Raw genomic sequence first — 71222 nt, forward strand, 5'->3', positions numbered from 1 at the left:
TGTGATGGACTGGTGTCCTGTCCAGGGTGTGTGAGTGTGTCCTGTGATGGACTGGTGTCCTGTCCAGGGTCCGTCTGTGAGTGATCAGAGTGAGTTAACAGCGATCAGGGTGATTGAACACTGATCAGAGCGTTTGAACAGCGATCAGGGCGATTGAACAAGTCCCCACTGGACTGCATCCCAGAAATCCCTGCGCGCTCCCTGTATCCCGGATTCCCACAAGCTCCGAGCCGCGCGCCTGGCTCAGACGAGCTCTCGGACACCCGGACGGTAACAGGAGGCCGGTCAGACACTCCTGTCCGCACCCAGACCCACAAGGCCCCCTCCCCCGCTGACAGCCGCACCCCCCGCGAGCCACGAGCTGCGCTAAAAATAAGTTCTGGGGAAGTGGAAACACGCAGCTCCTGCCTAAAACAAACACACAGAAACCTGCTGGACCGGCCCGCTAGCGCATATACTGTGTGTGTGTGTACACACACAGTGTCTGGACTCCAGGTGTGTGTGTGTATATATATACAGTGTCTGGACTCCAGGTGTGTGTGTGTATATATACAGTGTCTGGACTCCAGGTGTGTGTGTGTATATATATATACAGTGTCTGGACTCCAGGTGTGTGTGTATATATATATACAGTGTCTGGACTCCAGGTGTGTGTGTGTGTGTATATATATACACACAGTGTCTGGACTCCAGGTGTGTGTGTGTATATATATATACATACAGTGTCTGGACTCCAGGTGTGTGTGTGTAGATATATATACATACAGTGTCTGGACTCCAAGTGTGTGTGTATATATATATACAGTGTCTGGACTCCAGGTGTGTGTGTGTATATATACATACAGTGTCTGGACTCCAGGTGTGTGTGTATATATATATACAGTGTCTGGACTCCAGGTGTGTGTGTGTGTGTGTGTATATATATACAGTGTCTGGACTCCAGGTGTGTGTGTGTATATATATATACAGTGTCTGGACTCCAGGTGTGTGTGTGTACAGTGTCTGGACTCCAGGTGTGTGTGTGTGTGTATATATATATACAGTGTCTGGACTCCTGGTGTGTGTGTGTGTGTGTGTGTGTGTGTATACACAGTGTCTGGACTCCAGGTGTGTGTGTGTGTGTGTGTGTGTGTGTATATATGTATACAGTGTCTGGACTCCAGGTGTGTGTATATATATATACAGTGTCTGGACTCCAGGTTTGTGTGTGTGTGTATATATACAGTGTCTGGACTCCAGGTGTGTGTGTGTGTATATATATACAGTGTCTGGACTCCATGTGTGTGTGTATATATTTATACAGTGTCTGGACTCTAGGTGTGTGTGTGTATATATATATACAGTGTCTGGACTCCAGGTGTGTGTGTATATACAGTGTCTGGACTCCAGGTGTGTGTGTGTGTATACAGTGTCTGGACTCCAGGTGTGTGTGTGTGTACAGTGTCTGGACTCCAGGTGTGTGTGTGTGTGTGTGTGTGTGTGTGTGTGTGTACAGTGTCTGGACTCCAGGTGTGTGTGTGTATATGTGTATACAGTGTCTGGACTCCAGGTGTGTGTGTGTATACAGTGTCTGGACTCCAGGTGTGTGTGTGTATATATATATACAGTGTCTGGACTCCAGGTGTGTGTGTGTACAGTGTCTGGACTCCAGGTGTGTGTGTGTGTATACAGTGTCTGGACTCCAGGTGAGTGTGTGTGTGTGTACAGTGTCTGGACTCCAGGTGTGTGTGTGTGTGTGTGTGTGTGTGTACAGTGTCTGGACTCCAGGTGTGTGTGTATATACAGTGTCTGGACTCCAGGTGTGTGTGTGTATACAGTGTCTGGACTCCAGGTGTGTGTGTGTATATATATATACAGTGTCTGGACTCCAGGTGTGTGTGTGTACAGTGTCTGGACTCCAGGTGTGTGTGTGTATATATATATATACAGTGTCTGGACTCCAGGTGTGTGTGTGTGTGTGTGTGTGTGTGTGTGTGTGTATATACACAGTGTCTGGACTCCAGGTTTGTGTGTGTGTGTATATATACAGTGTCTGGACTCCAGGTTTGTGTGTGTGTGTATGTATACAGTGTCTGGACTCCAGGTGTGTGTGTGTGTATATATATACAGTGTCTGGTCTCCATGTGTGTGTGTATATATTTATACAGTGTCTGGACTCTAGGTGTGTGTGTGTGTATATATATATACAGTGTCTGGACTCCAGGTGTGTGTGTATATACAGTGTCTGGACTCCAGGTGTGTGTGTGTGTATACAGTGTCTGGACTCCAGGTGTGTGTGTGTGTGTGTACAGTGTCTGGACTCCAGGTGTGTGTGTGTGTGTGTGTACAGTGTCTGGACTCCAGGTGTGTGTGTGTATATACAGTGTCTGGACTCCAGGTGTGTGTGTGTATACAGTGTCTGGACTCCAGGTGTGTGTGTGTGTATACAGTGTCTGGACTCCAGGTGTGTGTGTGTATATATATATACAGTGTCTGGACTCCAGGTGTGTGTGTATATACAGTGTCTGGACTCCAGGTGTGTGTGTGTGTATATATATATACAGTGTCTGGACTCCAGGTGTGTGTGTGTGTATACAGTGTCTGGACTCCAGGTGTGTGTGTATATACAGTGTCTGGACTCCAGGTGTGTGTGTATATATATATATACAGTGTCTGGACTCCAGGTGTGTGTGTATATACAGTGTCTGGACTCCAGGTGTGTGTGTGTGTATATATATATACAGTGTCTGGACTCCAGGTGTGTGTGTGTGTATATATATATACAGTGTCTGGACTCCAGGTGTGTGTGTGTATATATATATACAGTGTCTGGACTCCAGGTGTGTGTGTGTGTGTGTGTGTGTGTGTGTGTGTGTATATACACAGTGTCAGGAGTCCAGGTGTGTGTGTGTCTGTATATAGTTGTGTGTTTTTTAAGTTGTTTTTTGAGTGATAGTATTTTTCTCAGATACATAGGGGTCGAAATGATTGCCATCCCTAAAGAATATTTAAAGTAAGACCAAACAATGAGGCGTCTGTTACGACACGCTGTGCTTTTCAGCTGGCCTCAGTCTCCAGGAACTGTATTGCTGTCTTTTGCCAGGTTCTGTTTCCCTGGGGGGTCAATAGGAGGTTGCACGCAGGTCAGATCCCTTTGTCGCCCATCACCTTGGCTGAAACCAAAGAGCTCTCAGATGAAAAAGAGACAGGTGCTTGTCGACCTACACAGAGCAGGTAACGGATATTAAAACACACAACTTATGGACATTGGTGGCCTCTAGTGCTCACTATCTGTTACTACAGTCAGACACGTGAAGACTTACTTCACACACTCGCACACAAATGTACACAGACACACACAGACTGGAGAGGAGTCAGGGTATCGGCTTCAACAACAGGGCTGGGCAGCTTGTTCCCCCCTCCTGCCCCTCTCTGTGTACAGTAGAGCCTCCTGTCCTGACTGGAGGAGCTCACCCAGCTGTGTCTGGAGAGAAGCCAGGGTCTCGGCTTGTTCCCCCCTCCCACCCCTCTCTGTGTACAGTAGCGCCTCCTGTCCTGACTGGAGGAGCTCACCCAGCTGTGTGTGGAGAGAAGCCAGGGCCTCGGCTTGTTCCCCCCTCCCACCCCTCTCTGTGTACAGTAGAGCCTCCTGTCCTGACTGGAGGAGCTCACCCAGCTGTGTCTGGAGAGAAGCCAGGGTCTCGGCTTGTTCCCCCCTCCCACCCCTCTCTGTGTACAGTAGAGCCTCCTGTCCTGACTGGAGGAGCTCACCCAGCTGTGTCTGGAGAGAAGCCAGGGTCTCGGCTTCAACAGCAGGGCTGGGCGGCCTGTTCCTCGCCCTGCCCCCCTCTGTGTCAGGCCGGCAGCGTGTGGTCAGAGGCCGGGGGCTCAGCAACTGAAACCACAGTCTGTTCCTCTTCCTGCCCTGTGACGCCTCTCTCCCGCTGGAGTTAGCTCACCGCCCCTGAGCGCCGGTCCAGTCCTGTCCTGAGGCGCAGCGGAGATGGCAGCTCGTCTGCGCGGCGCCCTGGCGGTCCTCGTGATCTGTGCTTCGTCCCTCTGTCCGAGCTGTTCGGGAAATAGCACGTTTCCTTCAGCAGGTATGTGAGGCTCAGCACTGCTCTGGGTTTGATTCCTGTGGGGCTGTCTGGGTGGAGTTTGCGTGTTCTTCTCCCACAGTCCTCAGACATGCTGGTGGATTAATTGGCTTCTGGGAAAATTGACACTGGTGTGTGCACGTGTGTGTGTCTGTATCTGTCTGTCTTGTGATGTACTAGCATCCTGTCCAGGGTGTGTGTGTGTGTCCTGTGCCCATTGCTTGCTGGGATAGTGAATTTGTGTGTGTCAGTGTGTGTATGTCTGTGTTATTGAGTGTTTCTGTCTCAGTGTGAGTGTATCTGTCTGTCCTGCGATGGACTGGTGTGCTGTCCAGTGTGTGTGTGTGTGTGTGTGTGTGTGTGTGTCCTGTGATGGACTGGTGTCCTGTCCAGAGTGTGTGAGTGTTTGTGTGTCCTGTGATGGACTGGTGTCCTATCCAGAGTGTGTGAGTGTGTGTGTGTGTCCTGTGATGGACTGGTGTCCTGTCCAGGGTGTGTGTGTGAGTGTCCTGTGTGTGTGTCCTGTGATGGACTGGTGTCCTGTCCAAGGTGTGTGTGTGTGGGTGTGTGTGTCTGTGTGTCCTGTGATGGACTGGTGTCCTGTCCAGGGTGTTTGTGTGTGTGTCCTGTGTGTGTGTCCTGTGATGGACTGGTGTCCTGTCCCAGGGTGTGTGTGTGTGTCCTGTGATGGACTGGTGTCCTGTCCCAGGGTGTGTGTGTGTGTCCTGTGATGGACTGGTGTCCTGTCCAGGGTGTGTGAGTGTGTGTGTGTCTGTGTGTCTGTGTGTCCTGTGATGGACTGGTGTCCTGTCCCAGGGTGTGTGTGTGTGTCCTGTGATGGACTGGTGTCCTGTCCAGGGTGTGTGAGTGTGTGTGTGTGTCTCCTGTGATGGACTGGTGTCCTGTCCAGGGTGTGTGTGTGTGTGTCCTGTGATGGACTGGTGTCCTGTCCAGGCTGTGTGAGTGTCTGTGTGTGTGTCCTGTGATGGACTGGTGTCCTGTCCAGGGTGTGTGAGTGTCCTGTGATGGACTGGTGTCCTGTCCAGGGTGTGTGTGTGTGTGTGTGTGTGTGTGTGTGTGTGTCCTGTGGGGGGCTGGTGTCCTCTCCAGGGTGTGTGTGTGTGTGTCCTGTGTGTGTGTCCTGTGATGGACTGGTGTCCTGTCCCAGGGTGTGTGTGTGTGTCCTGTGATGGACTGGTGTCCTGTCCAGGGTGTGTGTGTGTGTCCTGTGATGGACTGGTGTCCTGTCCAGGGTGTGTGTGTGTGTGTCCTGTGATGGACTGGTGTCCGGTCCAGGGTGTGTGAGTGAGTGTGTGTGTCTCCTGTGATGGACTGGTGTCCTGTCCAGGATGTGTGAGTGTGACACCTGACCCGCCTCCCTCTCCTGTCCCAGCCTCGGGACCCGCGGCGCTGGAGGAGACGTGCGCGCCCCCGGGCTCCGCCGTGACGCTGCGGTGTGACGTCCCCTCCCACCGCGTCACCTGGTACCGGCTGCCGGCGGACCGGGCGCCCGAGCCCCTGCTGGTCAGCAGCCTCTCGGACCCGGCCGTGGACTACTACCGCTCCGGCCCCCGCGTGTCCGCGCTGCGCTCCCCCGCGGCGCGCTCCGTCCACCTGCGGCTCCACAACCTCACCCGGCGCGACGCGGGCCTGTACGTCTGCTCGGCCGAGCAGGGGGGGAGACCGCGGTTCGGCAACGTCACCCGGCTGCGGGTCCGAGGTGGGTGAGAGCTCCGCTCCCTCGGCCTTCCTTGAGGATGTCGTTCCTTTGCGTTCAGTCCAGTGGCGATTTCTGATTTAGGCACGTTTCAGTCGCGCGCATTTCTGTCACTTAGTTGGCTAGACCCCCGCTAGAATCGTGCTTTTGGGCGACGAAAATGGATTTCGCTGTAGTCGCATTCCAGTTGTGCGGTTCAATTTTGTTATAGTCCTGACCAGCTCTAGTGCAGGAGACCACATCACTCCTGTCCTGGTGTCCCTGCACTGGCTTCCGGTCAAATTCCGCGTGGACTTTAAAATCCTCCTGCTCACCTGTAAGACTCTGCATGGCTTGGCACCTCAGTACCTGTCTGAACTATTATCGCCCTGCTCTCCACCTCGCAACCTTCGCTCTGCTCTCTCTTATAATCAAAGAAGCAAAAACACAGGGAAGCAATACCATTTACAATATTTGTATTTTGATCAGTTAGGTAATATTGAAATTCACCTTTCTACCAGTGAAAGACCAAATTTCCATCGTGTGGAAAAACATTTCTGTATATACAGTTTCGGTAAATAAGATGGTTTATTTTTTTTGTTTTAATTGTTCAACTTTAACTGAGTTACATACACTCTTGGGGTGACAGGGCCTTCTCCTGCTATGCCCCCAAGCTCTGGAACTCTCTGCCCAAGGATATCAGAGAGTCACCGTCTCTAAACTCCTTCAGATCCAGACTCCAAACCCTCTTCTTCAGAAAAGCCTTTACTGAACTGTTCCATTCTTCACCCCTCTGCTCTTCTTAGTACCACCATCCACACTCTGGTCTGTGTATTGTAATTGTGTTTAATTGTGTTTTATCTTGTGTAGTCTTCTTATTTATTGTTATTGTCATCCTGTAAAGCGCTTTGATAAGCCACCTTTAATGCGCTATATAAAATAGTTTATTATTATATTATTATCTAAAATGCATAAACATTCCTCATTCCATCTTAGTCTTCCCATAATCGTGGAAGTTAGTCCCTTTTTACTTTAGAATGAAGACTGTTCTCTAATTTAACTTTAAATCCCTCATTGGCAACTTTTTTAACTGACCCTGTCCAGCGAGAGCAAACCTTTAACTGTAAATCAAAGAAAATGAAAGATTTGTGACCCCATTGGCAAAAATGTACGTTTTCTCCACAGACATACAGCGGATATTTCACAAACGCATAAAGATGAGAGCACAATATCGGAGCTCTTCCCATCCAGGAAGGGTTTCTATTGTTTTATTGATGACAATTATTATTTATTATTGATAATAAAGTAAGTGACAATTTAATAATCCATTTCACTTTAAGTGGCTATTGTCCTGAGCAAAATGATCACGAGGGGCTGGGTTTTTAAGCACTGAGAACACTTGACTTGATTTTGAACTGCTCGCACAATTCGTGATATCCGTGTTTGGCCAAACCTAGTGAGAAATCGAGACTCATTTTTTTAATCATACAAAATTCAAGAAAGGTTTCACAAGCCAAAGCAAGGCTGGGAAAGGTCAGAGGAGCTGCCTAGTGTGTGAAACACTCGCTTGCAGCACTGTGGGTGCTGTGGTTTAAATGCTACTGGCTTGTGAGCAGCATCCCCCTGTCCCAGTGCAGAGTGGGGAAAAAGATTGACAACGCAGAGCTGTGTCAGTCCTCTCTGTGTGTAAACAAGCAGTTTGCACATCATGGGAGCTGTTTTTAATGAGAACACGTGAATCTCCCTGCTGTCAGCAGTGGTGTGAGTATAGCTGAGCCCCACCTGAGTGAAAACAGGACATCAGGAAAGGGTTTCAGAGGTCACACACAGCTGTAGTATTCCTGCTCACAGGCTGGGTGATGGAGACTGCGCTGCTCTGTTCTTCCTATGGTCATATACGGGTTTTTCGCGTGAAACTCTATTGAGTGGTATTTCTTGCATTGTGAAAGTACTGTATGTACACAGCGGTCCCCCAGTGTCCCAGATCATGAGTAATTGCGCATCAATCAAAACCCCGAGTGTCCGGAAAGAATAATTAGCTCACTGATACGTTTCTGGAGGGGTTGTGAACATTTTCACAAGTCGAGGTCTTTAAAACGCATCTGGCTTTCTGTGTTTCCCTTGCGAGGATCTGGACACAAGAATATCCGAGCGTGGGCAAACAGAATGGCACAAAAACCACACAGTGGGGGCTGTTAAAACATTCACAATGGACGTTGTAAACACAGCAGGTGTTCTCGTAGCCCGAGGAGGTTTCGTGAAAGCGCTACAGGCGAGCCGACGTCGTTTTCGAACTTCAAGCTAACTTTACCCCGGTCTTGGCATTATTATTATTATGATTATAAATAATAAACTGTTGCATATAGCGCCTTTCGAAAGCAGCACTCGCGTGTGTTTCATGGCTACTCGTCCAGAGGCAGGTGCCTCTAGAGAACCGCTGTTGCTTTACAAGTCGATGATGTTGTTGTTCCACAGGAAGCGGGATCCGCGGTCGAATTTTTTTTTTAAGAAGGCGACCGCGGTGCAGAAACCCGCTTTGAACAGGACATAAACAAAAAAACATGCGCGCAAATGGAAAATAGACGCGCTGCTCTCTGGTACACTCGGTTCTGGACACGGGGGGGGGGGGGGTGACGAACCGCATGGTCTTCTGCGAGAGCGGAGCGTCGACTGGCCGGTGTGAAAACCGCAGCCGTCCTGAAGCGATCTGGCACTTTCTTTTCACAAGACGCAAAGGCCGTGGTCCCAGTCTGACAGCGCTGGGGGGGGGGGAGATGGGTCACCCCCACAGTGCCCCCCGGTTCCTCGCGGGACGCTGTCTGATGAATGAGATGAAGACCGATGAATAACCGTGTACCCCAGCTTGGCGTTCTGGACTTCTGAAGACAACAGCATCGAATAGTACAGAGCCTTTTAGGATAGGGAATAAATGCGCGAGTAATAAAAAGGTATTATTGATGATAATAATAAATAACAACAATAATAATAATAAATGATAAAACAGACACCGTTTTCAAATTCGTGCTCTTGATGTTCAGACAGCCTCGGGTTCCCGCTGGGGAGTGTTGGAGGTGCGGGGTTTTTAAACAGAGCTCTTGCGCTGATGAATAACTCCCCGCGGGGTGTGTGTCGTACACGGCAGATCGACTCCCACGCGTGTCGTTTTAACAGCGCGGGTGAGCTGGGCTGCTGTACTCTGCGCCCGTCTCCTTCAGGTGAAACGGGCCGTCAGTTCTGTCCCGGGACGGACGAGAGGTGTGTGTGGTTTTGGGGGACGTGTGTTTTGTCGCACAGAAGCTTGAATTCCCTTCGTTGCCCTGAACACTTTGACCCCGAGCCGTGTGACCAGGTGTCCCCGGTACCCCCGTTTATAACGGAGCCCCTCGGATTCCCGCGCGCCGGAAGCCCGGGTTCGAGTCCCCAGCGGGGGACCCGTCCCCTCCTGAAATTTACGGACTTGTACAGCATCAGGACACGTCGTCGCCCGGGACTGCAGTATATCACACACCGGGATTCATTTCTAAATTAGAGACCCGGTTCTTGGTTTTTTTTTTACACCGGTCGGAGACGTCTGAAATGAAATTAAAGCGTGCGGAAAAAGGTGTTTTTTTTTGTTGTTTTCGTTTCTGTCGTCTGTCTCGTTTAACCTGCGCTTACTGTCGGCGCGTTCAATCGTGTTTCTCAAATCGCAGAAAACGCGTGTGGAAATATTCAAATCGCAGGCCGGATGTTCGCGTATTCATTTCTCCCGGAATCCCGGATTATTCCCGAGACTGAAGCTCTCTCCTCTTCGTGAGGAGAGGACTACGGCTTGCTTTTATAACTTCCTGTCTGCCTCGGCCGGTCTTTTCTCACCAGGAACAATCGTTTTGTTTTTTTTCCAGAGGAGAATTGTACTGGTGACACAACCACGCCGGTGCCCGACAGAGAGACCAGGGGAGGTGAGTGAAGCTTTTATTGTCCGGAGCCCTGCGATTAAATACACGCAGGATAAACGCAGAAAACCCAGCCCCACTGGAGCCCAGCAGGGGGCGCTCTCACCCTGCGGTCTGTGTGGGTCCTGATGCCCCAGTACAGTGACGGGGACACTGGACTGTAAACAGGCGCCGTCCTGCGGATGAGACGTCAAACCAAGGTCCTGACTCTCTGTGCTCATTAACAATCCCAGGGTGTCTCTGGAGAAGAGTAGGGGTGTTACCCCGGTGTCCTGGTCAAATTACTCCCCCGGTCTTTACCCATCATGGCCTCCTAATAACCCCCCTCTCTGAACTGGCTTCATCACTCTGCTCTCCTCCCCACTGAGAGCTGGTGTGTGGGGAGAGGACTGGAGCATCACCCAGGTGGGGCTGCACACTGGTGGTAATAGTGGGATCCCCAGGACCTGTAAAGAGCCGCACACTGGTGGCGGTAGTGGGATCCCCATGACCTGTAAAGCGCTTTGAGAGGAGTGTCCAGGAAAGAGCTATAGAAGTGTAAGGAGTATTATTATTATTTTAATTATTATTATGTGAACATGATGAAAGGAATTTAAAACCATCACCGAAAATTACGTTTTCCTTTTAGGTAAATAAGATCAGTGCTCAGTTTAAATCCCTTTGTTCTAGACACAGCATCAGAAATTGACTTGTCTTGCCCCTTACTCAAGCTTTACTCAAGCTTTACACAAGCTCTCTGGTAGTGTCAGGGAGCTGTGAGACACAGTCATTCACCTGTATGGTGTGTGAGACTGCGTGTATGTCTGTGTGTGTCTCTGTGTCTGTGTGTCTCTGTGTGTCTGTCTCTCAATGTCTCTATGTGTCTCTGTGTGTGTGTGAGACTGTGTGTCTCTGTGCTCTACTGGCTCTCCTTGCGATTTGTATAAAGTTGCTGCTTGGTTGATTTCGCCCGCAGGCCTGCCCGCGCTGCCAGTCCTGCTGCAGTGGATCGTGCTTGTTCTGCTCGTGATCGTCTCTTCGGCGCTTGTGGGGTGTGCTCTGAGACACAGAGGTAGGTTCAGGGTGTGCAGTGCTTCCTACGGCAGCCTGTCCGCCTGACTGCATCCAAGATCTTAAGAAGACGAGAGAGGTTTATCCTCCTCAGGGGAAAGAAACGCCTTCTGTTCTTCCCAGTTAGATTGCTCACTCTGACGTTATTGTATCGCTGTCTGTGAGCTTTCTGTCGCAAATCCCTGCACATGTCTACCTTAAACATCGCCTCCCAGTCAGGAATCTTGTTTCTGAATGGCCTTTGCTGCTTCTGCAGTGTTTTTGCTTATTCTCCTGATCTCACTATTTACATCACTGATATAATTAAGACGAGCAGTGGTCCCAGTACAGACCCCTGTGGTACACCACTAATGACATCACTGATATAATTAAGAAGAGCAGTGGTCCCAGTCCAGACCCCTGTGGTACGCCACTAACTACATCACTGATAGAATGAAGAAGAGCAGTGGTCCCAGTACAGACCCCTGAGGTACTCCACTAGTTACAGTTCTGCTATTTGAACATTCAACCTTTATCTTTAAGAACTAAATCTCAATCTCTTCATATTGAATTTCAGAAATCAATCCAGACGCTCATGTTTTCTTGCATGACTATCGCCAACCATCTGAGAATCAAAGGTTTGAGTAACTGTATCAAAGGTTTTTGGACACTTCAAGTACACAGTATCTTATGCACTGTGTGTTTCCATTAATGATGTTGCTGGTTTACTCTTTTCTAAATCCGTGCAGTTTCTTCAGACGTTATTTCCATCTAGTGTACCTCTAATTGTTTCCAAAACCTGACATGTAAAAGAAATTGGTTTCTCACTTTTCTAAGGAGGGGAGCTACAGTCCCCTCTCCCTGGAAGACTAATTGCGAACTAGTTTTCTCTACCAGTATGAGGAAAAGTGAGCTCTTCTATGATGATCTAGTTTCCTCTGGGGCCAAAGACATACTGGGAGGTTAACTGGCCTCTGGGAAAATTGGCTTTGATGTGACAGTGAGTGTGTGTGTGTGTCCTGTGATGGACTGGTGTCCTGTCCAGGGTGTGTGTGTCTGTGTGTGTCCCGTGATGGACTGGTGTCCTGTCCAGGGTGTGTAAGTGTGTGTGTGTCCTGTGATGGACTGGTGTCCTGTCCAGGGTGTGTGAGTGTGTGTGTGTCCTGTGATGGACTGGTGTCCTGTCCAGGGTGTGTGTGTCTGTGTGTGTCCTGTGATGGACTGGTGTCCTATCCAGGGTGTGTCCTGTTTTGTGCCTGTTGCTTGCTGGGATAGTGAATTTCTGTGTCTCAGTGTGTGAGTGTGACTGTGTGTAAGTGTGAGTGCGACTGGGTGTGATTGTTTGTGTCAGTGTGTCAGTGTACATGTTGTTTTTTACCCTCGACTCAAAGTCTGATTCCTTCTCGGCTCTGTATTCAAGCCACAAACTCCTCTATCTGTCCCGTCTGTCCACTAGCGATGTGTGGGGCGCGTTTCCGGAAATTCATGTGGGGGCCTCGGCTTCTCTGCCCTCCTGGTTGGGTGTGGGGTTTCTCTGTAGGCCCTTGCCAGATCACTGCTGAGGGATCAAGCACTTCCAGTGGCTGGGTCGCTGACGCACGCTTCCCTCAGTGTCCCGGTGTTAAATTCTTGGCATTCTGTACTCCTGTATAAGACGGACTTTAGATATCGGTCATTTCCTTTGGTCCCGGTGGAGGGCTTTTGTTTCTGCGCTCAAAGCTCCGCCACACCTCCCCCTGAGCAGCTGGACCAGAATGGAGATCAGCATCGCCATGCAGATGCTTGTTTCCTGTCCGTCTGCGGTATCCGGTGAGCGGCCAGCTCTGAAGCGATCAGGTTTTCCGTCATCCACCTTGGTTTTGGGCGTCGTCCCGACAGGTGGGGCACGTGATTCGGCACGCTTGTCTGGACTGGATGTGCCCCGGGAGGGGAGTTCACGTCCTTGTCACTTGTGGGGAAGCGATAAGGGCTGAAGAGGGGCGACTCGTTGCACAGTGAAAGTAAAGGGCGATCGGAAATCAAGCGGGCACAATCGCAGGGCAGGAGCTGGGCCACATGAAACTGTGGCCTGTTGCCACGAAAACCAGCTCCAAGTCAGGACAGGAGGCTCTACTGTACACAGAGAGGGGTGGGAGGGGGGAACAAGCCGATACCCTGTCTTCTCTCCAGACACAGCTGGGTGAGCTCCTCCAGTCAGGACAGGGGGCTCTACTGTACACAGAGAGGGGTGGGAGGGGGGAACAAGCCGAGACCCTGGCTTCTCTCCAGACACAGCTGGGTGAGCTCCTCCAGTCAGGACAGGAGGCTCTATTGTACACAGAGAGGGGCAGGAGGGGGGAACAAGCCGATACCCTGGCTTCTCTCCAGACACAGCTGGGTGAGCTCCTCCAGTCAGGACAGGAGGCTCTACTGTACACAGAGAGGGGCGGGAGGGGGGAACAAGCCGAGACCCTGGCTTCTCTCCAGACACAGCTGGGTGAGCTCCTCCAGTCAGGACAGGAGGCTCTACTGTACACAGAGAGGGGCGGGAGGGGGGAACAAGCCGAGACCCTGGCTTCTCTCCAGACACAGCTGGGTGAGCTCCTCCAGTCAGGACAGGAGGCTCTACTGTACACAGAGAGGGGTGGGAGGGGGGAACAAGCCGATACCCTGGCTTCTCTCCAGACACAGCTGGGTGAGCTCCTCCAGTCAGGACAGGGGGCTCTACTGTACACAGAGAGGGGTGGGAGGGGGGAACAAGCTGATACCCTGGCTTCTCTCCAGACACAGCTGGGTGAGCTCCTCCAGTCAGGACAGGAGGCTCTACTGTACACAGGGAGGGGTGGGAGGGGGGAACAAGCTGATACCCTGGCTTCTCTCCAGACACAGCAGGGTGAGCTTTCTTTATTTCTTTCTTCATTGTGTTTACATTCACTCAGCTGGGGGGGCAAAGGCTTTGGACAGACCTGAGTCAAACCCCTTTACACACCCTTGAGCACAAGGTGAAGCTTTTTTCTTCTGTAGTTCTAAACGTGAGCATTGCTGGGCCCTGGGTCTGCTGCCTGAGTTTCTGTCTCCACTAGGGGGCACACCAGCAGTTCCACCCGAGTCTCTGCGGGGTTAACAGCTCCTGCAGCTGACTTAGCTGAGCGTTGCAAAACCTCTTGATTGAGCTGAAACACTCGTGCCACGCGCTCGCTCGCTCCTAAAACCCTTAAGGCCAACTGCTCCACTCTCTCTCCTTCAGAGATGTCTGACGAGGAATTCTATGGAACTCCCAAAAACCCACATATTGTCCCAGTGCACGTGTCTGTGTGTGTGTGTTTGACTGCGTGTGTGCGTGTGTGTGACTGTGTTTGTGTGTCTGAGTGTGTGACTGCATGTGTCTGCGTGTGTGTGAGTGTCTGTGTGTGTGTGTGTGAGAGAGAGTCTCTGTGTCTGTGTGTGTGTGTGTGTGTGTGTGTGAGTGTGTGTGTGCGTGAGTCTCCGTGTGTGTGTGTGTGTTTGACTGCGTGTGCGTGTGTGTGACTGTGTGTCTGAGTGTGTGACTGCATGTGCCTGCGTGTGTGTGAGTGTCTGTGTGTGTGTGTGTGTGTGTGAGAGTCTCCGTGTGTGTGTGTGTGTGTGTGTGTGTGTGAGTCTCTGTGTGTGTGTGTGTGTTTGACTGCGTGTGTGCGTGTGTGTGACTGTGTTTGTGTGTCTGAGTGTGTGACTGCATGTGCCTGCGTGTGTGTGAGTGTCTGTGTGTGTGTGAGAGAGAGTCTCTGTGTCTGTGTGTGTGTGTGTGTGTGAGTGTGTGTGTGCGTGAGTCTCTGTGTGTGTGTGTGAGTGAGTCTCTGTGTGTGTGTGTGTTTGACTGCGTGTGTGCGTGTGTGTGACTGTGTTTGTGTGTCTGAGTGTGTGACTGCATGTGCCTGCGTGTGTGTGTGTGTGAGTCTCTGTGTGTGTGTGTGTTTGACTGCGTGTGTGCGTGTGTGTGACTGTGTTTGTGTGTCTGAGTGTGTGACTGCATGTGTCTGTGTGTGTGTGAGTGTCTGTGTGTGTGTGAGTCTCTGTCTCTGTGTGTGTGTGTGTGTGACTGTGTGTGTGTGTGACTGTGTTTGTGTGTCTGAGTGTGTGACTGCATGTGCCTGCGTGTGTGAGAGTCTCTGTGTGTGCATGAGTCTCTGTGTGTGAGTCTCTGTGTGTGTGAGTCTCTGTGTGTGTGAGTCTCTGTGTCTGTGAGTCTCTGTGTCTGTGAGTCTCTGTGTCTGTGTGTGTGTGTGAGTGTGTGTGTGTGAGTCTCTGTGTGTGCGTGAGTCTCTGTGTGTGTGTGTGTGAGAGTCTCTGTGTGTGTGAGTTTGTCTCCCAGGACCCTGTACTGGATGAGGAGTTTAGAAAAGGCTCACAGGCCTGGGAAAATGATTGTTTTGGTCGGTACCTAACCCTGACCAGCCTGTCTTAACCTGCCAGACGAATTACTGCTTCTTGAGTCAAAGCAAACAATCTTGTTCCAGCAGGTCTGAGGAGGAGGAGGAACAAGGAACCTGCTGTAGACGAGGCCGCAGAAACGCCCAGAGACGTAAGACATTTCACCCTCTGGTTTGAACATTGGACCTGTTCAAACCTCCAGGCCTTGTGACCGCCAGGATTCCTGCAGCTGGTTTACTTATACTTCATCATAATACTTACTTATGATATTACAGGATTGTATAGCACTACATTATAATACACTACTTCACGCAGTCGGGACACTGGGGTCACACCCCTACTCTCACACACAGTGTCCTGATCTGTACTGACCAGCAGTCTGGACACTGGGGTCACACCCCTACTCTCACACACAGTGTCCTGATCTGTACTGACCAGCAGTCGGGACACTGGGGTCCACACCCCTACTCTCACACACAGTGTCCTGATCTGTACTGACCAGCAGTCGGGACACTGGGGTCACACCCCTACTCTCACACACACTGTCCTGATCTGTACTGACCAGCAGTCGGGACACTGGGGTCCACACCCCTACTCTCACACACACTGTCCTGATCTGTACTGACCAGCAGTCGGGACACTGGGGTCCACACCCCTACTCTCACACACACTGTCCTGATCTGTACTGACCAGCAGTCGGGACACTGGGGTCCACACCCCTACTCTCACACACAGTGTCCTGATCTGTACTGACCAGCAGTCGGGACACTGGGGTCCACACCCCTACTCTCACACACAGTGTCCTGATCTGTACTGACCAGCAGTCGGGACACTGGGGTCCACACCCCTACTCTCACACACAGTGTCCTGATCTGTACTGACCAGCAGTCGGGACACTGGGGTCACACCCCTACTCTCACACAGTGTCCTGATCTGTACTGACCAGCAGTCGGGACACTGGGGTCCACACCCCTACTCTCACACACAGTGTCCCTATCTCTGCACTGACTAGACCCAGTCTCGCTGAGTTGATGAGTTCTGGCTATCAGATCAGGTTACATTTGCTGCCCACGGTACAGAGTCTAATCTCCTGCAAACTAGGCAATAAATCAGCTTGTGTTGGTAAGCTGTGCTGTGCTGGCAGTGCCCTTTTGTTCCCAGAAGACTTATCTGTGCAACCGTTGCTGACTTGCTGACTTTCAGGAAGTTTCAGCTTTTAAATGCAACAGTCAGCTCAATGGGGGTTTTTTATGAGGCAATCCATGCTAATTGCTAACGTGAGGCCTGGGTTCAATTCCACACCTGAGGTGTTGTCTGTGTGGAGTTTGCGTGTTTGCATGGGTTTCCTCCTGCAGTCCTCTGACATGCTGGGGACTTAGCTAGCTTCTGGGAAAACTGGCACTGGTCTGTGTGTGTGTGAGTCTGTGTGTGTGAGAGTTTGTATGTGTGAATCTGTCTGTGAGTTTATCTATATGTGTGTGTGTGTGAGAGAGAGTCTGTAAGTATGTCTGTCTGTCTGTCTGTCTCACTGTGTGAGAGAGAGAGAGAGAGAGAGAGAGAGAGAGAGAGTGTCAGTGTTTTCCCAGGAGTCTCCCCTCCAGGTACGGACTAGGGCTGCCAGCTGGGAGATGCAGGTTGCTGCCTCTACCTTGTGACTCCCTGTGTCAGTTGTGCCCAGACCAGTCCAGATCCAGCCCAGATCAGTACCCTGCGCAAGGGCATAACATGCTGTGTGTGGCAGAACAGAAATGAAAGTGAACACTGACTCGCTCAAACCTACTCAAATACCGCCAATGTCATCGTGGTATCCTCTTGTGGCCTCTGGTTTTCATTCTGAAGAAGTGTCGGGGGTTGACTTATAAGCGTTCCGTATCCTCGATGCTCAGGTCGAAAACTCTTGTGTCCCACGGAGGCTGGTATCATGATCTCAGCAGGACTGGTCTGGTCTCTGTTGAGTACTGACGTTTTAAGGCGGCTGAAGTCATGAACAGTCCATCGCTTTAAGTGAGTTAACTGTCAGGAACGCTCCGCGGTGACCTGCGGCTTACAACTGTGTAAATGCAAAAACAACGTTCTTTGACATTTTCAAATTAAGGCAATCAAGCTGATACGAGCCAATCACATATATAATTTAGAAGAGCAGTGGTCCCAGTACAGACCCCTGTGGTACTCCACTGACTACATCACTGATATAATTAAGAGCAGTGGTCCCAGTACAGACCCCTGTGGTACTCCACTGACTACATCACTGATACAATTAAGAGCAGTGGTCCCAGTACAGACCCCTGTGGTACTCCACTAACTACATCACTGATATAATTAAGAGCAGTGGTCCCAGTACAGACCCCTGTGGTACTCCACTAACTACATCACTGATATAATTAAGAGCAGTGGTCCCAGTACAGACCCCTGTGGTACTCCACTGACTACATCACTGATATAATTAAGAGCAGTGGTCCCAGTACAGACCCCTGTGGTACTCCACTGACTACATCACTGATATAATTAAGAGCAGTGGTCCCAGTACAGACCCCTGTGGTACTCCACTAACTACATCACTGATATAATTAAGAGCAGTGGTCCCAGTACAGACCCCTGTGGTACTCCACTAACTACATCACTGATATAATTAAGAGCAGTGGTCCCAGTACAGACCCCTGTGGTACTCCACTAACTACATCACTGATATAATTAAGAGCAGTGGTCCCAGTACAGACCCCTGTGGTACTCCACTAACTACATCACTGATATAATTAAGAGCAGTGGTCCCAGTACAGACCCCTGTGGTACTCCACTAACTACATCACTGATATAATTAAGAGCAGTGGTCCCAGTACAGACCCCTGTGGTACTCCACTAACTACATCACTGATATAATTAAGAGCAGTGGTCCCAGTACAGACCCCTGTGGTACTCTAGAAAATTACATAGCCCCACAACAGAACCCGTAATGTTTAAATTTGCTATTTGCCATCGTAAGTTGTGATTTGCACTGAGCTGAGAAGAGATGATGCCAAGGGTGTTTTTTTTTTTCCTTCAGGGCGAGGAGGAGGAGTTGCAGTACGCCACTGTGAAGGCGTCCAGGAAGTCCAACGTCAGCAGACAGGACAAATTCAATGTGATCTACGCGCAGGTAGCAAATGGAAACGGAAGGCGAAATGGGGGATTGGTCCAGGTGGAAGGCTAAAACAACAGCAGCTGACCTCACTTCCTCTTCCTGTACGGCTAGGATTCGCTCACCTTCCCAGCATGCCTTGCTTCGCCCCCCCCATGACTGCAGCGTGCTCTGTCCCCGCAGACACACACAGGACCCAGTCGCAGTCCCCAACCGGCCCAGAGTGGACAGCGGCGAGCTCTGCTGCACCACAAGACCCGACAGAAGATTCCGCACTCCCGAAAAAACGCTTGATCCCTGACAGTTGTCCAGGAGGAGCAAAAATAAGGAGGCACAGTGAAACAGAGGCAGAGCTGGGCTCTAAAACTAGGAACTTCCTAATAAGAGAACCGGACCTGAGCCACCGGACCAGCTGTCCTCTTGGTGTAACAGGACCGGACCTGACCCGGCTGTCCTCCTGGTGTAACAGGACCGGACCTGAACCACCAGACCGGCTGTCCTCCTGGTGTAACAGGACCGGACCTGACCCGGCTGTCCTCCTGGTGTAACAGGGCCGGACCTGAACCACCAGACCGGCTGTCCTCCTGGTGTAACAGGACCGGACCTGACCCGGCTGTCCTCCTGGTGTAACAGGACCAGACCTGAACCACCAGACCGGCTGTCCTCCTGGTGTAACAGGACCGGACCTGAACCACCAGATCGGCTGTCCTCCTGGTGTAACAGGACCGGACCTGACCCAGCTGTCCTCCTGGTGTAACAGGACCGGACCTGAACCACCAGACCGGCTGTCCTCCTGGTGTAACAGGACCGGACCTGACCCGGCTGTCCTCCTGGTGTAACAGGACCGGATCAGAACCACTGGACCAGCTGTCCTCCCGGTGTGACAGGACCGGACCTGAGCCACCAGACCAGCTGTCCTCCTGGTGTAACAATCATCCCGGGATAATAACTTTTTTCTTCTTAAACAAAAGATCAGTTAATATATGTTCATTTTGCCTTTTGATTGGGACTGATGTAAATTGAATCAGCACAGGACAAAAAAATAAAAAATGAAAAAAACGGACAGAGAGATCAATACATTCCCCAGCCTTTGTGATTTTTAGTTTTGTTTCATATGCCAGCTACCTGGCACCTAATTGACGAGGATGCCAAATGAGCACACTGATGCCAAGCTCACAGAAGATGCAAAGTCTGCTGCTGGTGGCAGTAATATTCCCCTGACAAAAGTCCTTCAGAAAGTACAGGTTGACTCGCACTCCAAAGTAGGCACAGTATGAGTTTACAGATAAAAACTAAAGGTCTGGTGCGTACACAGCATCCAGTGTGCCGGTGTGAAAGTGCCCCAGTCAGGACAGGTGGCTCTGCTGTACACAGAGAGGGGCGGGAGGGGGGAACAAGCCGAGACCCTGGTTTCTCTCCAGACACAGCTGGGTGAGCTCCTCCAGTCAGGACAGGAGGCTCTACTGTACACAGAGAGGGGTGGGAGGGGGGAACAAGCCGAGACCCTGGCTTCTCTCCAGACACAGCTGGGTGAGCTCCTCCAGTCAGGACAGGAGGCTCTACTGTACACAGAGAGGGGCGGGAGGGGGGAACAAGCCGAGACCCTGGCTTCTCTCCAGACACAGCTGGGTGAGCTCCTCCAGTCAGGACAGGAGGCTCTGCTGTACACAGAGAGGGGTGGGAGGGGGGAACAAGCCGAGACCCTGGCTTCTCTCCAGACACAGCTGGGTGAGCTCCTCCAGTCAGGACAGGGGGCTCTACTGTACACAGAGAGGGGCGGGAGGGGGGAACAAGCCGAGACCCTGGCTTCTCTCCAGACACAGCTGGGTGAGCTCCTCCAGTCAGGACAGGAGGCTCTGCTGTACACAGAGAGGGGTGGGAGGGGGGAACAAGCCGAGACCCTGGCTTCTCTCCAGACACAGCTGGGTGAGCTCCTCCAGTCAGGACAGGGGGCTCTACTGTACACAGAGAGGGGCGGGAGGGGGGAACAAGCCGAGACCCTGGCTTCTCTCCAGACACAGCTGGGTGAGCTCCTCCAGTCAGGACAGGAGGCTCTGCTGTACACAGAGAGGGGTGGGAGGGGGGAACAAGCCGAGACCCTGGCTTCTCTCCAGACACAGCTGGGTGAGCTCCTCCAGTCAGGACAGGAGGCTCTACTGTACACAGAGAGGGGCGGGAGGGGGGAACAAGCCGAGACCCTGGCTTCTCTCCAGACACAGCTGGGTGAGCTCCTCCAGTCAGGACAGGAGGCTCTGCTGTACACAGAGAGGGGCGGGAGGGGGGAACAAGCCGAGACCCTGGCTTCTCTCCAGACACAGCTGGGTGAGCTCCTCCAGTCAGGACAGGGGGCTCTACTGTACACAGAGAAGGGGCGGGAGGGGGGAACAAGCCGAGACCCTGGCTTCTCTCCAGACACAGCTGGGTGAGCTCCTCCAGTCAGGACAGGAGGCTCTGCTGTACACAGAGAGGGGTGGGAGGGGGGAACAAGCCGAGACCCTGGCTTCTCTCCAGACACAGCTGGGTGAGCTCCTCCAGTCAGGACAGGAGGCTCTGCTGTACACAGAGAGGGGTGGGAGGGGGGAACAAGCCGAGACCCTGGCTTCTCTCCAGACACAGCTGGGTGAGCTCCTCCAGTCAGGACAGGAGGCTCTGCTGTACACAGAGAGGAGTGGGAGGGGGGAACAAGCCGATACCCTGGCTTCTCTCCAGACACAGCTGGGTGAGCTCCTCCAGTCAGGACAGGAGGCTCTACTGTACACAGAGAGGAGTGGGAGGGGGGAACGAGCTGCCCAGCCCTGTTGTTGACCTTTTGATGAGAACCTCAACCCCCCCCCCGATCAACCTCGTCTGTCGGCTTTCTTATGTAACTTTATGTAACCTCGCGGGTCACTGCAGAAACTGCAGGCAAGCGTCTGGCCGCGTTTCTGTGGCAGGCGGTTTCTCTGAAAGGCATCCGGGACATCGCGTGATTATTATTCTTTGAAATTTTAAACTGAGAACAGGAACTATGAGAACAGTCCCGCCTTTGTGTGTTGGAGTGCCAGACAAACACACAAAACAGTTCACTTTCGTTTCTCGCGGCGGGCGAGCAGAAACGAAAGCTGGTACGGAAAAACAGAAACTTAAGGACTACGAAGAAGCGTTTCCATTTTACAAGAAGACCGACCGCACGCTCGGGAGAAAAAACAAAACCCGTGTTCGGTCGGCAATCTTTCAGAGGAGTCGAAAAATGCGTTTTAAACACAATGGCGGCAAAGGCGATTCGTAAACAAACGCAAATACTTGTAGAATCTCCTAATATTGTAGGTCGGGGAACAGGAACAGGATAAAAATAAGCATTTTTCTTCTTATTATTATTATAATCATCATCAGACAGTGAGCCCGTCTCTCATTAACGTGGCGTATGTTGTGTGTAAATGCCCCATGATGTTTGTATATACATGTCTGTCGATGTTGTGTTGACTGTATACACTTGGGCAACGTACTGGTCATGTGAATAAGCTGTTTGAATGTGAAAGTGTACGCGCCAGGGTGACACTGGAGCCCAGCAGGGGTGAGCCTGGCCAGTACCTGGAGGGGAGACTGCTGGGAAAACACTGAGGCTGCTGCAGGGGGCAGGGGGCGCTCTCACCCTGCGCTCTGTGTGGGTCCTAATGCCCCAGTATAGTGACGGGGACACTGGACTGTAAACAGGCACCGTCCTGCGGGTGAGACGTCAAACCGAGGTCCTGACTCTCTGTGGTCATTAACAATCCCAGGGTGTCTCTCGAGAAGAGTAGGGGTGTTACCCCGGTGTCTCTGGCCAAATTACCACCCCTGGTGTTTACCCATCATGGCCTCTTAATAACCCCCCTCTCTGAACTGGCTTCATCACTCTGCTCTCCTCCCCACTGAGAGCTGGTGTGTGGGGCTGAGGACTGGAGCTTCATCCAGGTGGGGCTGCACACTGGTGGTGGAAGTGGGATCCCCAGGACCTGTAAAGAGCTGCACACTGGTGGTGGTAGTGGGATCCCCAGGACCTGTAAAGAGCTGCACACTGGTGGTGGTAGTGGGATCCCCTTGACCTGTAAAGAGCTGCACACTGGTGGCGGTAGTGGGATCCCCAGGACCTGTGAAGAGTTTCTGGACCATCTGAGTGGTAAGGATTATTATTATTATTATTAAGGGGGATTCCCTGCAGGTGATCTGAGGACAGTGGGCAGTGCTGGTTGTAGCATGAAAGTTAATCCCTCTTGTATGAAGATCGGCTCACTGTCTGTTCCTCAGGCTGGGACAGGAGATCACACACTGTATTATTATTATTGAGAGACAGGCTCACTGTCTGTTCCTCAGGCTGGGACAGGAGATCACACACTGTATTATTATTATTGAGAGACAGGCTCACTGTCTGTTCCTCAGGCTGGGACAGGAGATCACACACTGTGTTATTATTATTGAGAGACAGGCTCACTGTCTGTTCCTCAGGCTGGGACAGGAGATCACACACTGGATTATTATTATTGAGAGACAGGCTCACTGTCTGTTCCTCAGGCTGGGACAGGAGATCACACACTGTATTATTATTATTGAGAGACAGGCTCACTGTCTGTTCCTCAGGCTGGGACAGGAGATCACACACTGTGTTATTATTATTGAGAGACAGGCTCACTGTCTGTTCCTCAGGCTGGGACAGGAGATCACACACTGGATTATTATTATTGAGAGACAGGCTCACTGTCTGTTCCTCAGGCTGGGACAGGAGATCACACACTGTATTATTATTATTGAGAGACAGGCTCACTGTCTGTTCCTCAGGCTGGGACAGGAGATCACACGCTGTATTATTATTATTGAGAGACAGGCTCACTGTCTGTTCCTCAGGCTGGGACAGGAGATCACACACTGGATTATTATTGAGAGACAGGCTCACTGTCTGTTCCTCAGGCTGGGACAGGAGATCACACACTGGATTATTATTATTGAGAGACAGGCTCACTGTTCCTCAGGCTGGGACAGGAGATCACACACTGGATTATAATTATTGAGAGACAGGCTCACTGTCTGTTCCTCAGGTTGGGACAGGAGATCACACACTGTATTATTATTATTGAGAGACAGACTCACTGTTCCTCAGGCTGGGACAGGAGATCACACACTGTACTATTATTATTGAGAGACGGGCTCACTGTCTGTTCCTCAGGCTGGGACAGGTGAACACATAAAGTCATGTTATAAATTATTGACATATACTGTAGGCGTCTTTCTCTCTCTGAGCGTCTCCCTCCCACCGACACGCGATGTCCACACCCACAGACTACAAGTGCCGTTTTCCCCAGCCCCAGCCCAGTCTCGCAGCGCTTGATCATTTACAGGTAAGCCCTGTGAAGCCGTCGCCTGGCGCTTTCTCTCCAGCGAGCGCCGAGAAACGAGCTCGGAAGCCGTTCGTCCTGAACCGACGCAGCTCGCCGGCTTGCGGTCCGAAAATGCGCGATTTGAGACGGCGAACGCGTAGCAGAGCGCAGGGCAGAGACTCGGGTCGGGTGTGTTTGGGGTTTTTTTCTTTAGAAATTTCCTTGGTATTTGAACAATAACCACAACAACAACAAATACACGACAAGGGGGCATACAACATCTAAAATAACGCATCGTCAGGGGGCACATATTAGAAATACACTGGATGTGATTTTACAATGTTCAAACGACGACTTTCCTGTGTTGACATCTCGAAATCATCCGCAGACAGGCTTTTACGACTATTTCACGATGTTCAAACGACGACTAAGTCAACTTACAAACGATAATTCGGAGTTGTTTCCAATGGCGTTGAAATGCGACGTACTATCGGTTTCTTTCACGCTAAGCTTTTTTTTTTTTTGAATGCACGTTTGCCAATCAGTCCCGAAGGTTTTTCAGCGTGGGACATATGAACTGAAATAAACAGACATTTGCACGGTTTGGTTGTCCTGTGTCTTGTTTGAAACCAACCCCGCTCCAACTACAAACGCTTTCCATGATGTTCCCGGCCGTGTGGGGGGGGGGGCGAGGATCACAGGTCGTGTAAATGAGTTAAAAGCGCATCGTTGCTGTGGAAAGCCAGCCACAGCCGACAAAGCAGCCCCGTTTCCAGCTGCTCTCGGTGTTTGCTTTATTCATCCCAGTGTAATTGGAGCTCAGAAGGGCGACTTGATACGGAGAGACCGAGATAAAGGCTCTTTGTTCGCGTTTCGTGTTGACTAGGCTGCTCCAGCGCGGCACAACGCCAAGGGCGTATCGCCGGTATCGTCATAACGCCCCGCTTTTCCGCGGGTGACAAAGAGCCCTTTGGCTCGGAACCACCCGGCTTCTAGTCTTTGTTCGGTACCATCTGCCTCCGCCGAAGGGGATTTCAATGGCACTACAATTGTTGCCAGGTTTGACTTTGAACGTTTTGCATGTTAGGTGAGCCGGAAGAGAAATTCAAATGCGTGCTTTGCTCTTCAGGGCGGGCGGAGGGGGGGAAGTCAGACGTTCAGTTGAAGGAATAAGGAAACTCGATAGACAGCAGCCAGAACCTGCTTCTTGTTTTGAAACCCAGAGCAACGTTTTTGGACTTTTGAGACGAGAAGCTGGGCAAAAAAAAAACAAAACAAAACATCGCCGGTATGATCGATTTAAAAGCCCTTCAAAAACAGACCTCTGAAAAGCAACAATACCCTCCGTTCGGACTCTTGTAAATAAAATAATAATAACTTGAGTGTATGTGGCGTTCGTCAAATAGGCCCACACCCACGAGATACGAGCCACGTTGTCCCCCGTGACTCTCGCGAAGACGACACACTGGCAGTCCTCCAGACCGCACACGTCCTTGGCTAGTCGTCTTTTTCAAGTTACAGGACCGAAGAGAAAAAACCGGCTGTATCGTCGCTTCGCTGCAGGGAAGTCCGGAGAGTTCTTTCCCTGCTTTCTTCTCAAACGGTTGATTTTTCGCCGCCAGGAATCCCCCGGTGAAACTGCTGCCGGTGGACAGACGCTGGTCGGCCGCTATCTTCGCCATGTCGCCCGGAGGTGAGTTTCCAGACCGCCTGCCCGCCCGCCGGCCTTTAAAGTTTCTCAGGTTTGCTGGAAAATCTGAGAAAAAGAGAGATATTACGTGAAGGGTTTCCATAGAGACCCATCAAAAGAGGACCACCTGGGAAGTTAACTTGTTCAAAGATCTCTCCCAGCTGTGTCTGGAGAGAAGCCAGGGTATCGACTTGTTCCCCCCTCCCGCCTCTCTCTGTGTACAGTAGTGCCTCCTGTCCTGACTGGAGGAGCTCACCCAGCTGTGTCTGGAGAGAAGCAAGGGTATCGGCTTGTTCCCCCCTCCCGCCTCTCTCTGTGTACAGTAGAGCCTCCTGTCCTGACTGGAGGAGCTCACCCAGCTGTGTCTGGAGAGAAGCCAGGGTATCGGCTTGTTCCCCCCTCCCGCCCCTCTCTGTGTACAGTAGAGCCTCCTGTCCTGACTGGAGGAGCTCACCCAGCTGTGTCTGGAGAGAAGCCAGGGTATCGGCTTGTTCCCCTCTCCCACCCCTCTCTGTGTACAGTAGAGCCTCCTGTCCTGACTGGAGGAGCTCACCCAGCTGTGTCTGGAGAGAAGCCAGGGTCTCGGCTTGTTCCCCCCTCCCACCCCTCTCTGTGTACAGTAGAGCCTCCTGTCCTGACTGGAGGAGCTCACCCAGCTGTGTCTGGAGAGAAGCCAGGGTATTGGCTTGTTCCCCCCTCCCACCCCTCTCTGTGTACAGTAGAGCCTCCTGTCCTGACTGGAGGAGCTCACCCAGCTGTGTCTGGAGAGAAGCCAGGGTATCGGCTTGTTCCCCCCTCCCGCCCCTCTCTGTGTACAGTAGAGCCTCCTGTCCTGACTGGAGGAGCTCACCCAGCTGTGTCTGGAGAGAAGCCAGGGTATCGGCTTGTTCCCCCCTCCCACCCCTCTCTGTGTACAGTAGAGCCTCCTGTCCTGACTGGAGGAGCTCACCCAGCTGTGTCTGGAGAGAAGCCAGGGTCTCGGCTTGTTCCCCCCTCCCACCCCTCTCTGTGTACAGTAGAGCCTCCTGTCCTGACTGGAGGAGCTCACCCAGCTGTGTCTGGAGAGAAGCCAGGGTATCGGCTTGTTCCCCCCTCCCACCCCTCTCTGTGTACAGTAGAGCCTCCTGTCCTGACTGGAGGAGCTCACCCAGCTGTGTCTGGAGAGAAGCAAGGGTATCGGCTTGTTCCCCCCTCCCGCCTCTCTCTGTGTACAGTAGAGCCTCCTGTCCTGACTGGAGGAGCTCACCCAGCTGTGTCTGGAGAGAAGCCAGGGTATCGGCTTGTTCCCCCCTCCCGCCCCTCTCTGTGTACAGTAGAGCCTCCTGTCCTGACTGGAGGAGCTCACCCAGCTGTGTCTGGAGAGAAGCCAGGGTATCGGCTTGTTCCCCCCTCCCGCCCCTCTCTGTGTACAGTAGAGCCTCCTGTCCTGACTGGAGGAGCTCACCCAGCTGTGTCTGGAGAGAAGCCAGGGTATCGGCTTGTTCCCCCCTCCCGCCCCTCTCTGTGTACAGTAGAGCCTCCTGTCCTGACTGGAGGAGCTCACCCAGCTGTGTCTGGAGAGAAGCCAGGGTCTCGGCTTGTTCCCCCCTCCCACCCCTCTCTGTGTACAGTAGAGCCTCCTGTCCTGACTGGAGGAGCTCACCCAGCTGTGTCTGGAGAGAAGCCAGGGTATCGGCTTGTTCCCCCCTCCCACCCCTCTCTGTGTACAGTAGAGCCTCCTGTCCTGACTGGAGGAGCTCACCCAGCTGTGTCTGGAGAGAAGCCAGGGTATCGGCTTGTTCCCCCCTCCCGCCCCTCTCTGTGTACAGTAGAGCCTCCTGTCCTGACTGGAGGAGCTCACCCAGCTGTGTCTGGAGAGAAGCCAGGGTCTCGGCTTGTTCCCCCCTCCCACCCCTCTCTGTGTACAGTAGAGCCTCCTGTCCTGACTGGAGGAGCTCACCCAGCTGTGTCTGGAGAGAAGCCAGGGTATCGGCTTGTTCCCCCCTCCCACCCCTCTCTGTGTACAGTAGAGCCTCCTGTCCTGACTGGAGGAGCTCACCCAGCTGTGTCTGGAGAGAAGCCAGGGTATCAGCTTGTTCCCCCCTCCCACCCCTCTCTGTGTACAGTAGAGCCTCCTGTCCTGACTGGAGGAGCTCACCCAGCTGTGTCTGGAGAGAAGCCAGGGTATCGGCTTGTTCCCCCCTCCCGCCCCTCTCTGTGTACAGTAGAGCCCCCTGTCCTGACTGGAGGAGCTCACCCAGCTGTGTCTGGAGAGAAGCCAGGGTATCAGCTTCAACAACAGGGCCCTGTTAACATCCCCACTAAACGCATTGTTTTTGAACCATTTTAATCCCCAAGCTGACCGTGTTAAGCAATATGACTTTAGGAGTCGTCTGTGGTAATGTGTGAATAAAGCTTTCTGCACACGCAAATTCTATCCTTCGCCCTGACATTACGCAACACCAGCTACATGCCTTGGCTAGGGATCTGTGCCTGTGGCTGGGAGGTTTGCCAGTTCAGATCCCGCAGCCAGCTGAGGAATCCTCCTGCGTTGGGCCCCTGAGCAAGGCCCTGAACCCCAGCTGCTCCAGGGGTGCTGTATAAATGGCCGATCCTGCGCTCTGACCCCCAGCTTCTCTCTCCCTGTCTGTGTGTCTCATGGAGAGCAGGCTGGGCTCTGCGAAAGCTAGATTCTTTATTGATCCTGTGAGGGGAACTGCAGAAAGCTTACAGCACCTGGTATTCCCAGGCTTGTCTCCCATCCAAGTACTAGCCAGGCCTCTCTCTCTCTCTCTCTCTCTCTCTCTCTCTCTCTCTCTCCCTCCCTCCCTGACAGGTCGCCTGTACGCGCTGCTGCTCTGTCTGTGTCCCACCTTGCAAGGTAAGGACAGTCTCGCCCGAACGCCTCTGAGCCCCTCGTCCCCCCCCCCGCAACCCGCTCGGTTCAGAATGCACCCAGATATAGCGCCTCGCAGCCCATTTCTGCACCCTAAGAAACCAAACCGGGGTGGGCACAGACAAAATCTGGGTGTTTGAGAATGGAAAGTGAAGGGCAGGCTTTGCAGCCGTCGGCGGAGGGCGTAGATTTGATCGGGGACGTGCTGGCGCCCGCGAGGTCAGCAGGAGAATTTTCCAGGTCCATCCCGGTAGAGACTGGGGAGCAGGCGTTTCGTAGGAGGAATTTTTTTCGGAACCACACAGGAGTGTCTGAAGTCGATCCAGCTGGCAGAGCGCTGCAGGAGTTTAGTCCAGGAGGAGAAACGGGACGTGTTTGACGATTCGGAGTGAAACTCGGTTACATGTGATATGGTCCGCTGATCGGACCGTGCTTATGCTTAGAAACATTGAGAAAGTCATGACGTCCCTCGGATCAGATTGAGAAAATGGTCTTCTGCTGTGGTTCATCTTTCACTCCTCATTCTCAAGTTGCTGGGATTTTGCATACTTGTCAGGTACTCAGGTAGTCTTTTCTGTTCAAGACTGAAGAGACTCAGTTCCCTCAGCCTGTCAGTGTGGGACGCTCCCTTCAGACTGAAGAGACTCAGTTCCCTCAGCCTGTCAGTGTGGGACACTCCCTCCAGACTAAAGAGACTCAGTTCCCTCAGCCTGTCAGTGTGGGACGCTCCCTTCAGACTGAAGAGACCCAGTTCCCTCAGCCTGTCAGTGTGGGACACTCCCTCCAGACTGAAGAGACTCAGTTCCCTCAGCCTGTCAGTGTGGGACACTCCCTTCAGACTGAAGAGACCCAGTTCCCTCAGCCTGTCAGTGTGGGACACTCCCTCCAGACTGAAGAGACTCAGTTCTCTCAGCCTGTCCATGTGGGACACTCCCTTCAGACTGAAGAGACTCAGTTCCCTCAGCCTGTCAGTGTGGGACGCTCCCTTCAGACTGAAGAGACTCAGTTCCTCCAGTCCCCCAGTGTGGGACACTCCCTCCAGACTAAAGAGACTCAGTTCCCTCAGCCTGTCAGTGTGGGGACGCTCCCTTCAGACTGAAGAGACCCAGTTCCCTCAGCCTGTCAGTGTGGGACACTCCCTCCAGACTAAAGAGACTCAGTTCCCTCAGCCTGTCAGTGTGGGACGCTCCCTTCAGACTGAAGAGACCCAGTTCCCTCAGCCTGTCAGTGTGGGACACTCCCTCCAGACTGAAGAGACTCAGTTCCCTCAGCCTGTCAGTGTGGGACACTCCCTTCAGACTGAAGAGACCCAGTTCCCTCAGCCTGTCAGTGTGGGACACTCCCTCCAGACTGAAGAGACTCAGTTCTCTCAGCCTGTCCATGTGGGACACTCCCTTCAGACTGAAGAGACTCAGTTCCCTCAGCCTGTCAGTGTGGGACGCTCCCTTCAGACTGAAGAGACTCAGTTCCCTCAGCCTGTCCGTGTGTGTCAGTCCCAGATTTCCTGGAAACCACAGTTGGCCACTGCTTGCGGCATCTTCATCATCCTCATTGGCTGGTCGTTCTTTTGGGCTGGTCGATCATCACCTTGGCCCAATTTATAGCGTCCAGATCCGCCTTGCAGCCTGCTTTTTTTGCGTGTGATCGAGCTCGAAGGAGAACGAAGACGACCGTGGAGGAGAGGAAGGACCCCACTGAAGTCTTGTCGTTTTCGCCTCATCGTTTTCTGCTACAGAAGGGGCTCTGTTCCCTTCTGCACGACGAAATGCTTCTGCGATCATCGGCAAACCTGAATAAACCGTTCTTCTGCTGTGACGTGTCTCTGTGTCTGTTTTGTCTGCAAGCTGCCCTTGAAAATCGTTAGTCGTCATATTTCCAGTGAGACTGACCCTCACTGACACGTGTGTTAGGAGAGGAGGAGTGTATTGCCATATATACGTGTGCATTGAGCTTCTGACTCGCACTCCTCTCTCAGGACACACTCAGTACAGCAGAGCTCCGTATGACTGTGCCATACTGTGTTTTAACCTTGATCTCACTGGGCTGTACTGTGTTTTTACCTTGATCTCACTGGGCTCTACTGCACTGTCCTGTGTTTTTACCCTGATCTCACTGGGCTCTACTGAGCTGTCCTGTGTTTTTACTCTGATCTCACTGCGCTGCCCTGTGTTTTTACCCTGATCTCACTGTGCTGCCCTGTGTTTTTACCCTGATCTCACTGCGCTGTCCTGTGTTTTTACCCTGATCTCACTGCGCTGTCCTGTGTTTTTACCCTGATCTCACTGGGCTGTACTGCACTGTCCTGTGTTTTTACCCTGATCTCACTGCGCTGTCCTGTGTTTTTACCCTGGTCTCCCTGGGATTCCAATTCCCTCTGATCTCTCAGGACACACAGTACACCACACAACCCCACACAGTGTAGACAGCACATTCCAGACCTAATAAGTAACAGCAACGGGAACGTGAAACGTCACCTGTCCTGGCCAGACAGGGGTGGCAGTTACGTGTGAAGCAGCTGACAGTTTCTAAACAACCACGATTAGTCTGGCTTTTCTTTCCAGTCTAAAAAGCCAGACTTCCCTCTGACGCACAGTGTACTCAAATAGATACAAATATTCATTAGTGCCTTTCGAAATGTGCACTTTATTTTCCTAAAGCAATTAATACATAGGTGTGGGCCAGTCATGCTCAAACAAACTGTGTGCTCCTGCACATGTGGCGACATGAGCTTTTCTGTAGAGATGTGATGTGTAATGTTGTGCGTTGTGTGTCCCTAAAAAAACATTCCCTGAGGCGAGGAAAGGTTTTGCGCCCCCTGGTGGCAGTTCAGCTCACTACAGTCCTGCTCTGCACAGGGGGTGTGAGCAGAGAGATCCAAAACGCAACCACACAAGCTCCCGCCCGCTGCTCGGCTCTCCAGATGGGCACCGGTGCCCCTTTGGTGTCTTCGAGCTCTTCCACGACAGAAACACAGTGACACACACAAATGCCCTATCCCAGCATGCAACAGGCACAAGGCAGGACACAGTCTGGACAGGACACCAGTCCATCACAGGACACACACACACACCCACCCACCCTGGACAGGACACCAGCCCATCACAACACATACACACACACACCCTGGACAGGACACCAGTCCATCACAGGACACACACACACACACACACACACACACACACACCCTGGACAGGACATCAGTCCATCACAGGACACACACACACACCCTGGACAGGACACCAGCCCATCACAGGACACACACAGACAGGTCACTTTGAGTTTGCACTCATGGGTCATGGGACGATCTCACAGTTGTTGTTGCTGTGATTGTTGGAGCCCCTGTGAGTAAGAAAACGCTCTCTCGTGTCTCTTCCACAGCCCGGTCGGAGACTCCCGTCTTCGTCAGGGTAACAGAGGGGCAGGGGGCCACTCTGCCCTGTGAGATAAAGCAGCGCGTCTCCAGGGAGGAGCTCAGCGTGATCTGGGAGACCCCTGAGGAGAGGGTCTTCACCCTGATCAAGGGGACGCCTCGATATGGCGCAGGGTTCGAGAACCGAGTGAACTTTGAAAGTGTGAACAGAGTCGCTGAAGGGGACCTCTCCCTCAACATCAGTCGGATACAAGTGGCGGACAGAGGAGTCTACAGCTGCTACTGGACTCGGGACAGCCACACTCTGCAGTTCGCGTGCAGCGTCGTGGTGGCAGTCGCAGGTAAGGGGCTTTCTTCTTCGTCCAGGCCCGTCTCAGCGAAGCAGTCTGCCCTTCCTGCGCCAGGAGAGACGGTTCATTCCGATTTTCAGCTTGTGTCTTTGTGTTTCAGAGAGAGGCCATTTGGATGGCGATTCCACTTCAAATCTTGGATCAGGTAAATCTGTGCTTTTTTTCCATTTATACTCATAGTGTTTTGAAGCATCACCCGTCTCATGGCCCTCCTGAGGCAAGTCAGGTGACCAAGGGCAGCAGCCTTCTGGGAACTGTAGTTCAGGCCAGAGCCGCCATCTTGCCCGAACCTGCTGTCCTCATGTTGTGTGGAGGAAAGGGCTCAGCTGAGCTCCTGCTCTCTACTTCCAGTCCATGAACATCTGGCGGATCTGGGATTGAGGAAAATGACACAAACCGATTAATTTGAAACAGTTTAAAAAAAGGTTCTCACGTGTGTATTACAGCAGAGTAATGTTTTGTGTCGTTCAGTTTCAGAGGCAGAGAGCTTTACTCCAAGCAATCCAACCACCCCCCCTGCAGAAACAGGTACTGTTGATAGAAGAGTATCCCGCTACTCACCGGCTCTTTGTCCCAGCCCTGAGCCGGGTCTGATCCGCGTTCAGCTCTTGGACGTGACGGAGCTCGTCCGTCCACTGGGACTGCTCCACTCGCGCAGAATCGCCAGTGTCAGAGCAGAGCAGAAAAAAAAACATTAAATATTCAAATCGAGCAGGTGGTTAGTTCGCTCTCCGGGGTTGGAGTGAAAACCAGGAGAGGCGGCAGGACCAGGGCTGGAGCCCCAGAACCACAGAGGTCGCGCGTCAGTTGATAAAATCTTGAGCACCTCCGTGGTCTTTCTCTGAGGACATCGCTACATCAGAACAAGACCTGTAAACAGCAGAGGGCTTCTTATTTATCTTCCAGAAAGCAAACCCTAATTCTGTCCTTTTCTCCCTAGGTGTGGGAAACGGAGAAAACCACCGGATCATTCTTGCAGTTGCTGCTACAGCAGTAGCTACGCTGGTGCTCGCTCTTGTGTTCGTGGTGCTGATGAAGAAGAAGATGATCACAAAGCTGTGGGAACTGAAACAGCAGAGAGGACTTACAGGCGTGACAGTTGTATCCCATGAAGATTCCTGTGCCATTAAAAAGAATCTGCTCTCCAACGGACACCTCCCTTCGTCTGGGCCTGCAGAGCTCTCCAGTGGACACCTCACTGCTACCAAAGACACCCTCCTGTCGTGACTGTGTGCTGAGGCTCTGTCCCCTGTCCAGCTCCAGACTCTCAGCTGTCCAGCTCCTCTAGACTGGTCACTCTGTGTGACGGTCAGCTCCCTGCTGTCCTCTGTCCAGCTCCAGACTCTCAGCTCTCCACTGGACACTACAGCTCCTCTAGACTGGTCAGTCTGTGTGGTGGACAGCTCCCTGCTGTCCCCTGTCCTCTGCTCCAGAGTGGACACTCATAACTCCCAGCTGTCTCTCGGGGCGCAGGCTGCATCGCCATCAGAGCCCTGCCGCCCGCCCCAGGGCATGCTGAGACTGCGGCCCCCTGACCGAGGAGGAGGAGGAGGGGGTAAGACAGCGGGGGGCCGGAGAGAGCGTGCGGGTTCGGCCCGCCAGCTGGAACTCGTCCGGATCGCGTCGTTCAGGTAACGCAGAGGACCTAGCGAGGCCACACTCTGAGTAACATCACCTGCTGGGAGGCTAGATCTGGTCTCCTTACTGAGGATAATGTTATCCAGCACAGCGTCCTCGCTAGGTCCTCTCGATCACTTGTGCAGCTCGATCCAAAGGAGGTTTTTGACTTTTTTTTCCGATTTTCACTTTGGGGGCTGTCGTAAATAATAATAATAATAATAATAATAATGTTCTCATCTAGTTCAGGCGAGGAGCTGCGTCAGCAGGCTTAGGCTGCTAAGGAACAGGTAACAGGTTTATTCCCGGGTGGAAGGAGAAGGGAGAAAACACAGCGTCTGGTCCGTGGAGCCTTCATCAGGCGTGAGGCAGACAGGGCAGACAGCAAAGGCGATGTAGCGGGAGAACGAGCTGGGAGAGAGTGAAAAACGGGGGAGCGTTTGGGGCGTTTGGGGGGGCAATGCGGAGCATAATACACGCGCGCTGAGCGCCACTTCAGCCTTTTTTCAGTAGATATTGGCCACTGGACTCCGGGGCTGCCGGACCCAGCGCTCTCCTTCAAGCACAGGATATTGTCGAGGCGAAAGGAAAGCCGTTGAGGACGGCGCGACGAGCCGGGGGATTTCCCAGTGAACCGGTCGCTCGATGAGTGACCGGTCCTTCCCAGCGAGGAGCTCGCCCACCGGCCCACGCCTTTCATCCTCTCGGGTGCCTGCTGTTGCGCACTCTGCTGCTGCTGCTGTTCTCGGTCGGTATGTTTTGGGTGCTTGCGGGAATGTCTTTGTATAGGAGCGCGCGTGTAACTAAGCCCAAAAAAAAAGCATTTCTCTGCACTTGTGCCCACTGCGCCAAAACACGAGTTCGTGCACCAGGGGCTGTTCCTGTTTCTGTCACAAACCCCTTTCTACTGCAATCAAAACAGTGAGGTTTGTCCTTCGATATCTGCTGGGGTGGAACAGGATACGGGTATACAAGTGCTTTGTTTTCTAAGGCGTCTGATTTTATGTTGAATAATTGCATTATTACACTTGTGTGTGTATATACAGTATGTAACCAAATAAGCATTTCACTGCACTTGTGCAAATGACAAGAAACTGAACTCTGAACTCTGAACTCTGAACTCTGAACTCTGAACTCTGTGTATTTTAGTTTTATGTTGTTCTGGGAGGTTTTTCCCCTCAGGGAATTGCTGGGATGGACGTTATCCTGTGTGCCGACTTAAACCGCCTTTCCTCTCCCAGGAAGTGTGCGATTAAAGGATCTTCCTTGCGAAGTGGCCCTCTGTGTGCGTTATTTCAGCCCGAGCCCCCGAGCCCCCAAGCGTGCGAGCTCCGGGGGTCAGAGGTCAAGCTGCAGGCTCTCGGTGATCGATCGATTCGGTCTGGGCATGTCTAGGTCACTGTGGGCCACAGCAGGAGTGTTGACGGGATTGATCTTCCTGCTGATCATTAGCATGCAGGGTTGGACTCTTTCCTCCCGAATCGTCGCAGTGGTGCTTTTCTGTAGTAATTAATAAGAATGATAATTAATGATAATTGGTGATAATGATAGGCCCCGCTGGTTTTTGAGTTTGGAACCCTGATAGACAAGTAGGAGTAACCTTTCGGAAAGAGAGGCACACTCAAACACCCGCACAGACGCTATACAGACCATGCAGACTCCACCCAGATGTTGCCCTTGTCGTTGTCTTTATGACGCGCGGTGATCGTCACTCTGCTGATCCACCTGGACTGAACTGGGCTTGAAGTCTGTTTCTCTGAGAACTGCGAGCCACCCCCCGCCCCACCCCATCAAGAGCAACACTTTCAGAGACCTTGACTGGAGAGGAGTCATGCCAACCCCTTTTACACTGTGTTTTTACTGCACTGTCCTGTGTTTATACCCTGATCTCACTGGGCTGTCCTGTGTTTTTACCCTGATCTCACTGGGCTGTACTGCGCTGTCCTGTGTTTTTACCCTGATCTCACTGCGCTGTCCTGTGTTTTTACCCTGATCTCACTGGGCTGTACTGCGCTGTCCTGTGTTTTTACCCTGATCTCACTGGGCTCTACTGCGCTGTCCTGTGTTTTTACCCTGATCTCACTGGGATGTCCTGTGTTTTTACCCTGATCTCACTGGGCTGTCCTGTGTTTTTACTGCAGTACTGGCCTGGCGACTCTTCCTCCTGGGCCGCAGGCAGGTGGGGATCGGGGGCCTCAGCTTGTTACTGACTCAATTTACTCACTCCTCACGCTACTGGCTCTGTCATCCCTTGACGTCTGTCAGGCACTTTGCTCGAGGGGCAGGCGGCAGTGCTGTGCCCTGCAAGAGGGCTCCCTGGCTTTGAACCTGCAACCCCCTTCCCTCCAGTGCACAGCCCGAGAGCTCCTCCTTCGCACGAGACACAGCCGACCCTGCAGCGAAGGAGTGGCAGAACACTCCCCGTCCTCTGTGGTTTCTGATGATCGGCACACACTCCCCCTGAAAGGCCGTTGCGTTCCCAAACCCGCTGTTTCACAATCCCTCACATTCCCACAGGAACCAGATTCCACACATTCTCACTCCTGAACCAATTATCCAACCACGGCCCTGTCCCTTCAGTATTTAAACTCCCCTCACACACCACTCCAGTAGACCTCTCTCTTGTGTGTGTCTCTAAACCTTTTGACTGATCTCTCGGTACCGGACTCCTTCCCTCCCTAATCGACCGAGCCCCTGGATTTCGTCTTGTGGATCGTCCCTGTGCTACTCCGCGTCCTGCGGGATTCATAGTTACACATGAGGATCCTCCTATTCTACCACTGGGGTCCCTGGCAAGTCCAGCCCAGTGAGATCAGGGTAAAAACACAGAAGAGCCCAGTGAGATCAGGGTAAAAACACAGGATAGCGCAGTGAGATCAGGGTAAAAACACAGTACTGTGCAGTAGAGCCCAGTGAGATCAGGGTAAAAACACAGGACAGCCCAGTGAGATCGCCCCTCTATCTCCTAATCTTCTAATCGGGGGATAAACGCGTCATCTGGCAGTCGGGCGACTTCAGGGTGCGCACCTGCGGCGGAGAAGCGCCCGTCAACTCGGAGCCACTTTTTCAGTGCATGTAACAGTTCAAGACAAAACCCATCGTCAAGGGGTACACCGCGCGAAATAAAAACAATTTCTGAGAAGGGTTCAAGCAAATTCGAGTCTGCACCGCTTTCACAGTTGAAATAGTCTGCAGATACTGCTTCCCACCCGGTTTCAAGTGCTCAGACTCAGGACGTTCATTACCAGCGAGATTTTAGTGTCGTTTTCGACGGGGCTGAAACGCAACGTGACGTCTTTTTCTCCACAGCAAACACCAGCCTCAGTCTCTCTCTCTCTCTCTTTTTTTTAAATATTAAGTTTGCAGCTCGGTCCAGAAAGGGACATGGCCGACATAAACGGGGGAATCGTTTCAGGGCACCAGTTTTTCACACACGGAAAAATAAAACCACAACGTGCTTCCGCTTCCGGCTTCACGACCGCTTGGCGAGGGGAATAAAAAGATCAAATCAATGCGTTCGCGCGTGTCAGACGAGAGGGGCCCCCAGTGTTGTTTCTGCAACAGCAGTACCTGGATCAACTCGGTGTATAGCGCCCTGCAGCTCCCAGCTGGCTGCCCCACTGGAGGCCAGCAGTGTGAGCCTGGCCAGCACCTGGAGGGGAGACTGCTGGGGGAGGTGTGAGTGGGGCCAGCAGGGGGCGCTCTCACCCTGCGCTCTGTGTGGGTCCTGATGCCCCAGTATAGTGACGGGGACACTGGACTGTAAACAGGCGCCGTCCTGCGGATGAGACGTCAAACCGAGGTCCTGATTCTCTGTGGTCATTAACAATCCCAGGGTGTCTCTGGAGAAGAGTAGGGGTGTCACCCTGGTGTCCTGGCCAAATTACCCCCCTGGTCTTTACCCATCATGGCCTCCTAATAACCCCCCTCTCTGAACTGGCTTCATCCCTCTGCTCTCCTCCCCACTAAGAGCTGGTGTGTGGGGAGAGGACTGGAGCATCATCCAGTTGGGGCTGCGCACTGGTGGCGGTAGTGGGATCCCCAGGACCTGTAAAGAGCTGCACACTGGTGGCGGTAGTGGGATCCCCAGGACCTGTAAAGAGCTGCACACTGGTGGTGGTAGTGGGATCCCCAGGAGCTGCACACTGGTGGCGGTAGTGGGATCCCCATGACCTGTAAAGAGCTGCACACTGGTGGTGGTAGTGGGATCCCCAGGACCTGTAAAGAGCTGCACACTGGTGGCGGTAGTGGGATCCCCAGGACCTGTAAAGAGCTGCACACTGGTGGTGGTGGTGGGATCCCCAGGAGCTGCACACTGGTGGTGGTAGTGGGATCCCCAGGACCTGTAAAGAGCTGCACACTGGTGGTGGGAGTGGGATCCCCAGGACCTGTAAAGAGCTGCACACTGGTGGCGGTAGTGGGATCCCCAGGACCTGTAAAGAGCTGCACACTGGTGGTGGTGGTGGGATCCCCAGGAGCTGCACACTGGTGGTGGTGGTGGGATCCCCAGGACCTGTAAAGAGCTGCACACTGGTGGTGGCAGTGGGATCCCCAGGACCTGTAAAGAGCTGCACACTGGTGGCGGTAGTGGGATCCCCAGGACCTGTAAAGAGCTGCACACTGGTGGTGGTGGTGGGATCCCCAGGAGCTGCACACTGGTGGTGGTAGTGGGATCCCCATGACCTGTAAAGAGCTGCACACTGGTGGCGGTAGTGGGATCCCCAGGACCTGTAAAGAGCTCCGAGTGGAGTGTCCAGAAAAAGCGCTATATAAGTGTAAGGAGTTATTAATTATTATGATTATTATTTCTTCAGCTGTTTTTCCAAAAGGACGGCAGTGTGACGCGCTCGTTAAGCTCTCTTGGTGAGGACGTGCGATTGTACGACTGCGCCCACAGCTCTTCTGATCAGGGTACGTGATCTTCCTGCTCACACAGAGGCGCAGAAGACACCGATATTAAACACAGAATCCACCGCCCCCCACCCGGGCACACAGAGGACCACAGCTACAGAGCTGTTCCTCTCGCACCGGTAACAGAGCGCCTGAACTGGGCAGACTGGGGTCACTGGGGGCCAGAGTCGCCGTGCACGGTCACAGGATCACCCGAGAGACAAGGCGCTATATCTCGGGAGCGAGACCGGCACAAACGAATGAGGGGGGTCTTCCTCGACTTACTGCTGCAGAGAAACGTCAGAACTCCTGCCCCCCGCCCCACCCCATACCCCAGTAACCCGATCGGAACAGGACAGCGCCAATCGATACCATGTGGTTACCGTGTTCTGATCTGTCGGTGTGGTTTTTCTCAGATACATAGGGGTCGAAATGATTGGCATCCCTAAAGAATATTTAAAGTAAGACCAAACAATGAGGCGTCTGTTACGACACGCTGTGCTTTTCAGCTGGCCTCAGTCTCCAGGAACTGTATTGCTGTCTTTTGCCCGGTTCTGTTTCCCTGGGGGGTCAGTAGGAGGTTGCACGCAGGTCAGATCCCTTTGTTGCCCATCACCTTGGCTGAAACCAAAGAGCTCTCAGCTGAAAAAGAGACAGGTGCTTGTCGACCTACACAGAGCAGGTAACGGATATGAAAACACACAACTTATGGACATTGGTGGCCTCTAGTGCTCACTATCTGTTACTACAGTCAGACACGTGAAGACTTACTTCACACACTCGCACACAAATGTACACAGACACACACAGACTGGAGAGGAGTCAGGGTATCGGCTTCAACAACAGGGCTGGGCAGCTTGTTCCCCCCTCCCACCCCCCTCTGTGAACAGTAGAGCCTCCTGTCCTGACTGGAGGAGCTCACCCAGCTGTGTCTGGAGAGAAGCCAGGGTATCAGCTTGTTCCCCCCTCCCGCCCCTCCCTGTGTACAGTAGAGCCCCCTGTCCTGACTGGAGGAGCTCACCCAGCTGTGTCTGGAGAGAAGCCAGGGTATCAGCTTGTTCCCCCCTCCTGCCCCTCTCTGTGTACAGTAGAGCCTCCTGTCCTGACTGGAGGAGCTCACCCAGCTGTGTCTGGAGAGAAGCCAGGGTATCAGCTTGTTCCCCCCTCCCGCCCCTCTCTGTGTACAGTAGAGCCTCCTGTCCTGACTGGAGGAGCTCACCCAGCTGTGTCTGGAGAGAAGCCAGGGTATCGGCTTGTTCCCCCCTCCCACCCCTCTCTGTGTACAGTAGAGCCCCCTGTCCTGACTGGAGGAGCTCACCCAGCTGTGTCTGGAGAGAAGCCAGGGTATCAGCTTGTTCCCCCCTCCCGCCCCTCTCTGTGTACAGTAGAGCCTCCTGTCCTGACTGGAGGAGCTCACCCAGCTGTGTCTGGAGAGAAGCCAGGGTATCGGCTTGTTCCCCCCTCCCACCCCTCTCTGTGTACAGTAGAGCCCCCTGTCCTGACTGGAGGAGCTCACCCAGCTGTGTCTGGAGAGAAGCCAGGGTATCAGCTTGTTCCCCCCTCCCACCCCTCTCTGTGTACAGATGTCACGGCCGTGCCTGTCCCCCAGGGTCTGACAGCAGGAAGCGCAGGCAGCCCAGGGCGAAGAGCAGTTTCCCAGCATCGTGGGGCCCCAGGCTGGAGAATGCCGGTCGTTCCTCGCTGTCAGGCGCGGCTGTCTGTGTGGAGTCTGCGTGTTCACAGGGCTTGTGCAAATGCTCCGGTTTCCACATCGTTAAGAATGTGTTTGTCTTCTGGGAAAACTGGTGTGTGTGTGTCCTGTGATGGACTGGTGTCCTGTCCAGGCTGTGTGAGTGTCTGTCTGTGTGTCCTGTGATGGACTGGTGTCCTGTCCAGGCTGTGTGTGTGTCCTGTGTGTGTGTCCTGTGATGGACTGGTGTCCTGTCCAGGGTGTGTGAGTGTGTCCTGTGATGGACTGGTGTCCTGTCCACGGTGTGAGTGTGTGTGTCCTGTGATGGACTGGTGTCCTGTCCAGGGTCCGTCTGTGAGTGATCAGAGCGATTGAACAGCGATCAGGGCGATTGAACAAGTCCCCACTAGACTGCATCCCAGAAATCCCTGCGCGCTCCCTGTATCCCGGATTCCCACAAGCTCCGAGCCGCGCGCCTGGCTCAGACGAGCTCTCGGACACCCGGACGGTAACAGGAGGCCGGTCAGACACTCCTGTCCGCACCCAGACCCACAAGGCCCCCTCCCCCGCTGACAGCCGCACCCCCCGCGAGCCACGAGCTGCGCTAAAAATAAGTTCTGGGGAAGTGGAAACACGCAGCTCCTGCCCAAAACAAACACACAGAAACCTGCTGGACCGGCCCACTAGCGCATATACTGTGTGTGTGTGTGTGTTTATATATATAGTGTCTGGACTCCAGGTGTGTGTGTGTATATATATACAGTGTCTGGACTCCAGGTCTGTGTGTGTGTGTGTATATATATATAAAGTGTCTGGACTCCAGGTGTGTGTGTGTGTGTTAGGGTTAGGGTTAGGGTTATATATATATATACAGTGTCTGGACTCCAAGTGTGTGTGTACAGTGTCTGGACTCCAGGTGTGTGTGTGTGTGTATATATATACACACACACACACACACCTGGAGTCCAGACACTGTGTGTATATATATACAGTGTCTGGACTCCAGGTGTGTGTGTGTGTGTATATATATATACAGTGTCTGGACTCCAGGTGTGTGTGTATATATATATACAGTGTCTGGACTCCAGGTGTGTGTGTATATATATATACAGTGTCTGGACTCCAGGTGTGTGTGTGTGTATATATATACAGTGTCTGGACTCCAGGTGTGTGTGTATATATATATACAGTGTCTGGACTCCAGGTGTGTGTGTGTATAGTGTCTGGACTCCAGGTGTGTGTGTGTGTGTGTGTATATATAGTGTCTGGACTCCAGGTGTGTGTGTGTGTGTGTGTATACACAGTGTCTGGACTCTAGGGTGTGTGTGTGTGTGTGTGTATATATATATACAGTGTCTGGACTCCAGGTGTGTGTGTGTGTGTGTGTGTGTGTATATATATATACACACAGTGTCTGGACTCCAGGTGTGTGTGTGTGTATATATATACAGTGTCTGGACTCCAGGTGTGTGTGTGTGTGTATATATATATACAGTGTCTGTACTCCATGTGTGTGTGTGTGTGTGTGTGTGTGTGTGTATATATATACACAGAGTGTCTGGACTCCAGGTGTGTGTGTGTGTATATATACACACAGTGTCTGGACTCCAGGTGTGTGTGTATATATATATACAGTGTCTGGACTCCAGGTGTGTGTGTGTGTATATATATATACAGTGTCTGGACTCCATGTGTGTGTGTGTGTGTGTATATATATATACAGTGTCTGGACTCCAGGGGTGTGTGTGTGTACAGTGTCTGGACTCCAGGTGTGTGTGTGTATATATATATACACAGTGTCTGGACTCCAGGTGTGTGTGTATATATATATACAGTGTCTGGACTCCAGGTGTGTGTGTGTATATATATATACAGTATCTGGACTCCAAGTGTGTGTGTGTGTACAGTGTCTGGACTTCAGATATATACAGTGTCTGGACTCCAGGTGTCTGTGTGTACAGTGTCTGGACTCCAGGTGTATGTGTGTATAGTGTCTGGACTCCAGGTGTGTGTGTGTATATATATATACAGTGTCTGGACTCCAGGTGTGTGTGTGTATAGTGTCTGGACTCCAGGTGTGTGTGTGTGTATATATATATACACACAGTGTCTGGACTCCAGGTGTGTGTGTGTGTGTATATATATACAGTGTCTGGACTCCAGGTGTGTGTGTGTGTATATATACAGTGTCTGGACTCCGTGTGTGTGTGTGTGTGTATATATATATACACAGAGTGTCTGGACTCCAGGTGTGTGTGTGTGTGTATATATATACACAGAGTGTCTGGACTCCAGTGTGTGTGTGTGTGTGTGTATATATATATACAGTGTCTGGACTCCAGGTGTGTGTGTACAGTGTCTGGACTCCAGGTGTGTGTGTGTGTGTGTGTGTGTGTGTGTGTGTATATATACACAGAGTGTCTGGACTCCAGGTGTGTGTGTGTGTATATATATATACAGTGTCTGGACTCCAGGTGTGTGTGTGTATATATATATACAGTGTCTGGACTCCAGGTGTGTGTGTGTGTATATATATATACAGTGTCTGGACTCCGTGTGTGTGTGTGTGTGTGTATATATATACAGTGTCTGGACTCCAGGTGTGCGTGTGTGTGTGTACAGTGTCTGGACTCCAGATATATACAGTGTCTGGACTCCAGGTGTGTGTGTCTGTGTACAGTGTCTGGACTCCAGGTGTGTGTGTGTGTGTATATATATATACAGTGTTTGGACTCCAGGGGTGTGTGTGTACAGTGTCTGGACTCCAGGTGTGTGTGTGTGTGTGTATATATATATACAGTGTCTGGACTCCAGGTGTGTGTGTATGTGTATATATATATATACAGTGTCGGGACTCCAGGTGTGTGTGTATACAGTGTCTGGACTCCAGGTGTGTGTGTGTGTGTGTGTATATATATATACAGTGTCTGGACTCCAGGTGTGTGTGTGTGTGTGTATACAGTGTCTGGACTCCAGGTGTGTGTGTGTGTGTATATATATATACAGTGTCTGGACTCCAGGTGTGTGTGTATGTGTATATATATATACAGTGTCGGGACTCCAGGTGTGTGTGTATACAGTGTCGGGACTCCAGGTGTGTGTGTGTCTGTATATAGTTGTGTGTTTTTTAAGTTGTTTTTTGAGTGATAGTATTTTTCTCAGATACATAGGGGTCGAAATGATTGGCATCCCTAAAGAATATTTAAAGTAAGGCATCTGTTACGACACGCTGTGCTTTTCAGCTGGCCTCAGTCTCCAGGAACTGTATTGCTGCCTTTTGCCAGGTCCTGTTTCCCTGGGGGGTCAGTAAGAGGTTGCACGCAGGTCAGATCCCTTTGTTGCCCATCACCTTGGCTGAAACCAAAGAGCTCTCAGCTGAAAAAGAGACAGGTGCTTGTCGACCTACACAGAGCAGGTAACGGATATGAAAACACACAACTTATGGACATTGGTGGCCTCTAGTGCTCACTATCTGTTACTACAGTCAGACACGTGAAGACTTACTTCACACACTCGCACACAAACGTACACAGACACACACAGACTGGAGAGGAGTCAGGGTATCGGCTTCAACAACAGGGCTGGGCAGCTTGTTCCCCCCTCCCACCCCCCTCTGTGAACAGTAGAGCCTCCTGTCCTGACTGGAGGAGCTCACCCAGCTGTGTCTGGAGAGAAGCCAGGGTATCAGCTTGTTCCCCTCTCCCGCCCCTCCCTGTGTACAGTAGAGCCCCCTGTCCTGACTGGAGGAGCTCACCCAGCTGTGTCTGGAGAGAAGCCAGGGTATCAGCTTGTTCCCCTCTCCCGCCCCTCCCTGTGAACAGTAGAGCCTCCTGTCCTGACTGGAGGAGCTCACCCAGCTGTGTCTGGAGAGAAGCCAGGGTATCGGCTTGTTCCCCCCTCCCGCCCCTCTCTGTGTACAGTAGCGCCTCCTGTCCTGACTGGAGGAGCTCACCCAGCTGTGTCTGGAGAGAAGCCAGGGTCTCGGCTTCAACAGCAGGGCTGGGCGGCCTGTTCCTCGCCCCGCCCCCCTCTGTGTCAGGCCGGCAGCGTGTGGTCAGAGGCTCGGGGGCTCAGCAGCTGAAACCACAGCCTGTTCCTCTTCCTGCCCTGTGTCGCCCTGTGAGCACCGGTCCAGTCCTGTCCTGAGGCGCAGCGGAGATGGCAGCTCGTCTGCGCGGCGCCCTGGCGGTCCTCGTGATCTGTGCTTCGTCCCTCTGTCCGAGCTGTTCGGGAAATAGCACGTTTCCTTCAGCAGGTATGTGAGGCTCAGCACTGCTCTGGGTTTGATTCCTGTGGGGCTGTCTGGGTGGAGTTTGCGTGTTGTCTGTGGGGTTCCTCCTGTGGGTGAACTGGCTTCTGGGAAAATTTGCACTGGTGTGCATGTGTGTGTGTCTGCGTGTGTCTTTCCTGTGATGGACAGGCGTCCTGTCCAGGGTGTGTCCTGCCTTGTGTCCGTTGCATGCTGGGAGAGTGAATTTGTGTCAGAGTGAGTGAACAGTGTGCGTGTCCGTGTGTCTCTCTCAGTGTGTGTGTGTGTGTGTCCTGTGACAGTCTGCTGCCTGTGGCATGCTGGGATAGTGAGCTTGTGTGTGTCTGTGTGTGAGAGTGTCTCTCTCAGTGTGTATGAGAGTGTCTCTCTCTCAGTGTGTGTGAGAGTGTCTCTCTCTCAGTGTGTGTGTCTGTGTGTGAGAGTGTGTCTCTCTCAGTGTGTGTGAGAGTGTCTCTCTCTCAGTGTCTGTGTCCGTGTGTGAGAGTGTCTCTCTCAGTGTGTGTGAGAGTGTCTTTCTCTCAGTGTGTGTGTCAGTGTGTGAGAGTGTCTCTCTCTCAGTGTGTGTCAGTGTGTGTGTGTCTTGTGACAGTCTGCTGCCCGTGGCATGCTAGGATAGTGATCTTGTGTGTGTCTTTGTGTGAGAGTGTGTCTCTCTCAGTGTGTGTGTCCGTGTGTGAGAGTGTGTCTCTCTCAGTGTGTGTGAGAGTGTGTCTCTCTCAGTGTGTGTGTCTGTGTGTGAGAGTGTGTCTCAGTGTGTGTGAGAGTGTCTCTCTCAGTGTGTATGAGAGTGTCTCTCTCTCAGTGTGTGTGTCCGTGTGTGAGAGTGTCTCTCTCTCAGTGTGTGTGAGAATGTGTCTCTCTCAGTTTGTGTGAGAGTGTCTCTCTCAGTGTGTGTGTCTGTGTGTGAGAGTGTCTCAGTGTGTGAGAGTGTGTCTCTCTCAGTGTGTGTGTCTGTGTGTGAGAGTGTCTCTCTCTCAGTGTGTGTGTCAGTGTGTGAGAGTCTCTCTCTCAGTGTGTGTGAGAGTGTGTCTCTCTCAGTGTGTGTGTCTGTGTGTGAGAGTGTCTCTCTCTCAGTGTGTGTCAGTGTGTGAGAGTCTCTCTCTCAGTGTGTGTGAGAGTCTCTCTCTCAGTGTGTGTGAGAGTGTGTCTCTCTCAGTGTGTGTGTCCGTGTGTGAGAGTGTCTCTCTCTCAGTGTGTGTGTCAGTGTGTGAGAGTGTCTCTCTCTCAGTGTGTGTGTCTGTATGTGAGAGTCTCTCTCTCAGTGTGTGTGTCAGTGTGTCTCTCTCAGTGTGTGTGTGTGTCCTGTGACAGTCTGGAGCCCGTGGCATGCTGGGATAGTGAGCTGTGTGTGTCAGAGCCGTGTCTGAAGACAGAGGGCCGGGCGATGTGTGCTGCAGGTTCGTGACTTCATGGACAGCTGAGGTGTGTGAGGGTGTGTCTCTCTCAGTGTGTGTGTCTGTGTGTGAGAGTGTCTCTCTCTCAGTGTGTGTGTCAGTGTGTCTCTCTCAGTGTGTGTGAGTGTGTGTCTCTCTCAGTGTGTGTGTGTGTGTGTGTGTGTGTGTCCTGTGACAGTCTGCTGCCTGTGGCATGCTGGGATAGTGAGCTTGTGTGTGTCTGTGTGTGAGAGTGTCTCTCTCAGTGTGTATGAGAGTGTCTCTCTCTCAGTGTGTGTGAGAGTGTCTCTCTCTCAGTGTGTGTGTCTGTGTGTGAGAGTGTGTCTCTCTCAGTGTGTGTGAGAGTGTCTCTCTCTCAGTGTCTGTGTCCGTGTGTGAGAGTGTCTCTCTCAGTGTGTGTGAGAGTGTCTTTCTCTCAGTGTGTGTGTCAGTGTGTGAGAGTGTCTCTCTCTCAGTGTGTGTCAGTGTGTGTGTGTCCTGTGACAGTCTGCTGCCCGTGGCATGCTAGGATAGTGATCTTGTGTGTGTCTTTGTGTGAGAGTGTGTCTCTCTCAGTGTGTGTGTCCGTGTGTGAGAGTGTGTCTCTCTCAGTGTGTGTGAGAGTGTGTCTCTCTCAGTGTGTGTGTCTGTGTGTGAGAGTGTGTCTCAGTGTGTGTGAGAGTGTCTCTCTCAGTGTGTATGAGAGTGTCTCTCTCTCAGTGTGTGTGTCCGTGTGTGAGAGTGTCTCTCTCTCAGTGTGTGTGAGAATGTGTCTCTCTCAGTTTGTGTGAGAGTGTCTCTCTCAGTGTGTGTGAGAGTGTCTCTCTCTCAGTGTGTGTGTCTGTGTGTGAGAGTGTCTCAGTGTGTGAGAGTGTGTCTCTCTCAGTGTGTGTGTCTGTGTGTGAGAGTGTCTCTCTCTCAGTGTGTGTGTCAGTGTGTGAGAGTCTCTCTCTCAGTGTGTGTGAGAGTGTGTCTCTCTCAGTGTGTGTGTCTGTGTGTGAGAGTGTCTCTCTCTCAGTGTGTGTGTCAGTGTGTGAGAGTCTCTCTCTCAGTGTGTGTGAGAGTGTGTCTCTCTCAGTGTGTGTGTCCGTGTGTGAGAGTGTCTCTCTCTCAGTGTGTGTGTCAGTGTGTCTCTCTCAGTGTGTGTGTGTCCTGTGACGGTCTGGAGCCCGTAGCATGCTGGGATAGTGAGCTGTGTGTGTCAGAGCCGTGTCTGAAGACAGAGGGCCGGGCGATGTGTGCTGCAGGTTCGTGACTTCATGGACAGCTGAGGTGTGTGAGGGTGTGTCTCTCTCAGTGTGTGTGTCCGTGTGTGAGAGTGTCTCTCTCTCAGTGTGTGTGTCAGTGTGTCTCTCTCAGTGTGTGTGTGTCCTGTGACAGTCTGGAGCCCGTGGCATGCTGGGATAGTGAGCTGTGTGTGTCAGAGCCGTGTCTGAAGACAGAGGGCCGGGCGATGTGTGCTGCAGGTTCGTGACTTCATGGACAGCTGAGGTGTGTGAGGGTGTGTCTCTCTCTCAGTGTGTGTGAGAGTCTCTCTCTCAGTGTGTGTGAGAGTGTGTCTCTCTCAGTGTGTGTGTCCGTGTGTGAGAGTGTCTCTCTCTCAGTGTGTGTGTCAGTGTGTCTCTCTCAGTGTGTGTGAGTGTGTGTCTCTCTCAGTGTGTGTGTCTGTGTGTGAGAGTGTCTCTCTCAGTGTGTGTGAGAGTGTGTCTCTCTCAGTGTGTGTGTCTGTGTGTGAGAGTGTGTCTCTCTCTCAGTGTGTGTGTCAGTGTGTCTCTCTCAGTGTGTGTGTGTGTCCTGTGACGGTCTGGAGCCCGTGGCATGCTGGGATAGTGAGCTGTGTGTGTCAGAGCCGTGTCTGAAGACAGAGGAACCTGCTGCAGGTTCGTGACTTCATGGACAGCTGAGGTGTGTGAGGGTGTGTCTCTCCGTGTGTGTGAGAGCTGAGGTGTGTACGGGTGTGCTACGATCGGCTTGAATCCTCCCAGTGGCTCATAACAACTGGGCGTTCGGAACAGTGGTGGTCTTTTCCTTGTCTGCTGGCTGTCCTGAGGCCTGAGGGAGCAGAGGACTCACGGACAGGACACCAGTCCATCACAGGACAGTCCAGAGAGAGCAGGTAAAAACACAGGACAGCGCAGTGAGATCAGAGTAAAAGTATTTTCCTTTACTGACCTCTGTTGGGTCAAGTTTTTTCCTTGTCTGCTGGCTGTCCTGAGCCCCGAGGGAGCAGAGGACTCACGGGCAGGACACCAGTCCAGAGGACTCACGGGCTGCTGCTGAGGCTCCACACTTTCTGGGCTTTGAAGCGAAGGCACGAGAAAAACTGCTCTTGTGGGTCGGGGCCCGGGTTGCTCAATTATTTCCAAAACAAAAAAAAAAGAAGGAATTTCACCAAACTGATATTCCGCCTGGTCTCGTGTGGGGAACAGAAAGACGGGATGGTGTCCTCTGAGTGTCCTCGGGCACACTGATCTGAAAGCAGACACGAACGCGTGTCCTGTATTTTTCTGTCCTTTGACCGTCTGGTTGCACATCAGATAAAAGGCCACAAACAAGAGAAGCTCGTCTAGTAGTCAATAAATAGCCAATTGATATGAGCATCTCGGCCAGCTGAGCGACTTGTTCCCCCCTCCCACCCCTCTCTGTGTACAGTAGAGCCTCCTGTCCTGACTGGAGGAGCTCACCCAGCCGTGTCTGGAGAGAAGCCAGGGTATCGGCTTGTTCCCCCCTCCCACCCCTCTCTGTGTACAGTAGAGCCCCCTTGTCCTGACTGGAGGAGCTCACCCAGCTGTGTCTGGAGAGAAGCCAGGGTCTTGGCTTGTTCCCCCCTCCCGCCCCTCTCTGTGTACAGCAGAGCCTCCTGTCCTGACTGGAGGAGCTCACCCAGCTGTGTCTGGAGAGAAGCCAGGGTATCGGCTTGTTCCCCCCTCCCACCCCTCTCTGTGTACAGTAGAGCCCCCTGTCCTGACTGGAGGAGCTCACCCAGCTGTGTCTGGAGAGAAGCCAGGGTATCGGCTTGTTCCCCCCTCCCACCCCTCTCTGTGTACAGTAGAGCCTCCTGTCCTGACTGGAGGAGCTCATCCAGCTGTGTCTGGAGAGAAGCCAGGGTATCGGCTTGTTCCCCTCTCCCACCCCTCTCTGTGTACAGCAGAGCCTCCTGTCCTGACTGGAGGAGCTCACCCAGCTGTGTCTGGAGAGAAGCCAGGGTATCGGCTTGTTCCCCCCTCCCACCCCTCTCTGTGTACAGTAGAGCCTCCTGTCCTGACTGGAGGAGCTCACCCAGCTGTGTCTGGAGAGAAGCCAGGGTCTTGGCTTGTTCCCCCCTCCCGCCCCTCTCTGTGTACAGCAGAGCCTCCTGTCCTGACTGGAGGAGCTCACCCAGCTGTGTCTGGAGAGAAGCCAGGGTATCGGCTTGTTCCCCTCTCCCGCCCCTCTCTGTGTACAGTAGAGCCTCCTGTCCTGACTGGAGGAGCTCACCCAGCTGTGTCTGGAGAGAAGCCAGGGTCTCGGCTTCAACAGCAGGGCTGGGCAGCTTCATTGACTGACTGTTGTTGACTGGCTGATCGATCAGTCAGTCCCTGCCTGGCCGATCCCTGTGAGGATGACGGCGGCGTGTCTGTGCTTCCTCAGCCCCGCTGTCGGAGCAGGAGGCGGAGGGGCGCCTGGGCGGGACAGCGACCCTGCACTGCGCGCTCGGCCAGACTCCCTTCCTCGTCACCTGGTACAGACAGCGGCCCGGGCAGGCGCCCGAACCCGTGCTCATCGCCCGCGCCTCCGACCTGCAGCTCCGCTACAGAGCTGCGCCGCGCCTGTGCCCCGCCCGCGGCCCCCCCGGAGCGCCCGTCCACCTGAAAATACACAACATCAGCCGGCACGACGCGGGCCACTACTTCTGCTCCGGCGATATCGGCGGGCGGCCACACTTCGGGAACGTCACCCGGCTACGGCTCAGAGGTCAGTGAGGCAGCTGGCGTTGCCCGGAAACCGCGTGGCTGAGACGCCCGTTCCAGACACCCGCCTCTCTTTGTGTACGGCAGGAAGTGAATTCCCTGCTGGTTTCGCACTCCCTGGGTGAAGCCTGTCTGCAGCCTTCTTCACTTCAGTCTGTTTTTAACCTCATCGTCCAGGTGGGGGAGCCAGAGTCTATCCCAGCATGCAGCGGGCACAAGGAGGGGTACACCAGTCCACTGCAGGACAAACAGGGTCACCCTACACACACTCACACACACTCTCACACAGACTCTCACACACACTCACAGACACACACTCACCCTCACACCTGAGCCAATTTCCCAGGCCCTGACACTCTCATACTCTCACACACACCCTCACACACCTTCACACAGGCACTCACAGACACACACGCTCGCGCAGCAGGGTCACTTTTCCCAAAAGCCAGTTAGCCCACCAGCATCTCTGCCCTGCGGGAGGGAACCCGAGGAGAACGTGCAGACTCCACACAGACAGCACCCCAGGAGTCTGGAGACCAGGAGCTATTGGAGAGAATCTGTGCTCCGCAGCAGGGCGTGGCTGGCCTGTGCCAGTGTGACAGAGTCTGAGTCAGAGGACTTCCTGCCTGCTCCGCGCGGTGGGCCGTCTGAAACAATCACTCTCGCTCGCTCTCGCACACGGTCGGTCTGGCTGGGCATGGACTCCCTGGCATTGCACCGTGGCACTGCTCCTTCTCACGAGTGAGTACCTGGTGGAGTCGGTGTGTGCGAGTGCACTGGGACTCCTACACCGCTCTCTCAGGACACACGCAGTACAGCAGACCTCTGTATTACTGTACTGTATTACTGCGCTGTACTGTGCTTTTACCCTGATCTCACTGGGCTGTACTACACTGTCCTGTGTTTTTACCCTGATCTCACTGGGCTGTACTGCGCTGTCCTGTGTTTTTACCCTGATCTCACTAGGCTCTACTGCAATGTACTGTGTTTTTACCCTGATCTCACTGGGCTGTACTACACTGTCCTGTGTTTTTACCCTGATCTCACCGGGCTGTACTACACTGTACTGTGTTTTTACCCTGATCTCACTGGGCTGTACTGCGCTGTCCTGTGCTTTTACCCTGATCTCACTGGGCTGTACTGTGTTTTTACCCTGATCTCACTGGGCTGTCCTGTGTTTTTACCCTGATCTCACTGGGCTGTACTGCGCTGTCCTGTGCTTTTACCCTGATCTCACTGTGCTGTACTGTGTTTTTACCCTGATCTCACTGGGCTCTACTTTGCTGTCCTGTGTTTTTACCCTGATCTCACTGGGCTGTACTGTGCTGTACCGTGTTTTTACCCTGATCTCACTGGGCTGTACTGCGCTTTCCTTTGTTTTTACCCTGATCTCACTGGGCTGTCCTGTGTTTTTACCCTGATCTCACTGGGCTGTACTGTGCTGTACCGTGTTTTTACCCTGATCTCACTGGGCTGTACTGCGCTGTCCTGTGTTTTTACCCTGATCTCACTGGGCTTTACTGCACTGTACTGTGTTTTTACCCTGATCTCACTGGGCTGTCCTGTGTTTTTACCCTGATCTCACTGGGCTGTACTGTGCTGTACCGTGTTTTTACCCTGATCTCACTGGGCTGTACTGCGCTTTCCTTTGTTTTTACCCTGATCTCACTGGGCTGTCCTGTGTTTTTACCCTGATCTCACTGGGCTGTACTGTGCTGTACCGTGTTTTTACCCTGATCTCACTGGGCTGTACTGCGCTGTACTGTGTCTTTACCCTGATCTCACTGGGCTGTCCTGTGTTTTTACCCTGATCTCACTGGGCTGTACTGTGCTGTACCGTGTTTTTACCCTGATCTCACTGGGCTGTACTGCGCTGTACTGTGTTTTTACCCTGATCTCACTGGGCTGTCCTGTGTTTTTACCCTGATCTCACTGGGCTGTACTGCGCTGTCCTGTGCTTTTACCCTGATCTCACTGGGCTGTACTGTGTTTTTACCCTGATCTCACTGTGCTGTACTGTGTTTTTACCCTGATCTCACTGGGCTCTACTGCGCTGTCCTGTGTTTTTACCCTGATCTCACTGGGCTGCCCTCTGTTTTTACCCTGATCTCACTGGGCTGTACTGCGCTTTCCTGTGTTTTTACCCTGATCTCACTGGGCTGTCCTGTGTTTTTACCCTGATCTCACTGGGCTGTACTGTGCTGTACCGTGTTTTTACCCTGATCTCACTGGGCTGTACTGCGCTGTACTGTGTTTTTACCCTGATCTCACTGGGCTGTCCTGTGTTTTTACCCTGATCTCACTGGGCTGTACTGTGCTGTACCGTGTTTTTACCCTGATCTCACTGGGCTGTACTGCGCTGTACTGTGTTTTTACCCTGATCTCACTGGGCTGTCCTGTGTTTTTACCCTGATCTCACTGGGCTGTACTGTGCTGTACCGTGTTTTTACCCTGATCTCACTGGGCTGTACTGCGCTGTACTGTGTTTTTACCCTGATCTCACTGGGCTGTCCTGTGTTTTTACCCTGATCTCACTGGGCTGTACTGTGCTGTACCGTGTTTTTACCCCGATCTCACTGGGCTGTACTGCGCTTTCCTTTGTTTTTACCCTGATCTCACTGGGCTGTCCTGTGTTTTTACCCTGATCTCACTGGGCTGTACTGTGCTGTACCTTGTTTTTACCCTGATCTCACTGGGCTGTACTGCGCTGTCCTGTGTTTTTACCCTGATCTCACTGGGCTTTACTGCACTGTACTGTGTTTTTACCCTGATCTCACTGGGCTGTCCTGTGTTTTTACCCTGATCTCACTGGGCTGTACTGTGCTGTACCGTGTTTTTACCCTGATCTCACTGGGCTGTACTGCGCTGTCCTGTGTTTTTACCCTGATCTCACTGGGCTGTCCTGTGTTTTTACCCTGATCTCACTGGGCTGTACTGTGCTTTCCTGTGTTTTTACCCTGATCTCACTGGGCTGTCCTGTGTTTTTACCCTGATCTCACTGGGCTGTACTGTGCTGTACCGTGTTTTTACCCTGATCTCACTGGACTGTACTGCGCTTTCCTTTGTTTTTACCCTGATCTCACTGGGCTGTCCTGTGTTTTTACCCTGATCTCACTGGGCTCTCGCTCTCAGCTCCGGCGTCTTCCGGATACAGCGTCTGGTTTCTCGTGTCACTCTTGAACACCAGTCCAGTATTTTCACCGCGGGCCTCATCTCAGCCACAGTTCAACCCCGCGTTTCCTCTCCACAACGGCCAGAGAGACTGCCGGACTCTGAAATCCATAATACTACTACTACTAATAATAATACTCTTATTATTAATAATAATAATAGAGAGAGGGCTACAGCACAGACAGAAAAGAAAAGGAAAAAAAAACCCCGACAACAGCACCAACGATATTTGCACACCCGTCCGCACAGAACATCGATTGTCGAGACTGCAGCTTTAAACTCCGTGGGTCGTGGGTCGTGGGTCGTGGGGTGCGGGGGATGAGGTCCGGTATCGGCCGGCTGGTTCTGCTGGAAATGATTCCACCACAGGCGCGTCCGTATTTAAGAAGCGCCGGTTCGGACAGGGAGGAGCCCCGAGCCCACACCTGACCCGCCTCCCTCTCCTGTCCCAGCCTCGGGACCCGCGGCGCTGGAGGAGACGTGCGCGCCCCCGGGCTCCGCCGTGACGCTGCGGTGTGACGTCCCCTCCCACCGCGTCACCTGGTACCGGCTGCCGGCGGACCGGGCGCCCGAGCCCCTGCTGGTCAGCAGCCTCTCGGACCAGGCCGTGGACTACTACCGCTCCGGCCCCCGCGTGTCCGCGCTGCGCACCCCCGCGGCGCGCTCCGTCCACCTGCGGCTCCACAACCTCACCCGGCGCGACGCGGGCCTGTACGTCTGCTCGGCCGAGCAGGGGGGGAGACCGCGGTTCGGCAACGTCACCCGGCTGCGGGTCCGAGGTGGGTGAGAGCCGGGTGCCCGTGGCGGCCCACGCGAGTCCTGCTGGGGGAGGGACAGTGAGTTCGTCCGATCCGTCGCTAGACCAGCCCCTCCCCCCGGCTCCACCGTGTTTGTAAACAAAAATACGTGCAATACACGCAAGAGCACATGTAACATGTTCAGTAGTACAGGGCCGGGCAGCTTGTTCCCCCCTCCCGCCCCTCTCTGTGTACAGCAGTGCCCCCCCACAGTTTCTCTATGAGGACCTGGCAGCACAGGGGTCAGCGTTGCGGCCTGGTGGCTCTGGGGTGCTGTCTGTGTGGAGTCTGCATGTTCCCCACTGGCTGCTCTGGTTTCCTCCCACAGTCCGGAGACATACTGATGGGTTAACTGGCTTCTGGGGAAATCTGCTGCTGGTGACTGTGAGAGTGTCTGTGAAAACTGGCACTGGTGTGTGTGTGTGTGTGTGTGTGTCCTGGTGTCCTGTCCAGGGTGTGTGAGTGTCCTGTGATGGACTGGTGTCCTGTCCAGGGTGTGTGAGTGTCTGTGTGTGTGTCCTGTGATGGACTGGTGTCCTGTCCGGGGTGTGTCCTGCCTTGAGCCTGCTGCATGCTGGGATCGACTCCGACCCCACCACAGCCCTCAGCTGGATCAAGAGGTCAGAAACTCCTGTACAAGCACACCGTGTCGCAGAGTTTCTCCTAGTGAGGACAGGAGTCAGGAAGCCGTTGCTGTGGGTGGACTGCTGGCTTCCTGTTCAGTGAAAGGAAGTGGTGGCGTTTCTCTGAAGGCGCACACCACAGCTTGTTCCTGGCCGAACGTGTGTGTTTGTCTCTTTGATGTGGTGTTACACGGCCAGCAGCGGTTGCTAAGCACCCTGTGGCACGTGACAGGCTGTTCAACCTGACGTCACGAGCTGAGCGGCTGAAACAACTGCCCTGCAGCTCCCAGCTGGCCGCCCCACCAGAGCCCAGCAGGGGTGAGCCTGGCCCGTACCTGGAGGGGAGACTCCTGGGAGAGGTGTGAGTGGGGCCAGCAGGGGGCGCTCTCACCCTGCGCTCTGTGTGGGTCCTGATGCCCCAGTATAGTGACGGGGACACTGGACTGTAAACAGGCGCCGTCCTGCGGATGAGACGTCAAACCGAGGTCCTGACTCTCTGTGGTCATTAACAATCCCAGGGTGTCTCTCGAGAAGAGTAGGGGTGTTACCCCAGTGTCCTGGTCTTTACCCATCATGGCCTCCTAATAACCCCCCTCTCTGAACTGACTTCATCACTCTGCTCTCCTCCCCACTGAGAGCTGGTGTGTGGGGAGAGGACTGGAGCTTCATCCAGGTGGGGCTGCACACTGGTGGCGGTAGTGGGATCCCCTTGACCTGTAAAGAGCTGCACACTGGTGGCGGTAGTGGGATCCCCAGGACCTGTAAAGAGCTGCACACTGGTGGCGGTAGTGGGATCCCCATGACCTGTAAAGAGCTGCACACTGGTGGCGGAGGAGCTCACCCAGCTGTGTCTGGAGAGGAGCCAGGGTCTCAGCTTGCTCCCCCCTCCCGCCCCTCTCTGTGTACAGCACAGCTGGCGTGTGGTGAGTGTAGTGGTGCATCATCCAGGTGGGGATCCCCATGACCTGTAAAGCAGTTTGAGTGGAGAGTCCAGAAAAGAGCTATAGAAGTGTAAGTATTATTATTATTTTATTATGAACGGCAGTGACAGGGTGACGCTGCTGTCCAAGTCTGTGTTGTGTTAAATTACCTGTGATGCAAGAGCACCACCTGGTGGCTGCCGTGTGAACTGACTTTGAGTTTATTGTCAATATTGTTTACCAGAGCTGGGGAGCCAGCTTGGATCAGACATGGCCCAGTGATACCAGACACCCCCCTCTCGCACGAGGGTGCTGCAAAACGTTCAGACACAAAGTCAGCTCCCGACTCCGTCTGGCGGTGTCTGTGGAAACTGGGAACACCTGCACAGCCCCAGGAGCAGCAGTGTCTCCTCGGATCTCAAAGACCAGCACTGATCGTTCGACATGAACAGGAACACCACTGAACTACCACACTGCCTTTCACAGAAGCAGGAAACAGACGTCAGTGTGTATCACACTGGGGGTCTGTAGTTTATGTCACATTAATGATCTCAGTTGAGATCACACTGTTTATCTCACACCTCACTTATCACTTGTCAAAATTAATGGATCCTTTGGAACAGCACAGACCTGACAAAGGTGTTCCAGTCCTGCAGATCCACATTCTCCAGCTTGATATATGAACACCTGTCAAGATCGCTCAGACGTCAGAAGAAACCTCACAAAAGAGAGAAGCTCCTAGAGCTAGGCAGCTTGTTCCCCCCTCCCACTCCTCTCTGTGTACAGTAGAGCCTCCTGTCCTGACTGGAGGAGCTCACCCAGCTGTGTCTGGAGAGGAGCCAGGGTATCAGCTTGTTCCCCCCTCCCGCCGCCCTCTGTGTAGAGCAGTGCCTCCTGTCCTGTGTCTGGAGAGAAGAATAAGGGGCCCTTAACTAATTCAGTACTGAGCCTCATTTTTGTTTTCCAGATCAGGACAGGACAGAATTGGCCACAACAGCCACACCGAGCACAGGTCAGATAAGAAGTACTGTGTTTTTACACTGATCTCACTGCACTGCCCTGTGTTTTTACCCTGATCTCACTGGGCTTTACTGCACTGTACTGTGTTTGAACCCTGATCTCACTGGGCTGTACTGCACTGTCCTGTGTTTTTACCCTGATCTCACTGCGCTGTCCTGTGTTTTTACCCTGATCTCACTGGGCTCTACTGCACTGTCCTGTGTTTTTACCTTGAGCTCACTGGGCTGTACTGCACTGTACTGTGTTTTTACCCTGATCTCACTGGGCTCTACTGCACTCTCCTGTGTTTTTACCCTGAGCTCACTGGGCTGTACTGCACTGTACTGTGTTTTTACCCTGATCTCACTGGGCTGTCCTGTGTTTTTACCCTGATCTCACTGGGCTCTACTGCGCTGTCCTGTGTTTTTACCCTGATCTCACTGGGCTGTACTGCACTGTCCTGTGTTTTTACCCTGATCTCACTGGGCTGTCCTGTGTTTTTACCCTGATCTCACTGGGCTGTACTGTGTTTTTACCCTGATCTCACTGGGCTGTATTATAATAACACTGTCATTGATCACTAGGTGTCTCTGGGTTTCCTGTAAGCTGCACTGTGCTCTTCACTTCTCTCAGCGTCCAGATTGTGGTCTCAGTAGTGTTTGCTGCGATAGTCCTCCATCATAGAGGTTTGTAGAATTTATCACCTTCTTTACTTGAAACTGCTAATGAGCACAGTCTAACATATATCAACATATAGTCCAGAGATCACTGGTCCAGTCTGGGTCACACTGTACCCCTACAGTCCAGAGATCACTGGTCCAGTCTGGGTCACACTGTACCCCTCCAGTCCAGTCTGGGTCACACTGTACCCCTCCAGTCCAGAGATCAGTGGTCCAGTCTGTCACACTGTACCCCTACAGTCCAGTCTGGGTCACACTGTACCCCTACAGTCCAGAGATCACTGGTCCAGTCTGGGTCACACTGTACCCCTCCAGTCCAGTCTGGGTCACACTGTACCCCTCCAGTCCAGAGATCACTGGTCCGGTCTGGGTCACACTGTACCCCTCCAGTCCAGAGATCACGGTCCAGTCTGTCACACTGTACCCCTCCAGTCCAGTCTGGGTCACACTGTACCCCTCCAGTCCAGGGATCACCGGTCCGGTCTGGGTCACACTGTACCCCTACAGTCCAGTCTGGGTCACACTGTACCCCTCCAGTCCAGAGATCACTGGTCCAGTCTGGGTCACACTGTACCCCTACAGTCCAGTCTGGGTCACACTGTACCCCTCCAGTCCAGAGATCACCGGTCCGGTCTGGGTCACACTGTACCCCTCCAGTCCAGTCTGGGTCACACTGTAGCCCTTCAGTCCAGAGATCAGTGGTCCAGTCTGTCACACTGTACCCCTCCAGTCCAGTCTTAATCACATTGTACCCCTCCAGTCCAGAGATCAGTGGTCCAGTCTGGTTTCTGTATCCACCCCTGAGTTGCTGTGATTGGCCTTCTGTGAGTGTAGGGTGTCCAGTGATTGGGTAGCCTTTCTGTCAATCAGAGCCTTCTCTCCACTCAGGTCTGCTGTGTTCCTGTCGTGGGCGGGGTTCCCGGAGGAGGAGCCTGTGACTATACTGGAGTTTGGCTGTGGAAGACAGAGAGATACAGAGGACTGCCGTCATGTGATTCTGCTTAATATAAGGAATGAATCGCTGTACAAATTCAGGTGTCCTCTCCTGTTATCAAGATAAAACAGGTAAAGAATATAAATAAAGTGTCTTCAATAAAGTGTCTTCTCTCACAGAGCCATGAAAGAGTGCAGAAAACTGGCCATTTCTCCTGGAAATGCTCTTCTTAATTATATCAGTGATGTAGTTAGTGGAGTACCAGAGGGGTCTGTACACTGTACTTACAGTTCAGAGATCACTGGTCCAGTCTTGGTCACACTGAACCCCCACAGTCCAGTCTGGGGCACACTGTACCCCTCCAGTCCAGAGATCGCTGGTCCAGTCTGGGTCACACTGTACCCCTCCAGTCCAGTCTGGGTCACACTGTACCCCTCCAGTCCAGAGATCGCTGGTCCAGTCTGGGTCACACTGTACCCCTCCAGTCCAGAGATCGCTGGTCCAGTCTGGGTCACACTGTACCCCTCCAGTCCAGTCTGGGTCACACTGTACCCCTCCAGTCCAGAGATCGCTGGTCCAGTCTGGGTCACACTGTACCCCTCCAGTCCAGTCTGGGTCACACTGTACCCCTCCAGTCCAGAGATCGCTGGTCCAGTCTGGGTCACACTGTACCCCTCCAGTCCAGAGATCGCTGGTCCAGTCTGGGGCACACTGTACCCCTCCAGTCCAGTCTGGGTCACACTGTACCCCTCCAGTCCAGAGATCGCTGGTCCAGTCTGGGGCACACTGTACCCCTACAGTCCACAGGTGTACCCGGTCCAGCCTGGTCAATCTCACATTGTTGATGCTATTAAGATTTTCATTACAGCTATTGAAAAACCACACCCCTTCCTCACACAGCAGGGGAAAGGAATAAGATACAATAAGGTAATCAACAGAAATACATTTTCAAGTGTGAGGGCAACACAGAAATTCAGCCCTACTCTCTTTTTAACAATCAGACGGGGATATGTTCCGTAGTCGTATGAAAATATCACAAGACAGGAATGTTTTAATTAATTTATTAGAAGAATAATGTATTAGAATAAAAATAAAAATAAGCTGGGAGTCTGGAGCTGGACAGAGGACAGCAGGGAGCTGACCGTCACACAGAGTGACCAGTCTAGAGGAGCAGTAGTGTTCTGTGGAGAGCTGAGAGTCTGGAGCTGGACAGAGGACAGAGTCCAGACACTGTACACACACACACACACACACACACACCTGGAGTCCAGACACTGTGTGTATATACATACACACACACACCTGGAGTCCAGACACTGTATATATATATACACACACACACCTGGAGTCCAGACACTCTATATATATACACACACACCTGGAGTCCAGACACTGTATATATATATACACACACACACCTGGAGTCCAGACACTGTATATATATACACACACACACACCTGGAGTCCAGACACTGTGTGTATATATACACACACACACACCTGGAGTCCAGACACTGTATATATATATACACACACACACACCTGGAGTCCAGACACTGTATATATATACACACACACACACCTGGAGTCCAGACACTGTGTGTATATATACACACACACCTGGAGTCCAGACACTCTGTGTATATATACACACACACACACACACACACACGGAGTCCAGACACTGTATATATATATACACACACACCTGGAGTCCAGACACTGTATCTCCACGGCCGAAACGTTGTGTTCTCTTTCTTCTTTTTTTCAGCATGGAATAAACCTATTACTTGTTCCTTTGCAGCCTACGCATGCTGACGCAGCTACCCACCTGAACTACTACCACCTACAGCTGCTGCGACCCACTATGCCTTCCTCCAAATCTCTTTCTAGATCTCTTCGTCATACCTTCTCTTCCTCCCTGGGCCACTTGCCCTCTTCTCTCACTAAACCAGCATTCCGTCTCTTCACAGCTATCTGTTCCAAGACCAGGCTTTCTAACCACCTTCTATTCCTTTACAGATGTCGTCGACTGTATATATATATGCACACACACACCTGGAGTCCAGACACTGTATATATACACACACACACACGCACACCTGGAGTCCAGACACTGTATATATATATACACACACACACACATGGAGTCCAGACACTGTATATATATATACACACACCTGGAGTCCAGACACTGTATATATATACACACACACACACCTGGAGTCCAGACACTGTGTGTATATATACACACACACACACACCTGGAGTCCAGACACTGTATATATATGTACACACACACCTGGAGTCCAGACACTGTATATATATATACACACACACACACACCTGGAGTCCAGACACTGTGTGTATATATACACACACAACTGGAGTCCAGACACTCTGTGTATATATACACACACACACACACACACACGGAGTCCAGACACTGTATATATATATACACACACACCTGGAGTCCAGACACTGTATATATATACACACACACACACCTGGAGTCCAGACACTGTGTGTATATACACACACACACACACACACACACACACCTGGAGTCCAGACACTATACACACACACACCTGGAGTCCAGACACTGTATATATATATACACACACACCTGGAGTCCAGACACTGTATATATATACACACACACACACACACACCTGGAGTCCAGACACTGTATATATATATACACACACACCTGGAGTCCAGACACTTTATATATATACACACACACACCTGGAGTCCAGACACTGTTTATATATATACACACACACACACACACCTGGAGTCCAGACACTATACACACACACACCTGGAGTCCAGACACTGTATATATATATACACACACACATACACCTGGAGTCCAGACACTGTACACACAGACACCTGGAGTCCAGACACTGTATATATCTGAAGTCCAGACACTGTACACACACACACACTTGGAGTCCAGACACTGTATATATATATACACACACACACACACCTGGAGTCCAGACACTGTATATATATATACACACACACACACACCTGGAGTCCAGACACTGTATATATATATACACACACACACACACACCTCGAGTCCAGACACTGTATATATATATACACACACACACACACCTGGAGTCCAGACACTGTATATATATATACACACACACACACACACCTGTAGTCCAGACACTGTATATATATATACACACACACACACACCTGGAGTCCAGACAATGTATACACACAAACACACACACACACCTGGAGTCCAGACACTGTATATATATATACACACACACCTGGAGTCCAGACACTGTACACACACACACACACACCTGGAGTCCAGACACTGTCTGTATATATATATACACACACACACACCTGGAGTCCAGACACTGTATATATATATACACACACACACGCACACCTGGAGTCCAGACACTGTATATATATATACACACACACACACACACCTGGATTCCAGACACTCTATATATATATACACACACATGCACACCTGGAGTCCAGACACTGTATATATATATACACACACACACACCTGGAGTCCAGACACTGTATATATATATACACACACACACACACCTGGAGTCCAGACACTGTATATATATATACACACACACACACACCTGGAGTCCAGACACTGTACACACACACACACACACCTGAAGTCCAGACACTGTGTGTATATATACACACACACACACACCTGGAGTCCAGACACTCTATATATATATACACACACACCTGGAGTCCAGACAATGTATATATATATACACACACACACACACACACCTGGAGTCCAGACACTGTATTTATATATATACACACAAACCTGGAGTCCAGACACTGTATATATCTGGAGTCCAGACACTGTACACACACACACACACACACCTGAAGTCCAGACACTGTATATATACACACACACACCTGGAGTCCAGACACTGTGTGTATATATATACACACACACACACACACCTGGAGTCCAGACACTCTATATATATATACACACACACACCTGGAGTCCAGACACTGTATATATATATACACACACACACACACACACACACCTGTAGTCCAGACACTGTATATATATATACACACAAACACACCTGGAGTCCAGACACTGTACACAGACACACACACCTGGAGTCCAGACACTGTATATATCTGGAGTCCAGACACTGTACACACACACACACACTTGGAGTCCAGACACTGTGTGTATATATATATACACACACACACACACACCTGGAGTCCAGACACTCTATATATATATACACACACACCTGGAGTCCAGACACTGTATATATATATATACACACACACACGCACACCTGGAGTCCAGACACTGTATATATATATACACACACACACACCTGGAGTCCAGACACTGTACACAGACACACACACCTGGAGTCCAGACACTGTATATATCTGGAGTCCAGACACTGTACACACACACACACACTTGGAGTCCAGACACTGTATATATATACACACACACACACACACACCTGGAGTCCAGACACTATACACACACACACCTGGAGTCCAGACACTGTATATATATATACACACACACCTGGAGTCCAGACACTGTGTATATATACACACACACACACCTGGAGTCCAGACACTGTATATATATACACACACACACACACACCTGGAGTCCAGACACTGTGTGTATATATATACACACACACACACACCTGGAGTCCAGACACTGTACACACACACTTGGAGTCCAGACACTGTATATATATATATAACCCTAACCCTAACCCTAACCCTAACACACACACACACACCTGGAGTCCAGACACTTTATATATATATACACACACACACAGACCTGGAGTCCAGACACTGTATATATACACACACACACCTGGAGTCCAGACACTGTTTATATATATATACACACACACACACCTGGAGTCCAGACACTGTATATATATACACACACACCTGGAGTCCAGACACTGTATAGATATATACACACACACACACCTGGAGTCCAGACACTGTATATATATATACACACACACACTTGGAGTCCAGACACTGTATATATAAACACACACACACACAGTATATGCGCTAGTGGGCCGGTCCAGCAGGTTTCTGTGTGTTTGTTTTAGGCAGGAGCTGCGTGTTTCCACTTCCCCAGAACTTATTTTTAGCGCAGCTCGTGGCTCGCGGGGGGTGCGGCTGTCAGCGGGGGAGGGGGCCTTGTGGGTCTGGGTGTGAACAGGAGTGTCTGACCGGCCTCCTGTTACCGTCCGGGTGTCCGAGAGCTCGTCTGAGCCAGGCGCGCGGCTCGGAGCTTGTGGGAATCCGGGATACAGGGAGCGCGCAGGGATTTCTGGGATGCAGTCTAGTGGGGACTTGTTCAATCGCCCTGATCGCTGTTCAATCGCTCTGATCACTCACAGACGGACCCTGGACAGGACACCAGTCCATCACAGGACACACACACTCACACCGTGGACAGGACACCAGTCCATCACAGGACACACACACACACACCCTGGACAGGACACCAGTCCATCACAGGACACACACACAGGACACACTCACACACCCTGGACAGGACACCAGTCCATCACAGGACACACACACACCAGTTTTCCCAGAAGACAAACACATTCTTAACGATGTGGAAACCGGAGCACCGCGCACAAGCCCTGTGAACACGCAGACTCCACACAGACAGCCGCGCCTGACAGCGAGGAACGACCGGCATTCTCCAGCCTGGGGCCCCACGATGCTGGAAAACTGCTCTTCGCCCTGGGCTGCCTGCGCTTCCTGCTGTCAGACCCTGGGGGACAGGCATGGCCGTGACATCTGTACACAGAGAGGGGTGGGAGGGGGGAACAAGCCGATACCCTGGCTTCTCTCCAGACACAGCTGGGTGAGCTCCTCCAGTCAGGACAGGAGGCTCTACTGTACACAGAGAGGGGCGGGAGGGGGGAACAAGGTGATACCCTGGCTTCTCTCCAGACACAGCTGGGTGAGCTCCTCCAGTCAGGACAGGGGGCTCTACTGTACACAGGGAGGGGCGGGAGGGAGGAACAAGCTGATACCCTGGCTTCTCTCCAGACACAGCTGGGTGAGCTCCTCCAGTCAGGACAGGAGGCTCTACTGTTCACAGAGGGGGGTGGGAGGGGGGAACAAGCTGCCCAGCCCTGTTGTTGAAGCCGATACCCTGACTCCTCTCCAGTCTGTGTGTGTCTGTGTACATTTGTGTGCGAGTGTGTGAAGTAAGTCTTCACGTGTCTGACTGTAGTAACAGATAGTGAGCACTAGAGGCCACCAATGTCCATAAGTTGTGTGTTTTCATATCCGTTACCTGCTCTGTGTAGGTCGACAAGCACCTGTCTCTTTTTCAGCTGAGAGCTCTTTGGTTTCAGCCAAGGTGATGGGCAACAAAGGGATCTGACCTGCGTGCAACCTCCTACTGACCCCCCAGGGAAACAGAACCGGGCAAAAGACAGCAATACAGTTCCTGGAGACTGAGGCCAGCTGAAAAGCACAGCGTGTCGTAACAGACGCCTCATTGTTTGGTCTTACTTTAAATATTCTTTAGGGATGCCAATCATTTCGACCCCTATGTATCTGAGAAAAACCACACCGACAGATCAGAACACGGTAACCACATGGTATCGATTGGCGCTGTCCTGTTCCGATCGGGTTACTGGGGTATGGGGTGGGGCGGGGGGCAGGAGTTCTGACGTTTCTCTGCAGCAGTAAGTCGAGGAAGACCCCCCTCATTCGTTTGTGCCGGTCTCGCTCCCGAGATATAGCGCCTTGTCTCTCGGGTGATCCTGTGACCGTGCACGGCGACTCTGGCCCCCAGTGACCCCAGTCTGCCCAGTTCAGGCGCTCTGTTACCGGTGCGAGAGGAACAGCTCTGTAGCTGTGGTCCTCTGTGTGCCCGGGTGGGGGGCGGTGGATTCTGTGTTTAATATCGGTGTCTTCTGCGCCTCTGTGTGAGCAGGAAGATCACGTACCCTGATCAGAAGAGCTGTGGGCGCAGTCGTACAATCGCACGTCCTCACCAAGAGAGCTTAACGAGCGCGTCACACTGCCGTCCTTTTGGAAAAACAGCTGAAGAAATAATAATCATAATAATTAATAACTCCTTACACTTATATAGCGCTTTTTCTGGACACTCCACTCGGAGCTCTTTACAGGTCCTGGGGATCCCACTACCGCCACCAGTGTGCAGCTCTTTACAGGTCATGGGGATCCCACTACCGCCACCAGTGTGCAGCTCTTTACAGGTCCTGGGGATCCCACTGCCACCACCAGTGTGCAGCTCTTTACAGGTCCTGGGGATCCCACCACCACCACCAGTGTGCAGCTCCTGGGGATCCCACCACCACCACCAGTGTGCAGCTCTTTACAGGTCCTGGGGATCCCACTACCGCCACCAGTGTGCAGCTCTTTACAGGTCCTGGGGATCCCACTGCCACCACCAGTGTGCAGCTATTTACAGGTCCTGGGGATCCCACTACCACCACCAGTGTGCAGCTCCTGGGGATCCCACCACCACCACCAGTGTGCAGCTCTTTACAGGTCCTGGGGATCCCACTACCGCCACCAGTGTGCAGCTCTTTACAGGTCCTGGGGATCCCACTACCGCCACCAGTGTGCAGCTCTTTACAGGTCATGGGGATCCCACTACCGCCACCAGTGTGCAGCTCCTGGGGATCCCACTACCACCACCAGTGTGCAGCTCTTTACAGGTCCTGGGGATCCCACTACCGCCACCAGTGTGCAGCTCTTTACAGGTCCTGGGGATCCCACTGCCACCACCAGTGTGCAGCTCTTTACAGGTCCTGGGGATCCCACTACCACCACCAGTGTGCAGCTCCTGGGGATCCCACCACCACCACCAGTGTGCAGCTCTTTACAGGTCCTGGGGATCCCACTACCGCCACCAGTGTGCAGCTCTTTACATGTCATGGGGATCCCACTACCGCCACCAGTGTGCAGCTCCTGGGGATCCCACTTCCACCACCAGTGTGCAGCTCTTTACAGGTCCTGGGGATCCCACTACCGCCACCAGTGTGCAGCTCTTTACAGGTCCTGGGGATCCCACTACCGCCACCAGTGTGCAGCTCTTTACAGGTCATGGGGATCCCACTACCGCCACCAGTGCGCAGCCCCAACTGGATGATGCTCCAGTCCTCTCCCCACACACCAGCTCTTAGTGGGGAGGAGAGCAGAGGGATGAAGCCAGTTCAGAGAGGGGGGTTATTAGGAGGCCATGATGGGTAAAGACCAGGGGGGTAATTTGGCCAGGACACCAGGGTGACACCCCTACTCTTCTCCAGAGACACCCTGGGATTGTTAATGACCACAGAGAATCAGGACCTCGGTTTGACGTCTCATCCGCAGGACGGCGCCTGTTTACAGTCCAGTGTCCCCGTCACTATACTGGGGCATCAGGACCCACACAGAGCGCAGGGTGAGAGCGCCCCCTGCTGGCCCCACTCACACCTCTCCCAGCAGCAACCTTAGTGTTTCCCCAGCAGTCTCCCCTCCAGGTACTGGCCAGGCTCACCCCTGCTGGGCTCTGGTGGGGCGGCCAGCTAGGGCTGCAGGGCACTATACACCGAGTTGATCCAGGTACTGCTGTTGCAGAAACAACACTGGGGGCCCCTCTCGTCTGACACGCGCGAACGCATTGATTTGATCTTTTTATTCCCCTCGCCAAGCGGGTGTGAAGCCGGAAGCGGAAGCACGTTGTGGTTTTATTTTTCCGTGTGTGAAAAACTGGTGCCCTGAAACGATTCCCCCGTTTATGTCGGCCATGTCCCTTTCTGGACCGAGCTGCAAACTTAATATTAAAAAAAAAGAGAGAGAGAGACCGAGGCTGGTGTTTGCTGTGGAGAAAAAGTCGTCACGTTGCGTTTCAGCCCCGTCGAAAACGACACTAAAATCTCGCTGGTAATGAACGTCCTGAGTCTGAGCACTTGAAACCGGGTGGGAAGCAGTATCTGCAGACTGTTTCAACTGCGAAAGCGGTGCAGACTCGAATTTGCTTGAACCCTTCTCAGAAATTGTTTTTATTTCGCGCGGTGTACCCCTTGACGATGGGTTTTGTCTTGAACTGTTACATGCACTGAAAAAGTGGCTCCGAGTTGACGGGCGCTTCTCCGCCGCAGGTGCGCACCCTGAAGTCGCCCGACTGCCAGATGACGCGTTTATCCCCCGATTAGAAGATTAGGAGATAGAGGGGCGATCTCACTGGGCTGTCCTGTGTTTTTACCCTGATCTCACTGGGCTCTACTGCACAGTACTGTGTTTTTACCCTGATCTCACTGCGCTATCCTGTGTTTTTACCCTGATCTCACTGGGCTGTACTGTGTTTTTAGCCTGATCAGCCCAGTACAGCCCAGTGAGATCAGGGTAAAAAAACAGGACAGCGCAGTAGAGCCCAGTGAGATCAGGGTAAAAACACAGGACAGCGCAGTAGAGCCCAGTGAGATCAGGGTAAAAACACAGGACAGCGCAGTAGAGCCCAGTGAGATCAGGGTAAAAACACAGGACAGCGCAGTGAGATCAGGGTAAAAACACAGGACAGCGCAGTACAGCCCAGTGAGATCAGGGTAAAAACACAGGACAGCGCAGTGAGATCAGGGTAAAAACACAGGACAGCGCAGTACAGCCCAGTGAGATCAGGGTAAAAACACAGGACAGCGCAGTGAGATCAGGGTAAAAACACAGGACAGCGCAGTACAGCCCAGTGAGATCAGGGTAAAAACACAGGACAGCCCAGTGATATCTCAGGGTAAAAACACAGGACAGCGCAGTAAAAACACAGTGTAAAAGGGGTTGGCATGACTCCTCTCCAGTCAAGGTCTCTGAAAGTGTTGCTCTTGATGGGGTGGGGCGGGGGGTGGCTCGCAGTTCTCAGAGAAACAGACTTCAAGCCCAGTTCAGTCCAGGTGGATCAGCAGAGTGACGATCACCGCGCGTCATAAAGACAACGACAAGGGCAACATCTGGGTGGAGTCTGCATGGTCTGTATAGCGTCTGTGCGGGTGTTTGAGTGTGCCTCTCTTTCCGAAAGGTTACTCCTACTTGTCTATCAGGGTTCCAAACTCAAAAACCAGCGGGGCCTATCATTATCACCAATTATCATTAATTATCATTCTTATTAATTACTACAGAAAAGCACCACTGCGACGATTCAGGAGGAAAGAGTCCAACCCTGCATGCTAATGATCAGCAGGAAGATCAATCCCGTCAACACTCCTGCTGTGGCCCACAGTGACCTAGACATGCCCAGACCGAATCGATCGATCACCGAGAGCCTGCAGCTTGACCTCTGACCCCCGGAGCTCGCACGCTTGGGGGCTGGGGGGCTCGGGCTGAAATAACGCACACAGAGGGCCACTTCGCAAGGAAGATCCTTTAATCGCACACTGCCTGGGAGAGGAAAGGCGGTTTAAGTCGGCACACAGGATAACGTCCATCCCAGCAATTCCCTGAGGGGAAAAACCTCCCAGAACAACATAAAACTAAAATACTCAGAGTTCAGAGTTCAGAGTTCAGAGTTCAGTTTCTTGTCATTTGCACAAGTGCAGTGAAATGCTTATTTGGTTACATACTGTATATACACACACAAGTGTAATAATGCAATTATTCAACATAAAATCAGACGCCTTAGAAAACAAAGCACTTGTATACCCGTATCCTGTTCCACCCCAGCAGATATCGAAGGACAAACCTCACTGTTTTGATTGCAGTAGAAAGGGGTTTGTGACAGAAACAGGAACAGCCCCTGGTGCACGAACTCGTGTTTTGGCGCAGTGGGCACAAGTGCAGAGAAATGCTTTTTTTTGGGCTTAGTTACACGCGCGCTCCTATACAAAGACATTCCCGCAAGCACCCGAAACATACCGACCGAGAACAGCAGCAGCAGCAGAGTGCGCAACAGCAGGCACCCGAGAGGATGAAAGGCGTGGGCCGGTGGGCGAGCTCCTCGCTGGGAAGGACCGGTCACTCGTCGAGCGACCGGTTCACTGGGAAATCCCCCGGCTCGTCGCGCCGTCCTCAACGGCTTTCCTTTCGCCTCGACAATATCCTGTGCTTGAAGGAGAGCGCTGGGTCCGGCAGCCCCGGAGTCCAGTGGCCAATATCTACTGAAAAAAGGCTGAAGTGGCGCTCAGCGCGCGTGTATTATGCTCCGCATTGCCCCCCCAAACGCCCCAAACGCTCCCCCGTTTTTCACTCTCTCCCAGCTCGTTCTCCCGCTACATCGCCTTTGCTGTCTGCCCTGTCTGCCTCACGCCTGATGAAGGCTCCACGGACCAGACGCTGTGTTTTCTCCCTTCTCCTTCCACCCGGGAATAAACCTGTTACCTGTTCCTTAGCAGCCTAAGCCTGCTGACGCAGCTCCTCGCCTGAACTAGATGAGAACATTATTATTATTATTATTATTATTATTTACGACAGCCCCCAAAGTGAAAATCGGAAAAAAAAGTCAAAAACCTCCTTTGGATCGAGCTGCACAAGTGATCGAGAGGACCTAGCGAGGACGCTGTGCTGGATAACATTATCCTCAGTAAGGAGACCAGATCTAGCCTCCCAGCAGGTGATGTTACTCAGAGTGTGGCCTCGCTAGGTCCTCTGCGTTACCTGAACGACGCGATCCGGACGAGTTCCAGCTGGCGGGCCGAACCCGCACGCTCTCTCCGGCCCCCCGCTGTCTTACCCCCTCCTCCTCCTCCTCGGTCAGGGGGCCGCAGTCTCAGCATGCCCTGGGGCGGGCGGCAGGGCTCTGATGGCGATGCAGCCTGCGCCCCGAGAGACAGCTGGGAGTTATGAGTGTCCACTCTGGAGCAGAGGACAGGGGACAGCAGGGAGCTGTCCACCACACAGACTGACCAGTCTAGAGGAGCTGTAGTGTCCAGTGGAGAGCTGAGAGTCTGGAGCTGGACAGAGGACAGCAGGGAGCTGACCGTCACACAGAGTGACCAGTCTAGAGGAGCTGGACAGCTGAGAGTCTGGAGCTGGACAGGGGACAGAGCCTCAGCACACAGTCACGACAGGAGGGTGTCTTTGGTAGCAGTGAGGTGTCCACTGGAGAGCTCTGCAGGCCCAGACGAAGGGAGGTGTCCGTTGGAGAGCAGATTCTTTTTAATGGCACAGGAATCTTCATGGGATACAACTGTCACGCCTGTAAGTCCTCTCTGCTGTTTCAGTTCCCACAGCTTTGTGATCATCTTCTTCTTCATCAGCACCACGAACACAAGAGCGAGCACCAGCGTAGCTACTGCTGTAGCAGCAACTGCAAGAATGATCCGGTGGTTTTCTCCGTTTCCCACACCTAGGGAGAAAAGGACAGAATTAGGGTTTGCTTTCTGGAAGATAAATAAGAAGCCCTCTGCTGTTTACAGGTCTTGTTCTGATGTAGCGATGTCCTCAGAGAAAGATTTTATCAACTGACACACTGGTCCTGCCGCCTCTCCTGGTTTTCACTCCAACCCCCGGAGAGCGAACTAACCACCTGCTCGATTTGAATATTTAATGTTTTTTTTTCTGCTCTGCTCTGACACTGGCGATTCTGCGCGAGTGGAGCAGTCCCAGTGGACGGACGAGCTCCGTCACGTCCAAGAGCTGAACGCGGATCAGACCCGGCTCAGGGCTGGGACAAAGAGCCGGTGAGTAGCGGGATACTCTTCTATCAACAGTACCTGTTTCTGCAGGGGGGGTGGTTGGATTGCTTGGAGTAAAGCTCTCTGCCTCTGAAACTGAACGACACAAAACATTACTGTGCTGTAATACACACGTGAGAACCTTTTTTTAAACTGTTTCAAATTAATCGGTTTGTGTCATTTTCCTCAATCCCAGATCCGCCAGATGTTCATGGACTGGAAGTAGAGAGCAGGAGCTCAGCTGAGCCCTTTCCTCCACACAACATGAGGACAGCAGGTTCGGGCAAGATGGCGGCTCTGGCCTGAACTACAGTTCCCAGAAGGCTGCTGCCCTTGGTCACCTGACTTGCCTCAGGAGGGCCATGAGACGGGTGATGCTTCAGAACACTATGAGTATAAATGGAAAAAAAGCACAGATTTACCTGATCCAAGATTTGAAGTGGAATCGCCATCCAAATGGCCTCTCTCTGAAACACAAAGACACAAGCTGAAAATCGGAATGAACCGTCTCTCCTGGCGCAGGAAGGGCAGACTGCTTCGCTGAGACGGGCCTGGACGAAGAAGAAAGCCCCTTACCTGCGACTGCCACCACGACGCTGCACGCGAACTGCAGAGTGTGGCTGTCCCGAGTCCAGTAGCAGCTGTAGACTCCTCTGTCCGCCACTTGTATCCGACTGATGTTGAGGGAGAGGTCCCCTTCGGCGACTCTGTTCACACTTTCAAAGTTCACTCGGTTCTCG

General features: G+C 52.5%; 1 protein-coding gene and 1 long non-coding RNA gene across 3 annotated transcripts; both read left to right on the plus strand.

The window, feature by feature from the left end:
- The first annotated feature begins 9656 nt into the window (after positions 1–9656).
- On the plus strand, positions 9657–19315 carry LOC148812643 (uncharacterized). 2 transcript variants are annotated; one of them, XR_016086323.1, is made up of 4 exons: positions 9657–9713; positions 10663–10758; positions 15215–15276; positions 18166–19315. It is a non-coding gene; the product is annotated as an uncharacterized LOC148812643 (long non-coding RNA). The 2 variants fall into 2 exon arrangements; XR_016086324.1 differs by lacking the exon at positions 9657–9713 and having other exon boundaries at positions 10704–10758; positions 15212–15276; positions 18166–18241.
- Positions 19316–21469: 2154 nt separating this feature from the next.
- LOC148812644 (uncharacterized) lies at positions 21470–33223 on the plus strand. Its single transcript, XM_088908532.1, has 8 exons — positions 21470–21504; positions 23475–23591; positions 25193–25263; positions 28076–28120; positions 31514–31846; positions 31956–32000; positions 32327–32383; positions 32796–33223. Exons 1-8 carry the CDS (start codon positions 21470–21472, stop codon positions 33080–33082), a joined length of 990 nt encoding a protein of 329 aa, XP_088764658.1. The 3' UTR covers positions 33083–33223.
- Positions 33224–71222: the final 37999 nt, after the last annotated feature.

Source organism: Atractosteus spatula (genome assembly GCF_055471065.1).
Source record: "Atractosteus spatula isolate fAtrSpa1 chromosome 10 unlocalized genomic scaffold, fAtrSpa1.hap1 SUPER_10_unloc_2, whole genome shotgun sequence".
Classification (NCBI taxonomy): Eukaryota; Metazoa; Chordata; class Actinopteri; order Semionotiformes; family Lepisosteidae; genus Atractosteus; species Atractosteus spatula.

Coding starts and splice junctions, on each gene's coding strand:
- LOC148812644 (XM_088908532.1), top strand. CDS start 21,470: ATGCGTTTTAAACACAATGGCGGCAAAGGCGATTC. Junction 32,001..32,326: donor CACTTCAAATCTTGGATCAG/GTAAATCTGTGC, acceptor TGTGTCGTTCAG/TTTCAGAGGCAGAGAGCTTT. Junction 32,384..32,795: donor CACCCCCCCTGCAGAAACAG/GTACTGTTGATA, acceptor TTTTCTCCCTAG/GTGTGGGAAACGGAGAAAAC.